The sequence below is a fragment of the Panthera onca genome, chromosome B4 (genome assembly GCF_046562875.1).
Source record: "Panthera onca isolate mPanOnc1 chromosome B4, mPanOnc1 haplotype 2, whole genome shotgun sequence".
Classification (NCBI taxonomy): domain Eukaryota; kingdom Metazoa; phylum Chordata; class Mammalia; order Carnivora; family Felidae; genus Panthera; species Panthera onca.
Window position 1 is genome coordinate 3,349,936 of NC_138345.1, and position 72,089 is coordinate 3,422,024.

Below are 72,089 nucleotides of genomic sequence, written 5' to 3' on the forward strand. Positions count from 1 at the left end.
AAGTTCTCCCTTCCCCTTCTCAGCCTTCCCTGAACATTCTCATCAACTTCTAAGGCTCTGAGAATCACCTCCATTGTTAGCACTAGAGGCTGTCCTCAAGTCCACACCGTACGTTCATCTGCCCGCTAGATAATACCCAATGGGTATTCCACACAGGCCAGTTTTCCTTTCCAGTCTGTTTTAACAATGCACCAACCACAGAGTTGCCAAGACAGACATGGTGTGATCATTTACTTCTTCTTTTTGACCGAAATCCTAACACAACACACTATCAGTCCCATGGACTGTCCATGAGTTCATTGTCATTCTTATTCCCATTGCCATTTCTGCAGTTCAAGTCTCCACCATCTCTTGCGAAAATAACTACACAAATGCCTCCAAACTTTCAGTCTCACATCTTAGTAAACCCTTACACCACAACCACCGAAGATCTGTTATCTCATTTCTCCTATTTTAAAACTTCTGTTTATTACCGTTAGTGACAAGAAAATTAATGTGTCTTAATATGGCGCTCAAGCTTCCCTTCATTTACCTCAAAGTCCCAAGTTTTACCAGTTTGTGTGTGTGTGTGTGTGTGTGTGTGTGTGTGTGTGCGTGCGTGTGTGCCCCCTGCCCTGTTTACCTGAGCAGGTAGTTAAAATAGATTTAGGTGTTGTTGATCTCTCTTATTAAAGTTCCTTGCCTAGAATGCACTCAACTGACTACAGATACAGTTCTCGGAGAAGAGTCCCTCAAAATAATAATTTAACTTTAAAGCTACGTAAGTGACTTGTGAATGTCAGCATCATTTTATTTCTTACTACAGCCTAGGAGAAATAAAAAGAAGTCTTTTTAAAACATAGAGGTACGTTCTACCTATATGAGCCACCCACACTTATTTTCAAACATTGGTTTTATTTGGATAAAGCAATCCTTGTTATGCTTCGGGGACCTTACCTAAAGGGCACTGACTCCTTGCTTCTAAGGAAACAAGAGCTCACCTGGTTTTTACAAGGCATCCCTCACCTGGTGGATGGTGCCATTAGATTGGGTTAGCAAGGATGGACTCCATTTTATGACCTTATCGATGGCTTTGTATACATTTTGAAGTGGAACAGAAAAAAGTACATGTGGTCAGAGGGGTGTCCCCCACCACCAAAACACGGAGTCTCCTCGTAAGAAAAGAGAAATAAAGGGGCGCCTGAGTGGCTCAGTCCGTTGAGTGTCCGACTTCGGCTCAGGTCATGATCTCGCAGTTTGTGAGTTCGAGCCCCGCGCCAGTCAGAGCCTGGAGCCTGCCTCAGATTCTGTGTCCCCCTCTCTCTCTGCCCCTTTCCCACCCATGTTCTGTCTCTCTCTGTCTCTCAAAAAATGAATAAACATTAAAAAAAAGATTAAAAAAAAGAGAAATAAAAATGGAGGGGGCTGAATTATATTACAAATATATAACACATTATGTGTTATAAAAACATAAGCATGTGTTACGTAATTATATAACAGACATATATAGTATGTAACACATATATATATTATATAACATCCATATGTATATATAATATATAAACAGAGAGAGAAATTTATTACAGGAATTTGCTAAACATAATTATGGAAGCCAAGAAGGCTCATGACCTTCCTCTGTAAGCTGGAGAGCCAAGAAAGTCAGAGGTGTAATTCAATCTGATTCCAAAGGCGTAAGCACTAGGAACACCGCTGTCTAAGGAGAAGACAGATGTCAAGTTCAGCGTCAGCAAAACCGAATTTGCCTTTTTGTTCTATTCAGGCCCTCAACTAACTGGATGGAGGCCCACCCACACCGGGGAGGGCCATCTTCTTTACCAGCCTGCTGATTCAGGTGCTTATCTCTTCCAGAAATTCCCTCACAGGGGCATCTGGGTGGCTCAGTCAAACATCTGACTTTGGCTCAGGTCATGATTTCATGGTTCATGCGTTTGAGCCCCACTTCGGGCTCTGTGCTGACAGCTCAGAGCCTGGAGCCTGCTTTGGATTCTTTGTCTCCCTCTCTCTCTGCCCGTCCCCTGCTCACATGCAGTCTCTCTCCCTCCCTCTCTCTCTCAAAAATAAATAAAACATTTTAAAAAATTTAAAAAAAAAAGAAATTCCCTCACACATTTAAAAAGAATGTTTTTACCCACTGTCTGAGCATCCCTTAGCCCAGTCAAGTGGACACATAAAATTAGGCATGATGGGAATAACAGAGTATCCATTTCATAAGAAATAAACATCTGTGAACCTTACCAAAAGCACAAACAAAAAGATTAAATTGACTTACAGAATTTCCCTCTTTCACCTAGAAAATTTACCAGTATTGTTTCTTTTGTGTTACCAAGAAAATGATCATAAATTTGTTTTGAACAATTGGCTGTGATTCTTTGAAAAGATGTATTTCCACACAGTGGAGAGGGAGGACCGAATGCTCAGTATTTCATGATCAACAACTCTTTCAATATCTCCATCTGTGAAAGGGAAGTTCGGCAAAATGAGCACAGCTCTAGACTTTGATGGTAAGCTTGTGCCATCGTTTGGGGAGACAGAAAATACAATATACCTCCAAAACAGACACTGGCATTTTAATTTATTATAAGCATCCTACTTGTTCACAGCAGTTATTTGAGAATCACCAAAGTACATAGAAAACAACATTTAGGAGGAACTTTCTGACACTGGCTCCTATCAAAGCCTCCTGGCTCTCTCTGTTGGCTGTAGACGTTACCGTATGTAACTTAGGAAAACCTATCACCCTAACCAAGATCTGATGGACGTAATGTTGAGGACATTAGGGTGAATGAGACCTGAAGGCCATCCAACTAACAGGCATTTGGGGAAGGGACTCAGGCAAGGAGAACAATGACTCTGGGCTGAGAAGAGACTGGAGTAACCAAGGACTATCACTGCAACGGGGTCCCAGCTAACACAGAGGTGCCAAGGTCCAAGGCAGAGGCCAGATGAAGGGAAGATAAACAGAACTCCCATCACTGGTATCCTTGGGACAGAGTCAAAGTGGGCATAACACATGTAGATCATGCACACCCACTGACCCAAGGTGCTTTCCCTTGTAAAACAGGTGTGTGCTCTGAGTCCACAAGTTTAATTCATCCTAGGAAAGACAAGGGTGGGAGGTCAAGCAGGTTGTTGTAACACCACTGTTCTTTTTTTTTTTTTTTTTTAATTTTTTTAATGTTTATTTTGAGAGAGAGAAGAGAGTGCGAGCAAGGGAGGGGCAGAGAGAGAGGGAGACACAGAATCCGAAGCAGGCTTCAGGCTCTGAGCTGTCAGCACAGGGCCCGACGCGGGGCTCAAACTCTCGAGCCGCGATAATGGCCTGCGTCCAAGTCGGACGCGTTAACTGACTGAGCCACACAGGCTCCCGTAACACCACGGTTCTTAACCAAGACTTCCCCTTGCCTGCTGCTTCCCTGGCTGCTGTTTTCCCCAAAGTTGGAAATATAATTAAAGGCTTTGGTTTAAAACCTCTTTCCTTGTATGTTCCACAAGCCTGAAAGCTATATACGAATACACCTAACTGGTGACAATGTCCACAAAAAAAAAAAAAAAAAAAAAAAAAATGAGTTCCCCAAAATGAGTAGATAACATCATTTGGAAGGCAAAAACGAGATTTAGTACAATCAACTGCACTCCAGGTAGCTTTTGGAGCTATTACCTGTCTGCTCCCAGGCATCAAATACCAAATACCCATGTGGGCGATCGAGCTGCAGAATGAGTTATGTTTTCCTGGGAAATAATACTTCTCTACTTACAATGGTGTTTGCAGAGAAGACATGAAGAGAGGTCTCTTATCTTTTATTTTTTAACTAGAATTTATTTCCAATTCTAACTTCAAAGTTTCCGAATGAACCATTTGTTAAGAATAGTACTTTGCCATAAAGACTAATCCCTGAATTATAAGGGAAATTTAAGGAAGGAAAATACAGGTTTTTCCATCTATTGTTAATTTTTACTTACTCACCCAGTACTTCTGTCTGCTATGGAAAAAGTGACATTTCCATTCTGGCAGAAGGATCCTGCCCCGAATATAACTGTGATTTTTTTTTTATGCTATTGATCATTATTTTTATGTTTTTTTCGGCTGGCCTTATCATGGTGAAATACTCTGTTCTAGAAATCTCTCCTCCATAGCTTTGCAACATGTATTGTGTTTGGATTATTTCCCTTTGCCACTAATGTTGCCAAATTCTCAGAGACCATCTACATGTTTTGGCGATGTAAGAAACTGCCATTGTTTCTGCCCTAACTGGCCCAAGTCAGCAGACGGGAATTCTGATTATATGTTCTTAGGCCAGGATGTGAAGGCTGGTTTGGAAAACTTTTGGAAACATCAATCCAAGAACATTTCTTTCCTATTTATGTATATCAGTCATTTTTATTTCCTGCAGAGAATTATTTATATCATTCAGAATTTCCAACTGCAAAACATGACTTTGAAATCCCATGGTTTCTGGAAATCTCTTAGAAAGAGAAGGGAGATGAAATGAACCAGTAATCAGGCACACAAATTTCATTCTTTGCCCTTTGAAAAGCAAGCACTTCCTTTTTTCCTTTTCTTACAACCTTTCCTTCTCCCCTCTAACCTGTTCATATTTCACATATTACGATTCTTCTAAGTTTACAAATAACCCGGACATGTATTGAAAAATGGTCTTAACATATTACATCCTTAATACAGAACAGGAAATTATCACAAACACACACACATACACAGATATGTGTGTGTACATATACATAAGGAGAGGGACAGAGAGAGAAAGAGGATAAATATGGGTAAGCTAGGAATTGAATGTCTCTTTGACAAAAGCTGAACATCAGTGAAGATCATCCTTCTGTCCAACGTTTAACCCAATTTGGGATTCCATTTCAGCTGAAGAAATCGTCATTAATTTATCCTCTCCTCTACACATTGATACGGCCCCTGCTAAGCAGCAGGCACTGTTCTAGGCTCTAAGGATGCCACGAGGAGTAAGCAGACAAGTCTATCTCATGGAGCTTCCATCAGGAAAGAGAAAGCTGGACCACACACGAATGAAACGTCTACCATCAGAGGGAGAGAGGGGGTATAATGACCACAGCGCCGTGCAATGTGATGACAAAGACCCAGCAGGCTACATTAGACCGTGTCCTCAGAAAGCGCCTCTGCGACAAGTGACATATGTGGTAAGGCCCCGAGGACAAGAGTCAGCGTGCGAAGACATGTTAAAAAAAAATCACGTAAAGAAGAGGAGGCGACTCATTTAAGGGCCCTAAGGCAGGAACAAGGTTGAGTGGTTTGGGAAACACGGAGAAGTCCAGTGTGACGGGGTGGGATGGACAGGGAGGGGGCAGGGAGTGGCAGGAGGAGAGCACAGGTGGGCGATGGGGGCATCGTATGGGACCTCCTAGGTCGGGGCAAGTGGAAGCCACGGCAGGATATGAGAAGGGGGTGATGCCATCTGGTTAGCTCACAGCTCCTCCACACTGACGTGTGGAGAGTAATCGGAAGGCCCGGGAAGGAAGAAGGAAGGTCACAGAGGCAGCAAACGTGACGGTTCAGGCGGACGACGGTGCCATCGCGGAGCAGGAGGAAGTAAGACCCGAGACAGCTCTGCAAGCGGCTTGGTCCCCACGGGAACTACGACACCCGGGCACTTTCTGAGACAGGACAACGGAGAAAGGCAACAGCATTCTGTTTAGTTTGGATTTGCCAAACAGGCGACTGGAAAAACGTTAGAGGAATGGAGATAGAAATCTGAGAATCGCAAACCGCTGGAGTACTTAAAATACAGAATTGGATACGGTTATGTGGTGAATGGAGACACCTGGGGATTCCGGGTCCCCTGACACTTGCGGCCAGGGGTAGGAGCAAACAGGCCCCGAGAAGCGGGGGCTCCGGAGGGAACGTGCCAGGAAGGGGCAGGCAGTCGTGTCCAATGTTTCAGAAATCAAGGGACACAAGGCTGGGATAGGCAGTGACCTTAGCGACAAGCGGGGGCTTGTCGGACCTGCCCCAGAGGGCGGCAGAAGGAAGGAGCAGGGGGACACGGATGAGGACGAGTTCGGTAGCCCCCCCCCCCCCACCCCGGGAAGGCGGCCTGGGGCCGGAGAGTCGCCGGAGGCCTTCAAGGGATCCGAACGTGTATTTGGTCTCCTTTTGTCAACGGTGTGATACTAAGGCGTGTTTGTTGACCGACCTCACCTGCCCACCTTCCTCATACCACGTTTGGCTCTCTTTCTGCAAATCCTAGCAGCCTAAAATGTGCCGGTGGTAGTAACCACTGGTTTTAAGGCAGATTTCCAACAGAAAGCAGAGTTGCGGCCCATTCGAAAGAAGACAGTAGTACCGAGCCCACTGCTCTCTTCCTCAGACGCTTCAGAAGGGATTGAAACGGAGTCACAATTAACCTTCCCCCCTTTTTCTCACCTGGGTGGAAATCATGCTTTTAATTTTTCAGAAAAGTATTACACGCAGAAAAATACACCTCCTTTAGGTAGCACGGTAATATTTTTCCGGAGTGTTGGTGGAGTGATTCCCCCCCTCAGGGTGAGCTACCACTTTCTCTTGTACAGAAGTTCTGAACAGTCTTGCGAGGAGCTGGCTCAGTCGGCAAGAGCACGTAACTCTTTTTTGTTTTTGTTTTTTCCAGATCTCAGATTAACTCATTTGTCTTTTAATTTACATCTAAGTTAGTTAGCGTCTAGGGCAACAATGATCTCAGGAGTAGATTCCTTAGTGCCCCTCCCCCATTTAGCCCATCCCCCCTCCCACAACCCCTGCCATAACCCTCAGTTTGTTCTCCATATTTAAGAGTCTCTTGTGTTTTGTCCCCCTCCCTGTCTTTATATTATTTTTTGTTTCCCTTCCCTTATGTTCGTCTGTTCTGTCTCTTAAAGTCCTCATGAGTGAAGTCCTATGATTTTTGTCTTTCTCTGACTAATTTCACTTAGCATAATACCCTCCAGTTCCATCCACGTAGCTGCAAATGGCAAGATTTCCTTCTTTTTGATTGCGGAGTAATACTCCATTGTATAGATATACCACATCTTCTTTATCCATCATCCGTCGATGGACATTTGGGCTCTTTCCATACTTTGGCTACTATTGATAGTGCTGCTATAAACATGGGGGTGCATGTGCCCCTTCGAAACAGCACACCTGTATCCCTTGGATAAATACCGAGTAGAAGATCCCACAGCTCTTGATATCAGGGTCGTAAGTTCAAGCCCCACACTGGGCGTAGCGCTCACTAAAAGAAGAAAGGTCTTTCCGGGAACTGAACAACTAAGAATGCTTCCACGCAGAGGCAGAGGTGAGGGCACAGTGGGGTTCTCAACAGCCGTCACCACCCACATTCTGGTGGCACCCTCTGGACAAACTGCAGTTTAACTCACCCTTCTCTTATTTCCTACTTAAAATCCAAAGAACATATGAAAAATGCAGTAGAAATTTAGAGAAAAGGGATGAGAAAAACTTGGGACTTTTGTGGATGTCAATGGGAATGCGTCTCCTTCTGTGAGAAAGAAATCGGCCTGGGGCCAAAAAACTAGAATATAAACACAGTCCCAAACTCCACAGGTGCTTGCAGACAGAGTCACCTATTAATTTAATTGCAGAATGCTAACGTGGTTTAAAAAGATCCACAGAAAGCTTTTCCTGGCTGGTGTGGTTTCATGCCTGCTTTCGTCCAGGAGGTCATGCTGGATGAGGATGTAAGTCAGCTTTGGGAAGACGCTGAGACGCAGAATCTCAAAGCCTGGCCTCCACGAAGGTCTGTGGTTTACGTGTTTCGGGAACTTTTTGAGACCGCTGTGTTCCACTCCTGGACCTAAATCTTTCAATGGATTCATTTCTTACGGAGGGTTTTGAGTGTTTGTAGCCAGCTGTCACATGTGAAGACATCATCCCTCCTGAGCAGTAATGTGTAATAATCTCACCATAATGGAGAATAACACGTATACGTGAAAGTGTGCAGCAGTTTCGAGCTGCTCCGTTCTTCCTGTGAGCAAAGTCCTCCCGCAGTAACCCACATATGCGATTTAGGCCAGTGGGTTCGTTCCTGGCTCTCTACTCAGGGTAAATGTTCAGGGACAGCACCGTGCCCATGGGTTTGAGCCATGGCGTGGGCCCCAGTACTTACAGGCCAGCTCTGGGGGTGCTGAGAGATCCCGCCCTGCACCGTTCGTGAATTTCCACGTGAAGCTCTCACCATCGCCAATCTCAGGTCCCCAATTCCACACTATCCACGCGAACGGATTAGTCATGACATCCATAGTGGATCTTTCAGAGTCCACAGGGGACAGTTCAGCCACTGGCCGAGGCCAGAAGCTGGGCAGACAGAAGCGGCCACCCCAGAAATCTACCCTGGCCTCATGTGCCTGGCACAGTCAAGAGTATCCTACTGAACAAAACCATTCTGATAGTGCCTTGTTTCCTTTTCAAAGCAGGGTTTTCATAATGACTGATGTGCACACAGAAGTCCTTCAAAAGATGGGGCGCCTGGGTGGCTCAGTCAGTTAAGCAGCTGACTCTTAGTTTCGGCTCAGGTCATGATCTCACAGTTTCACGAGTGGGAGCCCCACAACAGGGTCTGTGCTAACAGTGCGGAGCCTGCTTGGGATTCTCTCTCTCCCTCTCTCCCTGCCCCTCCCCCACTCACGCTGTCTCTGTCTCTCTCAAAAATGAATAAACATAAAAAATTTAAATCTGTAAAAAAAAAAGTCTGTCAAAAGAATGGAGAAAAAATATAGCCCATACTGACTGGAAACCACTTTTAGAAGTAAAAGAAAGCAAATTTAGCATAAAAGCAATTGATAATTCCTGGAATATTTATTTTTAGTCACTCCATTCAGATATGAACCTGCTACTGTGGCCTTCAGCAGTAGATCATTTCAGTACAATCTCACTGTCCCTCATTCAGAAAACGACTGTAATAAAATCAGAAATCTGGAACATCTTAGCCTGTACAAGGCCCTTAACCTGTGCCTCCAGGACACAAAAATCAACAAGGGCCAGACAAACGTAAATAGAGATTATCTGCAAAGACTTCCACCGACCACGACCCACCCTTCCATGCAGTTCCAAACGTGAATCCGCATTCATAGTTGACCCTTTCTCATAACTGACCCCTGTGTCTCATTTTCTCGTATTTAACTAATTCCCTTTATCTTGCCTTAAATGAGGCAAGTACCTTCCCACCTTTACACATAATTAGAAAACTTCGAAAACCTTGTTACTTCAGACCGCACTAATTCACAAACTGTGATCAATCCAGCAAGGCCTGGATGGCAAAAATAATTAGATAAGCCAACGGATAAGGTAAACAGAGTTATGGGTGCATTACTGTACCTGCTTAGGAAAATCGTGTCTAAGCACTTTGGAAGCCCTCACTAAAAACCTACCAGAAGGAGCCCCAGGGAGGGCTCAGTCGGCCCATCTCAGTCCGACTTTGGCTCAGGTCATGATCTCACGGTTTGTGAGTTCAAGCCCCACATCGGTCTCACTGCTGTCAGTGTGGAGCCCGCTTCGGATCCTCTGTCCCCCTCTCTCTCTGTCCTTGCCCCATTTGCACTCTATCAGAAATAAACAGAACATCTTACAAGGTTTTTTAAATAAAAAAATAATAAAAAAAATTAACCTGCCAGAAGTAAAGGGCATTCTACAAAACAGGCCCGTGGGAGACATCGAGACGGGCTTCAGACCCTTGACATAATGGAGAAAGGCCTTGTGACAGATTCTGGACGACATTTCTCAGGAAATCTTGGGGAGGACTGGGGGGCTGGGGACTCAGAGATGCTGAAGGTAATGTCTACTTAAGCATGTGTTTAGAAATCAGGCCTTTTTATGACTCATGCAATGACTTCCATTTCTTATTATTTTAATCTATATTTTGTCAGGTTCCTTCATTCCCTTAGCCATTATCCACTGGCTGTCCACTCTGGGTGAGGTCCCAAGGTTAGGGTAAAAAGACAAACTCCATGTAGCTTTTTTTCATTTAATTTTTTTTTAAATGTTTATTTATTTTTGAGAGAGAGAGAATGTGTGTGAGCAGGGGAGGGGCAGAGAGAGAGGGAGACACAGAATCCGAAGCAGGCTCCAGGCTCTGAGCCGTCAGCACAGAGCCCGACGAGGGGCTTGAACTCACGAACCGCAAAATCATGATCTGAGCTGAAGTTGGACGCTGAACTGACTGAGCCCCCCAGGCGCCTCGTCATTTCATGTTTAAACAATTAAATTGGGTTTCCCACTTGCAGCCACGATTTTAAGCACATTAAAAAATAGTGACTCATTTTAATTTACATTCCTCAGTGAGCTCACAGTTCGGTGCAGAAGACAGTTTATCACAAAGGATGTTCGTGGTAACAAGTCCAAGGGAGCCTAACAGCGGCTTCGAGAGTCTGGGCTCACACCTGAAAGCGCCCTAAAGGAGGAGGAGGAGATTTTCAAGCGAAGAACGGAGGCCATTTACACAGCAGGGGTAGGCGGGGCTTGAGAGGCGGGGACCCAGGCAGGGGCCACCTGGCGTCCTCATGCTCACCTGTGCGCACCCAGGAAGGCAGGGAGGTCGCCCTGGCTCTCAAACACTCATTCCAGGTGGCTGCGACCAAGCTGGCCGCAAGGCCAGGATCGGCAGGCACTCCGCTGGCCGTCGCCCTCGGAGACCAGGAGAGAAGGGTGGGCGGGCTGAGAGTTTAAGCACTTACTCCGACGAGGCGCGATGCCGGGCAGGCTCCGGGTTCAAAGGCTGACTCTCCACAGCACGAGAGCATTTGTCAGTTGCAAAGAGCACCTCAGAAATGCCTGGATTACACTCCAGGATTTCGCTTTCTACGCAAGAGCCATCCCTAACGTACAAAGCTATGCACTTGATATGATTTCTTCAATAGCTATTCAGCACCTCCTGGGTGCCGGGCGCTGCCCAGACACCGGGGCTCTAGCACCCAGCACAGACGAAAGACGTGTCTGCAGCTCGGCCTCACCTTCCCGCACAAGGGGAGGCCGACCGGTGCCGTGAGAGGCAGCCGAGGCACACGTGGGCCGGGGCGGGGGTGGGGGGTGGTGACGGAGCTGGTGGGATGCACGAGGGCAGGGAAGATGGACGGGGCGGGGCCGGCAGGGTGCTGTCCCTTTAACAGGATGCTCAGGAAAGGCCTAGGCCTGCAGAGGTAGGAGCCTGGGGACACGGGCAGGAGGCTCTCTGAGGCAGGAGGCTCTCTGAGGCAGGAGGCTCTCTGAGACCAGAAGGGGGGGTGGGGCCAGCCCAGGAGAGGGAGGTAGGGCCTGTGGTGGGGATGCAGGGGGCTTTGCTATTTCCACAAGGAAGTCACTGGACGGTTTGGACAGCGAGTGGCTTCGTCCACTTCCGATGAGCACTTTACGGCATTTCCCGGTTTCCCGGCCTGCCTGTTCTGTGAGTCTACTCAAGGGGGGAGCAGAGCGAGGACCGTCAAGATGCAGCCTCAGCCACCCAGCTGGGAGGTGGCTGGCTCAGGCCACGGCAGGTCAGAGGACCCTGGGGGGCGAGGCACAGTCCCAGGGTGGTATCACCGTCTTGGGACTCGAGGAGGCTCTGCACTCTGGCTGGGTCAGGCTTCGTGTGGCTCAAGTAGGAACTGATCGTGTTTGTCGAGGGTAATGGCAGACGCCGGGGGGGAGCCCCGCGATCACCACTTCCCGGTGTGATGCCCTGTGCGATTCTGTCCGCTCAGTGCAGGGGGGCCCGTACGTGCCTCCCGACCCAGAGAACACGGCCAAGGCGGCGGGATGCAGGCAGTTGCATGCACGTGATTAAGCCGCCAAGTCCGTGGCCTGTGCTGCTGAAGAGCCCCTCTCTTGCAAGTTGCCACGCCATCAGCCGCCATATGGCAAGTCCCGAGGGCAGCCGCCGGCTGACAGCCGGCAAGAAACCGACACCCGCGGTCCAGAAGTCTGGACAGAACCGAGTGCTGTCAACAACCAGGTACGATGGGAGGCAGACCCTTCCCCAGCTGGGCGTCCGTGAGCCACCACGTGGATTAGAACACAGGCAACCTGCCCCCAGACTTCCGACCCACAGAGGCTCTGAGGTAATACATGTGTGTTGTTTTAAGCCACTGCCTTGGTGGGATAAATAGAAACCCCCCCCCCCAAAAAAAAAAGCTGGTGGTAATATTGTTACACAGCAATAGACAAATAGACAAATACATCAGAAGACTCATTTTGTCTTGAACATATCTGGCTTGAGATACATAAGATTCAAGGGGAAAGGAGGGTAGGTCAAAGGGTGTAAGAACCTGGGTTCAGGAGACGACGCCAGGCTGGATGTTTTCATCAGGTCTGGATGGTACTGGAAGGTCCGTCCTGTGTCCCCACGAGGGTTTCCCTCTGTGCCTCTCTGTCCCAATCTCTTAATTATAAACATACCGGTCATACTGGACTAGGACCCGCCCACATGACCCCGTTTGAACTTAACTTCCTCTTTAAAGACCCCCATCTCCAAACACAGTCACGTTCTGAGGTCCCTCGGTGGGGGCTTCAGCACATGAACTTGGAGGGAACACAATTCATTCCCTAACAGCCACCATCACCCCAGCTGAGGTCTCAGCCGACAGCATCAGCTGCAGCCTGGGAGGAAGGAGAGAAGCTGCCTCCAGATGACTCTGGCCCCGGCCTCGGGCTGCCACTCCCAGACCCACACAGTGAGGACCAGAGGTGAGCTGGCCACACTGTGCCATGTCGACTCCTGACCCACAGAATCCGTGAGCACAAGACACGTGTTTCGGCCACGAGTTCCGGGGTCCTGGGTGGCTTGTTCCTTAATAGTGATGAAATATACTTAGGGAGTGGGTCCTGAATCATCTCGATCTTTAGTGCCGCAGGGTGCGAGCAGGCACCCACCCTGTACAGACCACGAAGAGCCCAGGTGTTGTCTCCCGGCTGTATTTCCCAACCAGACGGGCTATGCACCAGCCATACTGGCTAAGAGGAACAGACACCACTCCCGGGCTTTCTATTCCAAGGGTTGGTTCCCACTGACGTGAGAGGCAGCGAGACACAAGGGGAAACCCAGCTGAAGTTTATTTTGAACACGCTAGCCTGCTGGCCTTTTTTTAAATTTTTTTTTTAAGAAAACTGGATCAAGCCTCCTTTCCCTTTCCTCTCTCCCTCTCAAAAACATCTGAAGGGTACACGACTTCTATTCGGTGCTCCCTCTTGAAGAAAACAATCTGGATTGTCACCTACCGCAATGGCACAACCCGCCTACACACACCCTGCCTCATTTCCTTTTCCCTCGCTGGCTGGCCTCTTCCCGATGGGAACAGCAGCAGGGAGCAGGTGCTGTGTACGTCAAGTGCCTCCTTTGGGGCACGGCTTAATGGTCCGCTAGCCACAGTTGTGATGTCCATGTGGGGAGGGGGCTCGCAGCTCTGTCCTCGGTGCCTCGCCCACTGCTGCCGCTTCGCGTGCAGGACCTCACAGCACCGGCACGGCAGAGATCCGCCTTCCATCCCGCGATCCTGTATTCCAGGCCACGCTTCTGGTTCAGAGCATCCAATCCAAGCTTGACCTACATTACAGAGTGAAGCAGCCACCAGCACACCCGGGACCGAGACAAATTGATTTTACTGGCTTTGTTGATGTCAAGGGGGATACATTGCAATGATTAATAATTTATCTGATAGATAAAAGCTTTCGTTGTTGTCTTTGTTACACTGGAGACTCCAAGATTTTACTGTCCCAGGTTTGAGAGCTAACTGGGGAGGTGTTGGCACTTAGACCTTGGACAAAACCCCACAACAGGAGATCACAGTGCTCTCTGTGTCCCCCAGAAAGAGCAATGGAGGCCGTGACTAAGGCATACAACACACCAAATACAGTAAAACCTTGGATTGCAAGTAACGTGTTCTGTGAGCGTTCCGCAAGCCGAGCAAACATTTCTAATAAATTTTAACTTGATAAACGAGCAATGTCTTGCAATATGAGTCATACGTGATGCTAAACATCATATGACCACAACTGAGCCAATGGTTCTTGAAATTCACTTTGATACACGAGTGCTCTGAATTACAAGCATGTTTCCGGAACGAATTATGCTCATAAACTAAGGTTTTAGTGTTTTTAAACTATTTTTCCCTTTATTTTTCTTGTCCAGTTTCCCCGCTGTTTCACCACCTCTGCCGCCTGTCTTACTCCGGTTTCCATTACGTGAGTAGGCAAATTAGGTCTTGAGCTGTTATCCCTTGATGTGGAGAATTGAAGAATCAGATAAAAGTAAACACCAGCGTCCAATCAGAATTCCAGAACTTAGCTAGAATGTTTGCAAGCCTATTCCCCGTGGTTCCGAAAGACAAATATGGTGCAATTGAGGACAGTGCCCCATGCATCCACCGCAGGTGAAATCTACAACAGATCAAGAATGTTAGACGAGAAAAGATATTTTTTACATGGTCGGATCTCACTTGTGTCCTTTGAGGTGGGGGAAGGTTTGCCAGTAAGCTGCACAACACGCGGAGAGATTCGCTGTTCGGCATTTAGATGCCGTGGGGACGGGAGGCAGCAAGCTCTGCAGACCCGCATCCCTAACTGTTCTGCATTCTGGAAATGCGGTGCCAGGACAGACCTTCTGAAAGCACAGAACTGAGATGCCCCACATAGTCGTACGAGCCGTGCTTAGAGGCTGAGAACAAGCCAGCAGGGACGCTGGGACTGGCTTTTGGTGTTGCCATTTTCAGGTCTCAGGCTCTGGTCAAACTACAGCCTGGAAAATAGTATGTTGATTTTGAGTCCAACAAAAGTTATGTCAAGGGGCGCCTGGGTGCCTTAGTCAGTTGAGTGTCTGATTTCATCTCAGGTCATGATCTTGTGGTTCGTGGGGTTCGAGCGCCGTGTTGGGTGTCTGTGCTGACAGTTCAGAGCCTGGAGCCTCCTTCGCATTCTGTATCTGCCTCTCTCTCTCTGCCCCTCTCCCGCTAATGCTCTGTCTCTCTGTCTCTCAAAAATAAATTAACGTTAAAAACATTTTTTAAGTTGTATCTATAACTAATAGAATATCAATTCTATATTGAATTAAATAGTCACATACTTGTAACATCTCCAAAGACAGAAATAATGCGTACTTTGGTTGCAGGTGTTTCAGATGTACGTGTGATCTTTTTCATGAGCTCTTTTCTGTTCTTTCCTCTATCGGAGAAACACATCTAGTATTGCTAAATTACAGCTTGAGAAACTACCAAGTTGTGTAAATAACCCATTGTGTATCAGCACATGTCATGACACCCTCAAGTCACTTGTGTTCTTTAGAAGCTGTGCACAGGAACTTTCCACAGTAGAGTTCAAGTCCTGGCTTGATCATGTCCTAATTAAGTGACCTTGGGCAAATCACCTCATCTCTGTGTTCCAGTGCCTTCAGCTCTAAACCGAAAAAGGAATATGATGTGCTCAAAAAATGAAAGTGGAGAGTTAAGTCATATGATATACAGATAGTGCTGGGAACTGTACTGGGCACTTAGGGAGCGTTACATGTATCCTGCTTGCCGTTGTCATCATTATTTAATAGGAAAGACATGAGGGTAGCTCCGAAGTCCAAGTCTTAAACTTTACCTCAACCACAGAGAGGTCACGTGATCTTGTCGGGTTCGCACGGCCTGTTAGTGATGGAGGCTGTTCTAGAGCAAGATGCTCTCACCCCCAGTCCTTCTTTCTTTTTTTAAGATTTTTTTAATGTTTATTTATTTTTGACAGAGAGAGAGAGAGACAGAGCAAGAGTCGGGGAGGGGCAGAGAGAGAGGGAGATGCAGAATCCGAAGCAGGCTCCAGGCTCTCAGCCGTCAGCACAGAGCCTGATGCAGAGCTCGAACTCACGGACCGCGAGATCATGACCTGAGCCGAAGCGGATACTTACCCGACTGAGCCACCCAGGTGCCCCCCCACCACCCCCCCCGTCCTGCTTTCTTCACCTCATTTCCAAGCTGGAGGACTTACCCAGACTGATTGTAAGATTTACTATAAAGCTGCAGTAATCAAGACAGTGTGATGCTCTCATGAAGATATAAATGTAGATAATGAACCAGAATGAAGAAGTTAGAAATAGATATACCATATATATATATATACATATATATATATAGCCATTTGAATTTTGACAAAAGTGCTACATTAATTCAATGGAGAAAGATGATACTTTCAGCTAGTTGTGCTGGAACAGCTACATAATCAAATGGAGAAGAAAACTCAACTCACTTCATATTACACACAAATGAGCCATGGGACTAAACATAAAATCTAAAGTTATTAACCTTCAGAAAGCAAACGTAGGAGAAAATCCTTGTTCTGACGCAACGATAGGCAGAGAACCCTCAGGTAGAAGACAAAAGAATAAACCATAAAATTTAGAAAAGAACAAGTCAGACTGAATCACAATTTTAAAATTCTGCTTTAGTTTTTTTGGTTTTTGTTTATTTTTTTAACATTTATTTATTTTTGAGAGAGACAGACACAGAACATGAGTGAGGGAGGGGCACAGAGAGAGAGGGAGACACAGAATCTGAAGCAGGCTCCAGGCTCTGAGCCATCAGCACAGAGCCCGATGCGGGGCTTGAACCCACGAACTGTGAGATCATGACATGAGCCGAAGTCGGACGCTCAACCGACTGAGCCATCCAGGCGCCCCAATAGTTCTCATTGTTAGGGCAGACACTCCCTTGGGTGTTCTACATATGTTAAACCACCAAAGGTGGCAAGAGAAATCAGTAGGTATTACCATATTTACACCGTAGAGAAGCAAACTGAGGCCCAGCGAGTACAGAGCTTGTCCAGGGCCACTGGGCCGGTAGGCAGTAGTACAGATACTTTTAATTTTCTTGGTCTGACTCCAAAGCTCCCCAGAGCTTAGCAAGGGTGATTTTACGCTGGTGTTTGCAAAAGCACAGAGATAAAAAGCTCTGCTAGGAAGTTACCTGAGCATCAGATATCATTCCAGGCTTTCTGTAAGGACATTAATGTGTGTGTGTGTGTGTGTGTGTGTGTGTGTGTGTGTGTGTGTGTATACACATAACTGATGTATACATATTATATAAATATATATGCTCCTATTTCATTATTGGCAAGCCACCAACAATCAAGCCGAGTAAAGAATTCTGTGAAGCAATCAATACCTCCAACCACTCAATTTCCCAGGTGGACTTTTGGAATCCCTTTATTTATTGTTTAATTTTTCATTTTATTTTTGAGAGAGAGAGAGAGAGAAAGAGAGCCAGGGAGGGGCAGAGAGAGAAGGAGACAGAGGATCCAAAGCAGGCTCCATGCTATCAGCGCAGAGCCCCATGTGGGGCTCAAACTCATGAACTGCAAAAAACATGAGGTCATGCATGACCTGAGCCAAAGTCAGACACTTATCCAACTGAGCCCCCAGAAGCCCCAGGAGCCCCTTGAATTTAAGGCACTTCGCTAGCTGCATTGCCAGTACTGTCCTAGCAGGACATTGAGTCATACAGAATCTCAGAGCTTAAAATTAACCCTTAGGTATATAGTATTAAAAAAAAAAAATCAAAATACGAAAGCATAAGAAATTGTTAAACACACAGCGTAATGAACCCACATGGGCCTATTACCCAGATTGGCCACTTCCTAGAATGGTGTCAGACGTGTGTAAACTCCCTCTTACTTCTTTTTCTTTCCTTTCTGATGCGTTTTAGAGCAAATTACAGTCTTCAGCATTTAGTTCCTCCACACTTTAGTTCGCACCTCTAAAAAGGTCTTTTTAATGTAAACACAATGCTATTTTTATACCTAACAAAATTAACCATCATTCCTGGGTGGCAGCTAACAGAGAATCCATATTCCAATTTCAAGGATGGCTTCAACAATGGTTTTTTAGAAGCTCCCCCCTCCCGACACACACACACAACAGGGTCCAAAGATGCCCGCGCGTTCACTATTCCCTGGTTGATGCGAGCCTCGCTCCTTCTACCTGACACCAGTCCCCTCTTGTTCTCATGACACTGACGTGTCAGAGAAACCTACACCCTAAATTGGTCTGTTTGTTTCTTCGAGGTGGATATTAATTGTCCCTTGACCCCAATATTCCCATAAACTCAAGTCACTGTCAGGCCTTAATCAGATTCAGGTTCGTTGTCGTGGTGTTGCATGCTGGGTCTTGACTTCAGCAGGAGTTACGGGGCCCGACTGTCCCCAGCCTGTCCTTTAAACACTGAAGTAGTTAGAAAACCTCTTCACCAAATACTCCTACTCAGAGTAGGAGCCAGACTGCTGAGAGTTTAGGTCTAAGTGTCTCATCTCAGCTGCCAGGCCAGCGGGACTGCCTGCCCTGGGAGCTGAGAATTCCCCACCATCCTGAAACACAAGGTCCTGTCCTTTTACCAAGATGCACTTTCCACGCTGCCTTTCGCGCTTTTCACACGGAGCTGTCCGCCCGGAAGGGCATCCACTTATCCTAATGAGCAGGCGAAAAGACAAGCTGGGTGATAATCATTTCTAATTGGATACAGATCCAACAGATTGATTCATTACTTCCAAGTATGATTGTCAATGTTCCGCATGGCGCTCCTATTAAACTAATATCCTGAATGTCTGTACCTGCTGTAGCTGGCAGACTAGCTTAGTCCCAGATTACCGGCCTCAGTCTCCTCCCCACAAGATCAGCTGGGAAGGGGGCAGTCTGTAAGTAAATGTGTAGATAACACTACCCATCCTCTCTTCCACTTGGGTATCCCTGGCCAAGGCCTGCTACACACACACTCTAGGGTTGCAACAGAAGAAATCTCCCCACCTCTCTGATCCCTATAAAGGCCATGCTTTCAGGATAGCCTCAGGCTTGCTATTCATAGATGGTGCTCTGCTCCAGTCATTCAGACAAAAGTGTTAGGACTGACTGGCCTGTCACGAGGTTCAGGGGAAGGCACAAATGAATGATACTAAGTAGCTGATCTTCAGTCATCCGTAGGAAATCTATTGCTGGAGGTGGGCTTTGTGGCAGAACTTCCTGCCACCCAACCAATGGCCATTTTCTCTCCCTCTTATTCATACTGCACATGGTTATTCGGGGCAGCAAAGCCCTCAATCCAGAAACCATCTATTCCACTTCCTAGGGGTGATGTTAACCAGTTTCAGATTTGCCTGCGATCGTTACCTTTTTCAGCCTGATTGGCTGACATAATTAACCATGCTGTTCCACGTGGAGCTTTCAAAAGTGTCCCAGTTTGGACAGTCACAATACATGGTCACCCTAAGTAGTGTGAGCAAGAGGTGTAAGAGGAGATCATCTCGGTGGCAACTTCTGGAAAACTCGTTCCAGGTGCACAACCCACCCTCTTCCTCTTACATCTTGCAGGAACAGAGAAATGAAGGCTGGTGCTCCAGCAGCCTTTTCAGACCGTGGGGCGGCCTTGAGGACACAGCAGAAAGCTCACATCCGGGTCCTAATGAACCTGATGCCGCCAATCAGCTCTGCGACCATTATTCCTGAACAGCCGCCCCTTTTCTTGACCCCGCTTGCCAGCCCGTGTTCACCCTGTACATTAACAAGTAGACCAAGGTCAACTCTAGGTGGCTTTCTTTTTTTTTTTTTTTTTAACAGTTTTATGGTTTTATTAACACAAATACGACGTGCACATAAGCAGTCTATTCGTTCTCTTCACTGCACAGCCTGGCGTTGGGATTGGGGACTGACAGCCAGCTGGGCCTCTCCTTCCGCAGCGTCTCTGCGGTTCTTGGAGGAGACGCTGCGAGCAACCTGCACAGCGAGATCTGCTGAGCATCAGCAGCACTTCAAGCTCCTTGACATGGCGGACTAGGAACTTCCAGAAGCCACTGGGCAGTCTTGTTGTTCCCGTAACCAACACCAGGCATCAAGATCTGGCCCTTGAATCCTCTGCGCACCCTACCGTCAGTGCCTCTGCGTTCCCACCAGTTGAGCTTAACTTTGACGTATCGGTCTGAGTGGTGCTGGATGAACTTCCTGGTCCTCTCTCTAACGACCCTGGGCCTCACAAGGGCCTGAGGGTGGCCGTGACGCTGAGCAGGGGACGGCTGCTACCTCCACAGGCAGCGCCGAGGAAGAGAGGTCTGGTGGCTTTCTAACGTGCCCGCTAGTCCGGGCTCAGCCCCTGTCACACGTGCCCCTTCCTTGTCTGTTTCTAGTTAGCACGGGGCACGGGGAGATTCCTGTGTGTGATCTGGAGAGGGCACGCTGGGGCGAAGGGAGAATTAAAGTCCACAAACAGAAAAATCTAGGACGTGGGCTTTTCCAGGAGTCTCCAACACGTCAGCACCATGAAAAGAAAACAGGGAGCAGGAAGTGGTGAATGGTCTACGCTACAGGAGACCAGGAAGACATCAGATGGCGCGGAGAGGTCGTTCTGGTAGCGGAGTAGAGAATGGCCTCAGGGAGGGCAGGACTGGAGGCTTTGAGGCGTCTCCTGCATTCATTACGGAGGCCCGCAGAGCAAGGACGAGCTTTGAACCAGAGTGAGGAAGTCTAGGAGGCATGGTGACCATCTGCAGTGGGGATGCCTGGCCAGCCCACCCAGGCTCTGGGCCTCAGGTCTGCAGGGAGGGGGTCAAGTCAGTTCGGTGGACCCTGCCCCTCAAGAGGCGTGAGGCTCAATTTCCAGAAGCACCCCGAACAGTGCGCCTAAAACCAAACTATCGTAGTCCCCGCACACCCCTGGTCCCCCGCTCCGCATCCCCATCTGTGCGGAGGCCCTCCGGGCTCCGTGAGGGGCACGTGGCCGGGCTGGTCAGGCAGGAACAACACGGAAGATCTTGCCGGAACCTGGACAGTTTCACTGCCCCCTGGATCAGGGCTTGATCGGCGCACCCCTCAACCATTCAGGCCATCTCCTGAAGACCCTCCTGTCTTCCCTTCTCGGTTCAGCCTCCCGGGTACGACAGGGTGGCCGGGCGCCTCTCATGTGCCCCGCGCTCTGCGGCGAGACCAGCACAGCCCCGCCCCCACCAGTCCCCCGTCGCACGCGCGCGCACTTGGAGGCCCCGCTTCGGGGTTGATGGAGACCACCTGCACGGTGAGCCCAGGGAGGTGTCAGAAGCGTCACCTACGGAGGGAGGAACGGCGACTCAGACCGCTGACGAAAGCCCCGGCCACACAGAGCGTCCGTCGTAGCACAGGAGGCAAATGCAGATGCTTTATGATTTCACAGGCGCTTCCTCCAAACCCTGATCAGCACGGCCACCCCCGTCCCGCCACCGTAGCACTTACGCATGCCGCTCGGCCGTGCGAAGCCCTCCAGAACTCCCCGACGACCAACAAGAGGTCCCACACTTGTCACCAGGACAGCAAGGCCCTCGAGCCCCCGCCCCCTCCTCTGGGATCCGGGGATGTGTGTCGGCTGGTGTGGACCGTTCCCCTTCCCTGAGTGTGACTCCCCATCTCTGCACTTTTGCTGAGGCCCCTCTCTGCCTGAGATGTGCCCTGAATCCACTTTTCCGCTCGTCCAGTCTTCCTCTTCCTTCACACGTCAGGGAGATTCTGCGTCTCCCATGAGCCATCGATGCCCCGTCTCCATACCTGGCCCGAGTTAACTCCTCATCCGTCCGGGTGCCGGGACTGTCCCAAGCTCCTCCCCACCTCCTGCCTCATCTGGTCCTTATTTACTGCATTGGGCACAGAGTTGCAGCACCTGGGGGTCCCTTCCAGGAAAGAGGGGTATCGGCAGGCAGCCCCCGGCTTGCCATTTCATCCCAGTGCGGGACACACGGCCGTCCGACTCCTTGCTCCCACCCCTTCCCTTCACAGGTGTTGAGACCCAATGTACACCCTGCATTCCAAATGGCGCCTCAGTGTTGGCTTCCAGAGAACGCAACCTGGGACGGTCAGGGGCAATTCAAATGTAACCCACGGGCAAGCACGCAATGCTGGAACAGCTCCTCACACACAGCAAATCTCTATATGTGCTTAACACTATATGCTGAACGATGAATTTCTCCGAATAAGGTTCAATATAGACCAACCTTCTACTAAATTCTATTCCTTAGTGAATGTATTAGTGTTGTGGATTGCATGTTTGTGGCCCGGCCAAAGTCCGTGTTGAAACCTACCCCACGGTGCGAAGGCACTAGGAGATGGGACTTTCTGGGGGTGATGAGGTCCTGAGAGTAGAGCCGCCATAATGGGATCAGTGTCCTTATGGAGCTCCCCTTCCCCCACGTGAGGGCCCAGCAAGAAGACGCTGACTACGAACCAGAAAGCGGGCTCTCTCCAGACATGAAATCTGCAGGTGCCTCCAGGGCTGTGAGAAACCAGTGTCTGCTATCTTATAAGCCACCCAGGCTATGGGACTTTGTTACGGCATCATGAATGGACCACGACAATAAGTGACTCGATGTGGTCGGCCGTGCAATGCCACACCTCACAGATCCAGGTCTATCTGAGTGGTCACAAATGCGAAAACATCATAAAATACCCTCAAGTACCAACCACAAGTGCATGCCTACGAATAAGTTAATATGGAGTACCTGACTTTTTACACCCAAAGTGCCATCTAAATTTTGTTACAGACTCACACCCCTGCCTCCTGCCACCATCCACCCTTCCAGAATTATTATTCAAGGTTAACTGGACAGGTTAGCACTTTTTCTGGAAGCCACTGCAGATTTATCGGCAGAGTTTAGAAACCACTTAGTGGTTTCCCCGAGTGCATTACAGCTCTCAGGCCACCAACACGGCTCTCTGTGTGGCTGTCACTACCAACATCAACTTTGCTTGAGCGTGACCCAGCCCATGTTAACATTTTAAAGCCACACGAGGGGCGCCTGGGTGGCTCAGTCGGTTAAGCGTCCGACTTCAGCTCAGGTCACGATCTCGCGGTCTGTGAGTTCGAGCCCCGCGTCGGGCTCTGGGCTGATGGCTCAGAGCCTGGAGCCTGCTTCCGATTCTGTGTCTCCCTCTCTCTCTGCCCCTCCCCCGCTCATGCTCTGTCTCTCTCTGTCTCAAAAATAAATAAACATTAAAAAAAAATTAAAAAAAAAAAAAGCCACACAAATGCCAGTTACTAGGCTGTCTGGTAACCTGGCTGCTTTTTCACACGATATCCTGAACCAGAATTGTAATCTGTCTTAATGTGTCTTTTTACGGCTGTGCCAGGGGCCCGTGCTGCGATGTGGCAGTCACGGTGACTCTCGCCACCCCATGCCAGGAAAATCACTTCCGGGGCAGGAAGAAAATGCTCTAAAAAGCAACATTCACATTTCCTGCCTTAACTTACTTACGAAAAGAAACACAACACCATCCGCGGACTTTTCTATAATGAACGCAATGGACTGGGGCAGGTTTTAGCGGAAGCAGGCTAAGTGTTTGTGCCCAGACCACTGATGAGCCTGCAGGCTGCCAACACTCCTCATGGAAGTCGCCAGCAAGGATGAGCAAGAACAGGCTGGACACCATAGGCCCCCACTAACTGCTGTCCTCTTGACTTTATTTGCTCTAAACTTAAAATCAGGGTGGAAACTCACAGGAGGAAAAAAAAAAGTCACAAGGTGGTCTGCATTTGTAATCTTTACATAAGAAAGATCTTAATGTGTGAAAATTTTAGGGAAACTGTAATTAAGGACACATGGCCTCGCAAAAGAAGAAGAAAAGAGCGTCCCGTCATTGATAAAGTGTCAACGGGTCGGTTCTGCGGTAAAACCAGCTTTTGTCTCCAAAAGGCTTGGTGTGTAATTAAGAGCTTGGTGTGCCAGCTGAGGCTGCTGATTTAGCAAGCTCCCGTCCCCATCCCCATCACCCTGACTGTCGAGTTGCTGCATCTGTAAACAAAGTGCGCAGGGGCTAATCGTATTAGGAGTAATAATGGTGATAACGTTAAGAAGAGAGCCCAGAGGAAACAGACCAAGATAAACACCTCCTTCTTCCCCACTTCACGTTGGCTCCCTTTCCTTTTCCTTCTTGTAGGCTCCGAGTTGTAATTCGGGACCGGGCCCTCCGTTTTCACCGCGGCATCATTATTTAGCTGCCGAGAGGCACTGCCCCTGAGCAGCTGTGCTCTGTATCCTGCCCCAGCCATGCTGCTGCAGGTACTGGGGTCAATGCAATGAAGCATGCTTATATTTTCCACTTCTCTTATTTGCAAAAAAAAAAAAAAAGGGGGGGGGGTGGCAGGGAAAAACAAAAGGAAAAACTTATCTTGAAGCTCGAGGTTGTGTCACAGAAAACAAGGAGCTAAGAAGCCCCCGTGACCACGCAGCAGGCAGGAACTGCAGACTCCCCCTGGGGTGCACAGGGCCGACAGGCACAAAGACGTATCGATCCTCGGTGGCCCGTCTCATCGGCAAAGTGGTAATGGTCTGCATATTAACACACAGCCCGAGACACTGCTGCCAACAGGACGGACAGCAGCATTTGGGTCCGAGAACTGAGAGCAAGCATTAGTTTCCAGGGTAGTGAAGAAAGCCATAGAAAATGCGAAACGGGACAGCCACTCTGGAAGACAGCGTAGCTGTTTATCAGTAAACTAAACATCCTTACCATACCACCCAGCCATCGCTCCCCCTTGTATTTACCCAAAGAAGTCGAAACCTTATGTCCGCAAACAAGAAAGCACAGGGATATTTATAGCGGGTTTACTCATAATTTCCAGATCGTAGAAGCAGAAAGACGTCCTCCAGTAGATGGACAGAAAAATAAACTGTGGTCCATCCAGATAAGGGAATATTACTCAGCACCGAAAGGCAATGAGCCTTCAAGCCATAAAGATGTGGAGTAACCTTAAATGCTTACGACTAAGAGAAAAAGAGCCAATCTGCAAAGGCTTCACACTGTGATTCGAACTCCATGACATTCTGGAAAAGGCAGACCTATCAAGACAGTAAACAGATGGGTGGTTCCCAGGGGTTGGAGGAGGGAGAGAACAGGTGGGCACAAAGGACTTTCAGCGCAGCGAACCTACTCTGCCTGATGCCATTAATTGTAGACATGTCATTATACGTTTCATCCAGACTGAAAGAATGCACAACACCAAGAGCGAACCCCTAATGTCAAGCCCGGACTCTGGCTGATAATGAGGTGTCCACATACATTCATTAACTGTACCAGATACACCCATCTGATGGCGATGTTGATAACAGGGGAGGCCGTGCACGTGGCGGGTGGTGAGCGTTTGGGGAATCTCTGTATCTTCCCCTTAATTCTGCTGTGAACCTAAAATTAGACCTAGAAGTCTAAAAGATTCAAGTCTTCAAGGAAGAAAGCTTCGTTGGCCCAAATGCACCAAGCAAAGGTGACAGAGGTGACGTCACTGGCCCTCAATCCCACCTATTCTTAGCAGACTCAAGGACACTAGAACTGAAACCAAAATCTGTAAGTAAGACTGATTTTTACTGCCTGACAAGAATGTTCCAGTATATTAGCAAAATTAAGGAAAACATTTCTTGAATTTTTTTTGAGAAAACGCCTTGCTGTATTAAAATCATATTGTGATTTTACCTTCACATATTTTTTTAATGTTAAATTATTTTTGAGAGAGAGAGAGAGAACGTGAGCTGGGGGGAGAGGCAGAGAGAGAGGGAGACACAGAATCGGAAGCAGGCTCCAGGCTCTGAGCTGTCAGCACAGAGCCCGACGTGGGTTTCGAACCCACAAACGGTGAGATCATGACCTGAGCTGAATTCGGACGCTCAACTGACTGAGCCCCCCAGGCGCCCCACCTTCGCATTATTTTAAGTACCAAATCAGAAGAAAACATCTTAATGAACTGGATCCTTCTACTTTGTAGGAGATTTTCACTCACAGCTTACCTAGGTCTTCCTGGAAAATATGATTTGTATGCAGTCATTTCTAGCTTTCGATGGAACTGGTAACTGCTAACACTAGTTATGTTTTAACAGAACTTCCAGTACTCAAAATAATTCGCTAGGCATGTACCCAAAGTTGACCTTAGAGACCGAACTGTTCTCCCATGGACGTTAATTAGTACTCCTTCCGTCTGTGTGGTGCAGCTACCTATACATTCAGGAATGACGACCTTCCCCGCAGAAACCTGAGGTATTCTTAGCACGGGATGATTGGACAACAGCAAACCGGCAGGATTTTAAACCAGTTTTTCTTTGGACGACTGTTGGATGGGCATATTTGTTTGTAACTGAAAATAACAGCAAACTCCTCAAGACAAGTTCGTGGAAATTCAATCTAAACTGCTAGTTTATGGGAAAGAATACTGTGCCCTCCCTCCAAGGAACCGGCAATTAGGGGTACAGTTCTGCAGGGTTGGGACGGTGACGCGGAACGCCCTCAGCTATGATTACATCTTTCACGTGTATGTCGTTCGCAGCCTTGAGCCGCAGACAGACTGTCCACCCCGCGGTGGCTCACTACCGCGCCTGTGTTTGTGTCTCTGTGCGGCAGGGCGAGTGGCGCCTCAGGGACAAGGGACAGACACCTGAGACGAGAAAGCGAATCTGAGGGACCAACGATGCTGTCCTCGATGAGAGAAGTCACTGCGAGGATCCCTTGGGAAGAAAGTTCGGTGTCCCTCGGAATGCACAGCATTGGCAGTACGTGCCCAGGGTCCGTGCCGGGACGTACGACTGCAATTTCCACGGCTTTGACACGTGGCAAACACCAGGGCCTCGGGAGCCGGGCCCCAAGCGCGCACTGCTCACTAGAAGCCAAAGGGAGCTTTCCACGGATTTTGCCCGTTGAGAACCTCTGCTTCAGTCCATCCTGTGAGTGATGTGAAGGCAAAGCTGGGGCTCGGGTGACCTTTCCCAGCCGCCTGGGGCTTCAGTCAAACCTCCGAACCCCAGGAAGTCGATCACAAACTGTTTTGCAGAGTTCCTTGCCTTCCCGAGACGCCTGGGGAGTATTCGGGGACTTGCCAGCGGGGAGGGGACAGGTGTGGGGCAGGAAGCTAGGTGGGTCCTGCCCCACCCCCTCACCGACCTTGCTCTATGCTGCTGGGTAAGACTTCTAGGAGGATTTCACAGCTTTGAAAACCACTGGAAAACTGTTCCAACCTTCAGCAATTGTTTCGTGGTCTCCTGCATGGTCTCCGTCAGTCACTGGGATGGGATTCTGTTCCATTTCACATTACCCTGGATGAGATTTCAATAATCTGATCCATTTTATTCTGCCTTTTCCACTAAACTGATCATGCTACTGGAGGTGAATATGGAGGAAAGCCAGCCTGAGTTTATTTAATGCCCATATGGTAAGTTATTTAAAGAAATTCATGCTGCTATTTTCAGACGCATACAGTAAATGTAACCAAGTCTAAGCAACGGATGTTAGTGATTTTAAGGAACTTGCTCATCCTGAAAATCACCAACCCACAGGAGAAAAATTAAGAGGCAAACACACGCAGTTTTTCTGAACTGTAATTAAATATTAAATTAAACTGAAGTTTAAAATCAAAGCAAGTAAGGTAAAATGTATTCAACCCATATGATGGATATCGTATATTCACTTTTGCACCACATTATTGTGCTTAAAAGCCAAGTAGGGAGGAAACGGCTGAAGAAATAAATTGAGGGCAGAACTAGGTGAGGAGGAGAGGACAGATAGAGAAGTGAAGCCAAGTCATGGCTCTGGAAGTCCAGAGACAGATGTGGTTTTCAATACCCTTCTGTTTCCCCGGGCATCGGCACCGGCAGAATTTGTCAGCTATGATCCTGGCCCTCCACCAAGCTCATTCATCTTCACCTAACCAGGCTCCTCAACTTCTCGGAGAAGGTTTCAGAGGTTCTGCTCCAAGGAGTATGCCTGGGAAAGCCCCAGCAGTAGGAAAAGCATATTGTCCTAAGCGGCTTGGAACAACTCTCACATCACACACCAGGTAAGAGGAAGCAGAGGATGAATTCTGACCCCCGGGGACAAAGAGATCCCTTATTCATGTTTTAAGGGAAGACAGACCTTAATTCTACACAGCCTTTCAATTTTTTCTCAGTGTGGCATCTACAGCAGTGAGTACTGGAGAAGTTTGTTCTCTGAATAGTTGAAACATTTTAAAGGCTTCGATTTATTTTAACGTCTTTAGGAAATCCTTTGGTGGCAGGTAAGAGACAGGTAAACTCAACTTAGCCACGATTTCTGTTGCTGTAAATTCTCAACGCCCCAAGAATCTTCCAGTGTTTACGCTATGGTGAATGGTCTACTCTGGCTCACCACCTACAAGGTGGCCTACAACCATCTGTATGCACAGAACTCATCATCTTCCTGGGAGACTTCTCTTCATCGCCAGAGGTGGATATTTGGGTAACTTTCATTTTTCTTTTTGTGTTCGTGGCCACTGTTTCTGGAAATAAAATAAAAAATGATGTCCCTAGGCTGAAAATGAACTTTTCCATAACAACCTGCATGGAGAAGACCATTGGAAATAACTGTGTTCTCCAAGGGAAAAGGGAAAAAGCTTGAGGAACCCTAACAGGGCCCAAGAAAGAGGGCAACATTAAAAAATTAAACAAGCAGATAAAATATAATTAAACGTGATTATCAATTTTAGTTAAACCTGGAAGTTAGAGACAGAACTCTGATTTCAATATTAAAATGGTTTTAATTTTTTTTAATGTTTATTTATTTTTGAGACAGAGAGAAACAGAGCATGAACGGGGGAGGGTCAGAGAGAGGGAGAATCTCTCTGAAACAGAATCTGAAACAGGCTCCAGGCTCTGAGCTGTCAACACAGAGCCCAACGCGGGGCTCGAAGTCACGGACTGTGAGATCATGACCTGAGCCGAAATCGTACGCTCAACCGACTGAGCCACCCAGGCACCCCTAAAATGTTTTTAAATGAAATGTGGTTAACAGTAGGAAGAGAATGTTGAATGCCAGGAACACCAAAGTAAGTATTTAGACTCACCCTTTCCAAACCTTTGAACTAGGATTAAAAACATCACACAGGGACCTACATGACACCTCCTTCCTCACTCCCCTCATTTCTGCCATCTTCACTATTCATCAGTGGCGTACAATTCTTTGCAAAGGGATGCAAGGGGTTAGTTCTTGGCCAGGGTAGTGACTTTGAGGACTACGAGGTAAGTGGGTTAGTGGAATTCAAAGCCTGGAAGAGTTGCCACCATCCTGAGTGTCATGGGTGCTTGTCTGTGGCACATTTGTTGCCCTGAGGACCCAGAGACAAGGTCGGACCTGCTTTGCTGTATGTGGTAGCCACCTGTTGCTTCTGCCTTATTAGCGTTCAGCCTACCCTGTCCAACAATCAAAACTACTGCTTCTCAACTCTCAATCCACGGGCTTTAGAACGCATTCCTACTCAATTTCAAGTGTAGGCATGTGACCCCGGCCTCATTTTCTAGGGCAATCCATGGCAACCCAACTCCATGCCAGGGCCTTCGCTGGAACTCTCACGAAACAGGTGTTCTCTCTGGGGGTGGCCAAATGCCAGTCTTGACCTCCTGGAAGCCATCTTTTTACTCCTTGGAGGTAGCCTACCTGAGACTCAGTCTACACGGAAGAAATACAAAGTCTGATCAATTCCTGATGACATCTGTAGAACACCTGGATTTACTCATGGCCGAAGACGGGAATCTCCTTGACACTCTTCAGCACACCCTGCATTCCAACAGGATGGCATGCCGAGGAAACTCAAAACTCACTCCACAGAGGTCTAGGTGGGGTGGGAGGAGAGGAAGCCGTCGATGACAATGGACTGTTTGGGGGTTTTTTTGTCTTTAAAAAATTTTTCTTATTTTAATTCCACTTAGTTAACGTGCAGTATCTGATTAGTTTCAGGTGTACAATACAGTGATTCGACACTTGCACACATCATCTGGTGCTCATCACGTAAGAGACTGTATCGTGAATAGTTTCCTGAAATGCCGTCACGGTGCTTTAAGATACAGCTGGCAGTCGCTTACACCCAATCTCATCTCTCCTTGGCTTAAAATCACTCACACGGGCCCACAGACCTACTCACAAGCAGTTCCCGCTAGTCATGGAGGACGCCTGCTGAGAATTCCACAGGTAACATCAGCAGCTACGGAACATGCGATAGCGTCACCGGCAGGGTCCACTGCAGAGTTTACTTTTTCAGACAAAATTTTGAACAAGTAGATCTGTACCCAGATCGGATGAAAGTCCTAGGAGTAGGATGCAGTTGTTTGGCCAACAGTTCACCGTGGCTGTGAAGAAAATGTTGGCTGAGGGATGGACCTGTTGTGTCTGCAAAGATCTCAAAACATTTTAGTTAAGAAAACAGGGGAGGGGCGCCTGGGTGGCTCAGTCGGCTGAGCGTCGGACTTCGGCTCAGGTCATGATCTCGCGGTTCGTGAGTTCGAGCCCCACGTCGGGCTCTGTGCTGACAGCTCGGAGCCTGGAACCTGCTTCGGATTCTGTGTCTCCCTGTCTTTCCGTCCCTCCCCACTCACACTCTGTCTCTCAAAAATAAATACACATTAAAAAAATTAAAAAAAGAAAATACACTGAGATGAATTAAAACAAAAACACAGTATGTCAAAACTTATGAGATGCAGGGGCACCTGGGTGGCTCAGTCGGTTAAGCGTCCGACTTTGGCTCAGGTCGTGATCTCGCGGTTCATGAGTTTGAGCCCCGCGTCGGGCTCTGTGCTGACAGCTCGGAGCCTGGAGTCTGCTTCGGATTCTGTGTCTCCCTCCCTCTGCCCCATCTCCACTCATGCTCTGTCTCTCTCTGTCTCTCAAAAATGAATAAACGTTAAAAAAAATTTTTAAAAATAGGGTGGATTCTATTCCTCAAATCTCACTAAGTCTTCTGAACTCGTATCATTCTCTGATTGCCCCCAACCCCCGCCCACAGCTCCCTGCCATCTACAATGTCCTCCTCTCCCTTCCTTTCCAGGTAAGATCTATACCTTACAAATTTTTATCAAGACTCAAGAGTACAAATGAGCTGTCCTTACTGTTCCCACCCACCCTTTTCTCTCCCCGCAAATCGTGATGTCTGTGCAAGGTGCTAGTGTTACTTGTTTATATGTTATTCATCAACCCTTCCCCAGGAGACAGAGTCTTCCTGGAGGGCAAGGGCTGTGTGCTTGTTACTGTTGAAACCCTGGGTCCTAAATTCAATCTGGAATATACCTGACAGCCGATATTTGTTGAATAAATGGTCACTCAAGTATTATGGTTTGTGTGGAATGCTTTTTTTGTGGCTAACCTGAGGAAAACCCAAGGGAATTCAATTTTGTTGACATCTTCCTATTAGCCCAAAGTGGGAATAGACGCCATCGATACTGAGGACCCTGGATAGAATACAGATCACTCCTTCTTGGCATGTCGTTAGGACATCAGCGGATAGATTTAAACAGAACTCTAGGAAAGAATTTGCACATAAAAAAAAAAAAAAAAACAAGAATAGCTGTGCACTTGTTCTAAAACTATTCTCTCTTTTGTTAATGGTGTCTTTGGAATATATTTGTTCTGTTAATTATCTCATAACTAATTACATTTCTGGAGTAAATATACTACAGGTTTATAACACAGTTTCCTAACAGGAAAACGACAATCCAACTGCAGGGTCACATTCACGTATAGGAAACTGAACTGTGTGCCTATGGCACACGAGTGAGGACTCTCCCCTCTGCAGTGAATTGTATTTGCAAATGAGAATTTATAGCTCAGCAGTTCCTCATAGGTTTCGAGGCATTCACACATTTTTTAATTTGATTCTCAAGGAAAGTCTGTGAGGTATTTTGGGTAGGAGGGGGAGTTTCCTTCCACTCTACCTCTAGGGAAGCTGGGACTTAGAGGGGTTTATAAGCCATAGAGACAACTGAAATCCAAACTTCCAGCCCCAGTGCATTTTCATGTCTTATCCCCAGTGCTGCCTTTAAAGAACCGTGAAGCACAGGATAAAAGGGCCCTTGCTTTAGAAACGGGTTAAGCTTAGGGCGCCTCAGTGGTTCAGTCGGTCAAGCATCCGACTTCAGCTCAGGTCATGATCTCACGGTTCGTGAGTTCGAGCCCCATGTCAAGCTCTAGGCTGACAGCTCGGAGCCTGGAGCCTGCTTCGATTCTGTGTCTCCCTCTCTCTCTCTGCCCCTCCCCTGCTTGCACTCTCTCTCTCTCTGTCTCCCTCTCAAAAATAAATAAACATTAAAAAATTTAGAAACAGGTTAAGCTCTTAAAGATAAAACCTACATACAGAAAACGCATGTTTGGGATGATCAAAACATAAGGGGCTACGTTGTTAAAGATGTGAGATAAAGTAACTCCCTTTCTCAGAAAATAGACACCCCAAAACTAGTTTTAATTAAATAAAGTCATAGGTGATAGGAAGGATTCCGAACTCTGACGTGCTATCATTTAAAGAGGAACTAAAATGTTGATCAACAATGGCTGCATTTATTCATTTCGTCATTCACCCAAGTGGCCAGCGATGAAGAGCACTTCGGAGGTAGAAGACGCCTCTGTTAACAAATATTTCAGTATCTGCCTACGTATCAAAGTGCAACAACACAATGTGAGTAGTGTTTGAGGCAAAATAAAGAGGAGTAGGCCATATAATCTGCAAATAAGGCCAGACTTTAAATGATTTCTAAGGAAAAGAAAACACCTGCTGGGCAGAAGATAAAGCAAACGCACGAGCAGGTGAGATGCTGGGTGTCATTTCCCATTCGTTGCCTCTTTGCACTCTCTTTCGCCTAAATAGCTCTCCCGCTACTACATCGATACCTGCTGAAGCACAACAAAGGCAGTGGTCCCAGGAAATAGCCCAGGACCTGCACAAAGGCACGCTGTCAATGCTGCACCCAACACTTGTCACTGAAATGCAGAGGACCACAGGAATCCATAACGCATGTGTGTCTTAGAAGGAGAAAGAGAAAATAACTTGTGTGAGCTACGCTACCTGCACATCAGAAGGCCTACCCAAAGTGCTTTGTACACGCGGCTTCCCTTCATCTCTAAAAACTCCATGAGGATGAAGAGAGGTAAGGACTCACCTACCCCACCATCCTAGTCAAAAAAATAAAATAAAAAGAAACTTGGGGAGAGGTCTAAAGTGACTTGTTCAGAGCATATAGAAGATGGTGGAAACGTCAATATTAGAACACAAGACTCCTGGGGAGCCCGGCGGGCTTGGCCGGTTAAGCGTCCAACTCTTGCTTTTGGCTCAGGTCATGATCCCGTGGTTCGTGGAATCGAGTCCCACGTGGGGTTCTGTGCTGACAGTGCGGAGTGCGCTTGGGATCCTCTTTCCCTCCCTCTCTGCCCCTATCCCACACACATGTGTGCGCTCTCTCGCTCTCTCTCTCTCTCTCTCTCCCTCTCAAAATAAGTAATTAAAGTTATTGATTATTGAGGTCAACTTGGTATTTTACCATTCTGATCACCCAAGATGAACCTGTGGTAACATTCAGGGGTTATCAGCAACACTTTAGTTGCCCTCCGCACCCAAGTATCTTGTCTACCATGAAAAAATAAAGTTAGGTGATTTTTCTAGGATGGCGTGTCCAGACGATCAGAACAGCAACCCACAGCTCTCCGTTCTGCAATCTCCATTCCTCAAACGCACAGATGTCTCACTGCCCTGGGCAGACGCAGCCTGATGGATGCTCGAAGACAACTCACCCTGGCCCAGGTCCACTTGCCATTCTTCGCCATCAGACTTCTGGTCCAAGTTGCCTGTGTATTTATATCGGAGGGTAATGTTCTACATAATTAATAAAGCTTGCTTTCAGCTGAGAAGACAGAAAACAAATGGGGGGCATGGAAATGAAAGGAAGCTAATCCTTAGTCTTGCAGCCTGTTAGGCGGCAAGAAGGTTAAAGCCCGCTTCGAGAGGCGTGGTGAGGTCAGAACGTTCCGCAGAAAGGTTTCCATGTTTTCTTAAAACTGAAGATAAATATTCACAAGGGGTGAGGGTGATAAAAAAAAGTCACAGCAACTTTTGTCTGCAAGGAAGTTGCAAAACAAGGCGAGGAGACCAATAATTCTCTCAAAGTAGGAATAAAAAGGCTTTGTCTCACTTAAAAAGCAGCCTCCAGAACAACAGAAATTGTAGCTCCAAGGAGGTCTGTCAAGATCAAGAGACTTTTGGTTTGTCCTCAAGTGATGGAAACTGTAGGTGACTAAGACTTAAGACACAAATGTCTCTCTCAAGAGGTCATTATTATCTCAAACCACCAACTTCACATTTTGTGATGTTCGTTCTTAAAATAGTCGAGTAAAGGCAGCTCACCACGGCAATGGCAAATTTGAGTGACGAGAAATCTGATGATCTTTGTGACCTCCAGCACGTAGTTAATAAATTAATCACATTTCCTGGGTACTTACTGTATTATTTAAGCCCTAATGTCTAAAGCAATGTTTCTGTGATTTTAGCTAGTGGAATCAGGAGTCAAATCCTGATTCCAGTGTAATTCCAGTGTAACAGACTTCTTGAAATAGGAAACAGGCTAAATCTGAAGCACGAGGGCTTTACACAACTATTCAAGTTACTCAAGTCACATTAAACATTCCACGTGTGTCCTTTACACAGTTGTAATAATTCCAACAATTTCCAACAGATAGGGACTCGGCGGGGGGGAGGGGGGGGCTAAAACAATTCAGAGCCTAAAATCCCCCAAATCTGTTGTTTATAAGGTCTGTCTCTGGCTCGCTGAGGACTTAAACCTTTGCTTTGGGAATCACTCACATCTCCCTCCTATACCTGCCTTGTGCTGGGGCTGTGCTCGAGTGCTTACGTCTGTTCAGTAACTCTTCGTTCACAGACACTGTCCAGAGCTGTGCTGTCCGCTTCATCCTGCCTGACAAATGGAGTCCCTGGGAGGGCAGTTGGGACGAGCCACTCATTCCCTTCCCCGATGACTGCAATTATTCCAGAGTGCTCCCTGGCAAATGGACTTTATAATTCCATACTCTACCTAGGCATACTCTACAGGCATACTCTACCTAGATGCAGAATTGAGCAGGAAGATCGATTCTCGATTGTGAACGCACTCGCTTTGGGTCAGATTTCATCACCCAGGACTCATCTAACATTCTGCCCAGTGGTCCCTGAAGCTTTATACATCAGAAAACTCAGGCGCGAAACATCTCGTTGATAGGTTTAGTGCAATGGCATCCTTTCCTATCTATACGAAGAGCACAAAAATGAACAACAAAAGGCATCTGCCAGGATGATAAAGCCCAACTTGACCCATCTGCTCTGTTGCATTTGATCTTAAACAGCCTTCTGAATTCGTTTGGAATTTACTCTTCCCTCTCCTTTGTCTTCATCTTCACAGATGGACGTCTGCAAGAAGACTGGTCTGGTTTCTTAGACATTCTTAGAAACCTGAACTACCTAGAAGTACGACAACAAGACCCACACACCAGCCAACCTCCAGGACCTACTATTCAATTTGCCTTGAAACTTTCTACAAGACTTCTGGTTATTCTTCCCGAGTCTGCACCTGTGAGACCCAAAGTTCACTCCTAATCACAATTCCTGCGGAACTTTAAAAATCTATGTATTAATGGGTGTCACTACCAGACATTCCAATTCAAAAGAGAATCTATATTTTTATTGTCGCTTGGAGAGAGAGTGTGTTTTTCCAATGGTGTTCATTTGGTAAATCCCTCTCAGAAAGACAATAATTTATTTCATTCGAGGGAAACTCCCTCCCTCCCTTCCTTCCTTCCTTCCTTTTCTTCTTTCTTCCCCCCTTCCTTCCTCCTTCCTTTCTTCTTCCCTTCCTTCCTCCCCTCTCTTCTTTCTTTCCCCCTTCCTTCCCCCTTCCTGCTTCTTCTTCCCTTCCTTCCTTCCTTCCTTCCTTCCTTTTCTTCTTTCTTCCCCCCTTCCTTCCTCCTTCCTTTCTTTCCCCCTTCCTTCCTCCCCTCTCTTCTTTCTTTCCCCCTTCCTTCCCCCTTCCTGCTTCTTCTTCCCTCCCTCCCTCCCTTCCTTCCTTCCTTCCTTCCTTCTTTCCTTCCTTCCTTCCTTTCTTCCCCCCTTCCTTCCCCCTTCCTCCTTCCTTTCTTCTTCCCTTCATTCCTCCCTTCTCTTCTTTCTTTCCCCCTTCCTGCTTCCTTTCTTCTTCCCTTCCTTCCTTTCCTCCCTTCTCTTCTTTCTTTCCCCCTTCCTCCTTCCTTTCTTCTTCCCTTCCTTCCTCCCTTCTCTTCTTTCTTTCCCCCTTCCTGCTTCCTTTCTTTTTCCCTTCCTTCCTTCCTTCCTTCCTTCCTTTTTTCCCTTTCCTCTATTTTTTCTCTATAAACAATAAGTGATAAAATAAGAAGAAAATAGAGAACAAGTAGTTGCAGGTGTTTCATGTACATTTTTCTCACACACCCACCTAGTAGATTTTTGAGATAAACAAGATAAAGATAATAAAGCAAATAAAAAAAAAAGAGAGAGGGACTCAGAGCAGTTCAATATCGCCCAACATCACATAGCTAAGGATTGACTGAGTGGGGATTCAGACTCGGGACTGTGTGATTTCAAAACCTCTTCTGCTCTTTTTGCTCCATTAAGTTGCTGCAAATATGAAGAGATTGTGAAATATTTGCTCTTCAAAAATGCAAATGGCTATTAGCATGTTTTTCTTCCCAACCTTTCTTCTGTGTGTGGCCTTTGATGTATTCCGTATATAATTTATAAACTGTTCTACTTCACAGTGTATCTTTCAGTGGATCTCAGGTTATTATATAATCATTACAACCACCTTTGTGTCATTGTATAATGTCTGTGACCATTACACCCAGGTTAATAGGTTACTTAAATACTCCTGGATTGATGGAAATTAGGTAACATTCAGTCACCAACTTTATTATTTTTTTTAATGTTTATTTTTGAGAGACAGAGAGACAGAGCATGAGGAAGGGAGGCGCAGAGGGAGAGGGAGACACAGAACCTGAAGCAGGCTCAGAGCCTGACACGGGGCTCGAACTCACAAACTGCAAGATCATGACCTGAGCCAAAGTCAGACGGTCAATCGACAGAACCACCCAGGTGCCCCTCAGTCACCAACTTTTTTTTTTTTTTTTTAATGTTTATTTTTGAGACAGAGAGAGACAGAGCATGAATGTGGGAGGGTCAGAGAGAGAGGGAGACACAGAATCGAAGCAGGCTCCAGGCTCTGAGCCATCAGCCCAGAGCCCGACGCGGGGCTCGAACCCACAGACCGCGAGATCATGACCTGAGCTGAAGTCGGACGCTCAACCGACTGAGCCACCCAGGCGCCCCAGTCACCAACTTTTAAAAGCCAGTATGTCTGACGGACTTTGCTATAATGGGCTACACATGTCCCCTGGCTTCAGGGTGGTCTGAGCTCCCATTCTCTAGCCACCCAGGGCTGGTTCTTCTCACTGGACGACAGAAGTGCATTTGGCCAGATCAAAACATTGGAGCACATTCAGCGTCTCCTCAAGTGCTACATCCCATAGCTTTCCATCGGTCAAAGCAAAGCCAATGAGGCAGGATGCAGACTTGGCACATTCTACAGGCAGGACTGCAAGGACGTCTAACAGCACTGCTGCTGGAGAAGTGATGCTTTGGAAACACTAACCATCTACTCCACATGCTCAGAGTGGGAAGGCGATAAGAGTGGAAGGTGTCTTTAGCAGCAGTAGTGAGAAGAGAGTTGAGGCTCATGGAGCGGTAGGTTGGTAACAGTCGTATTATGGACTGAATGTCTGTGCCCCCCAAAACTTGTGTCTCGAAACCTAATCCCCAATGTGATGGTATTTGGAGGTGAAGCCTTTGGGAGATGATTAGTTCAGATGAGGCCAGGAGGGTGGAGCCCCATGATGGAAATAACGTCCTTACAGGAAGAGAAGGAGAGACCGGAACTCACTCTCTCCGTCATGTGAGGACAGTGGGAAGGTGGCTGTCTGCAAGCCATGAAGTGAGCTGTCACCAGGAACCTTGATCTTGGGTGTCCAGCCTCTCAAACCGTGAAATAGAAGTCATCACCATGTAAGCCACTCATTCTGTGGTTGTTTTAGCAGCCCAAGCTCACCATTACAGGTAGAGATTGAGAAAAGCACACAGATTTAAAAGTTATTTATGATGTATACCTGCCAGGGTCCTGGCAGGAAACAGATGGCACATTAACAGGGATTAATTGAGGACATTAACAAAAAGAGTATTTACAACAGTGTAGACAACGTAAAGAAAACCAACAGTGAGGGAGTGAACGCAGCAATGGAGTTATGAACCCTTGCCCGGAAGTGGGTTTTGCCAGACTCGCAATGGCCCCGTCCATGGAGGACGGTCTCCCCAGAGAGCTGGAGCTGAAGTTCACAAACGCTGCCAGAGCCATGGCCCGGCAGCAAGGGAATAGGGGAAGTACCCCTGCCGTCTTTCCTTCTATGCCTCTCCTTGGCTGTGGTCATCAAGGGGACCAAAAAGACCGGACGATACAGTCCATGGAGGTAGGTGTTACAGGGCACAGAGCGGACAGAAAGTGGCAGGAAATGGATCTGGCTGGACACAAAGACAATCGGCGGCATAATCTGCCCTTTTCACCACTTCACATGCATTTTCTCCTTCTCTTCAAAGGAAATTTTGCATACCTGACAAAAGGAAACTCATTTCCCATCGACCACTGACTCCTCATAGAATGATGCCAGCTCAATAATGCTTCCATGAAGAACCAAAATGATAATATCATCCATACCCAGAGTCCTTTGTGTGAGGCCTTAGAGGGGGGAGGCATGGGGGAGCGAAGAAAGGTAAGCACACAACACGGAGCCTACAGAGCCTCCGCGACAAGGCCTGACGCACCACCCCTGCCTCCTTCTCTTACCAATCACGCACATTCCCCTTCCCTTTGGCTGGCGTGGCGTGCTGGCTCACAAAACGTTTCGCTTGCTTGTTTGTTTTTGCCTGAATCCCATCAGTAAAGGGTGCAAACCATCAATGGACACGTATTTACTGAGTTCCAACTGTTTCCCACTGGCCATCATGATGGGACATAGCAGCAAAAGGGGGCGACTCAGGGCATGTGGGGTTTCACAGTCTCCCAGCCCTCACTGCATAAAATCAACCCGTGTCTCCCTTAGTGATTGACATTAACCATGCCGGGTAGTACAGTGACCTCCTACACTCCTCCTTCCATGACCCAGATGCTAATGGGCAGCCTCAGCTTGCAACTCAACAAGACCATGGCAGTGTTCCCAAAAGCATCCCTCCCTTGGACACTTGGTCTCCAGAGACAGCAAACCCAAGAGTGCAGAGATGTGAGGCAACTTTCTGAAATTGGGTAATTCGGTACGCTTCCATCCCTTGGCTCCTGGACCCACAGAATTTGGCTGCTGGGGAAGAGAATACCATCCTTTGGCCCCTGGTTTAAAGGTCTGGACTATGTCTTGAAGGGCAGTGTCCTAACCTTGCAGGGTATCTCCTCCTAACTGATGCCATAACGTAGCATTCACCAAACGTACCGTAGTATCATGCCAGCTGCTTCTGAGTGACAGGGAGACCACTGCCAAAGTTCCTTTGTCAAAATATGAGTTCCTCAGTCTGTGGCAATGGTCTCTGCGGTGACATGTTCATGAGTTAAGGCATTTCTGTAAGTTCACAAATGACGTTGGCATACGTTTTATGAGTAGGGCTGGCCGATGAGGATTTGGAATGTCTTCAAGGACAAATCACAGCTCCCTCCATAATGAAACAGTTCTAATGTAACTGATATCCAATACGTGGCCAACTCTTCCCCCCGAGAAATGCCCTATCAAGGATTCAGTATTGGCCTCTTGTGTTGGCAGTCGGGCACTCAGAAGTGGCCGAAGCCACAATGGGCTTGGTGCAAGGAAGCCCACGTTGTTATTCTTGCACAAGATCCCCATTGCTGCTGTGAGGGACACGTGTGCAGGTTTCCCAGGGCAACATGGAGCACCTGCAGGAAAAGGCAATCTTCACCCAAGAGGTCACTTTGTCCGCCAATTGCTGAGGGCCTCCTGTGAAGTATGTGACCTCTAGTTGGCACATCTGAAGACCTTCACTCTCTGTCACCATTCTGGAATGTCCTTCCTCACCTCTCTTCCTCAGGCCTCCTGGTCACCAATCTTCCAAGTCACTGCTGTCCAAGAATCAGATCTGAGCATCGGGCCATCTCCCCTTCCACGAACTGGACGACCAGCAGACCGCTGGAGGTGTGTGCGCTAACTTTCTTGACCACCCCGAGGGGGCTGGGGGATGGTGGCCATCAGCTCTTAGCTGGTGTGGATGGGCTACAACAGCCTACCTGTAAGCCAGGTAGACACCTTCTCTCCTCTGTCAGCTCACAGGGAACTCCCTTTGCGGCCTCTTGATATGTGATGAGGAAGAGGGTAGCAAAGCCACAGAAGCAGGCCCGTGGGCGTCAATCCTGGGCAATTTACTCGTGCCTGGCACACCTGCTCACGCCCAGTCTTGCATATTCAATATATAACATGGATGTTATGATACAATGCAGCTGGGCACATTCAAAATACAATTTTAAGACCCTACATTTCATATAAATCTCAGTTTTGACAGGTTATGGCACCCAGGTTATTTGCTTCTATGTCTAGAGGGAAAGCGGGAGCAGCTGTTCAAATGCAGAATATTGTGGTCAGGAGTGGGCGTGGTCATACACAAAACCCCTAGGCCTGTGTGTGACGCTGTGACAGGCGCTTGCCAGAACCCCTAGAAGGCATCAAGTCCCTCTACCACAGGCGCTCGTAGGCACCACTGAATCTACCAGAGAATAAGGGCCGGGTAGTAAGATGGCTTCCCCCATCCCTCAGCTCGGTGCACAGCCTCCTCTGACTCCAGACTCTTTTCAAAGCTTAGCGACTGAAGGTCACCTGGAGTCACAGCAGCAAAATCCAACACGATCTATGTTGTGCCCAAATCCGGAGATCCTCTGAGGGCTATGCCCCTGCATCTGGCCTCTCACTGTGGGGGAGACATCCTTACACGTGAGACAAGTGGCCCCTGACGAGCTCCCCGGCGTGGCAGACATCTGGAGACCCACAGTGATTATCCCCTCACGCTAGCAATGAGGCTGCTTACGAACACCGTCTCCCCCGTCCATGTAGCGTGACGTTACTGATGTAACAGACCAGCGTGGCAAGAACGTACGGCATAGTCACGGCTCCTCCGGACTTGTGCCGACAAAAGCAGGAGGTGGGGCACAGCCCTGTGGTACGGCCACAAAGGTTTATGGCAAACTTCCTCTGGGTGTCTCTACTGGCGGGCGTTGCAAAGAAAGTTGACGCAATCAGTGGGTGCACGGTATGCAGCAGCGGCCAGAGGCGATGTTGCTTTATTCCCACGAACACACCACATCTGGTACGACAGCTGTGATTGTTATCCCCACTGATTAAGTTTGTGATAATCCAAGTCTGCACGACCCATCTGGCTTTTCTACCAGCCAAAGGGGCGAGTTAGATGCGGATGTGATAGGAGTCCCCACTTCTGCGTCCTGACACCTTGATGGAGACACAAATCTCTGTCACTCTCCCATGCAATTCAGCTTACTATTTTGAAGATGAGCGCATTTCCAGGAATTTCCATTTGGGTCCTTCTACCATAATAGTGCTTACTCCAATGGTCAGAAGAGCTCAGTGGAGATTCTGGTAGCTGTTAAATATAGTTCTAGTCTCCGAGACTCCGTAAATAGCTACAGATAAGCTCGAGGCCTAACTGGAATCCTCTGTGAAGCAGATTCATGCCGCATCTCCATCTATCACCTGCTGCTTTTTTTTTTTTTTTTTTGCCAACAAACCATCATGATATTTTGTGTCTCTAGAGATTAACGTCCTATCACAGTCACTATTTTATAATCCCTAGATCCCTAGAAACTCTGGGTCATTTCCTTTCCCCAGTGTACAATCATCCTGGTGAAGACAGGTAGATGAAGGGGCCCTTCACTGAGCTATGGGACTTTAAAGGGGGCCAGTACCGGGCACCGTGGGTGGGTGCAAGAAGAGGAAGAGAGAGAAACCCAGGGTCCCGTTTGTGACACGTTGAAATAGAGATGCTTTGAAACAGGCAAGTAACAATGTCTAATAAGCATTCGGATACAGAAGCCTGAGTCAGAACTCTGGAACGGAAAGGCCTTAGCAATTAGGCAGTAATTGAAGCCATCAACCCGGATAGGAGCCTAGTGGAAAGTCACCATTTAAGATTTATGCAGAAAAGAGGACCCAGCAAAGACAGACCATCTGGCATAGTACAAGAAAAACCAGAAAAATGGGATACTGCAGAGACCACGAGAAGAAAAGTTTTCAGGAAGTAGGAAGTAGTCAGTCTATTGCATCAAATGTTGCTAGGACTTCAAAGAAAGGAGGAAGAAAAAAATACCTTTTCGATTTGGTGATCTTAACCAGTGTCCTTTGCAAGAGTTGTTTCTGTCAAACTCTGAGGGCAGAAGCCAGAGGGGCGTTCACCAATGCAAAAAAAACCACTGCTTATATCAAATAATTTTGTCCTTCAAAAACTGAAAGGCTTAACATTTTGAGAGCTATTCTCACGTGTGTTGATTTTGATTCCTCCTTTCTGCCTTTTTATGATCCACATTCCAGTGGCAATTAGCCACAGACAATACATTGGCCTAGCTTGCCCCAACATAAATCTGGTTCAGGCCGCATCCATACACCCGTGAGGTCTGTTCAAAGGGTTAAACTTCCTAAGTTATGTATTTGTCTCGTATGTTTTTGTGAGGGTAAAACAGAAGTCGCTGGGAGCCTGTTGCGAGGTTCTCAGCACGCTGAAAGGGACGTTTCGTGATTAACACAGCATCAGCTATCACAAAGAAAAATCAGCCTGGGATGTTTTAAGCCAAACATCCCAGTGTTTAATTCCTCTCACTAACTGTAGCCACAAATGCAGAAATTTGCACGTTTTGTTACATTTAGCTTTCCCGTGAGCGTATTTTGCTTCTGAAATATTCACCCATGCAGGGTACCTCTCTTCCTTCTACGAGCGTGTGTAGTCTTGGATGATCTCTATACCTGCCGGCTTTTTGCACTGTGGTTCAGAGTTGAGTTACATTGGACGTGAAATCAATGTATCAAGTTCCTTTGGGAATTTAATTATTCCGAAAAGACAAAGCATAAGAGACATGGGTGACAGAGGATTCCAGAGTGGATGGGACCTTAGTATCTACTTGTAAAGAACATTAATGCTGAAGCAGGAAGAGTCTGGCCAACTAAGCATTAACTGGGGATTTAACCACCCACACTTCTGTGAACAAGGTGAACCCAAAACAGCACCAGCCTGAGAAAACTAGACATTGACTGACAGCACCAGGAGTCGATTAAAATCACTGTCTGCCTTACAACTGAAGCGACTCATTCCCGAGGCTTTGGTCATTTGTTTGGACCTGAATGGCGTTCTCCTAGTTTCTGCAACTCGTCATTTAGTGCAGAAGTGGTTAGGTCTTTCTGTAAACCTAGACTGTTTCCACGTGACAAGAATTTACATGCGATATAAATCCCCCTTGATTTGTTCCATGTTTTGTCTCCTGGAATGGAGATCAGCCAGTAGCAAGGTGGACGAATCCATCCAATTTTTGGCTCTTCTTTGGACACAGCTCTTCATCCTGAGCAGGAAACAGAAGCCCTCTTTTTCACGCGGAGGACAGAAGTCTGAAGAGACTCCTCCTACACATTTGGAAATGATAACGAGTAATAAGTAGGCTGGAATGCCACCGTCATGATCTCCCGTCATGATTCCATGTGTGGGCCACGCTTAAGAACACGCAAGCATTCGCTGACCATCATTTCCCCCCGCCCCGTGTCTGACACCACACTCTGTAAGTAGCGGGTGCAAAGAAAGGGTGACGATGGCAGGAGGAGGGTAATGACGTCACCATTGGCAATCACTGCCACCTAGTGTGCTAATAACTGCTCTGCCTGCAGGGCCTCATTCGACCCTCACACCAGCACTGGTGGTGCTGAATGGAGATCAGAGCCCCACTCAATGAACAAGCCCTGGAGCCCAGAGGGGTGACGATCACAGCCACGGAGCAGCGTGGCACCGGGGGTCATGGTGTGATCCCAGAGGCCATACTCGGAGTCACCACCCCTCACCCCATAACACACCGTCTCCACAACGTCCTGCATTTCCTTCCGTCTAGCGTCCAAATCCCTGCCCCCCCTTTCATAGCGTCTTCAGGTATTGGCCGAACCTGAAGGTGATGTGGAGGGACTGAAAGTGATCTCTGTGTTAAAAAGAATCTACATTATGATCGTAACTCTGTCAAATCACACGCAAGGGTGAACAACTTCTGCAGAAAAAAACAATAACAATTTTCACGTCTAGTGAGGCAGAAATTGACCACATAGTTTCCCTTTTCTAACATGGGCTTTTTCTATTTTTAGAATGTTTATGTGATTATTTTTTTCTAAATTCAAAAAGCCTGCAGTTTTATATATAAAAAAACAACCTTATCAAATGAAACATCCCTTTGAGAACTTAATCATTAATTCCGGAGGAGACAAACTTGAGTAGACGCAGAGAAGAGGCAGCGTAAATATTGACATAGGCAAACGGCATGTGATTTGGCCAGCTGCCTGAAATTCTTTCTCAAGGTGAGCGTTGACATGTCGGGCAAAGGAAAGCAAAGCAAAATGACTTCTCATAGGGAAGGAACCATAGCTGGAAAAGAGAGAAGAAAACTTTTAAAATCAGAGTGTCGAGGAATGCTCCACTCATCAGAGAAGACATCGGCCCGTAGGACGGTGTGAGAGTGGATGGCGTGCACAGGGTGTTCTCTCCTTGATTTCTTTTTCTGAAATGTGCAATTCTAAACACACACAAATGTTTAAGATCGAAAATGTTAAGTCATTCAATTCCACCCATACGAAGTTGAAATGACCATATTTAAAAGAAGTGGACCATCACGGACCTTCTAAGTAGCAAACCCCTGAACACGTGCCATCTAACTCACGGTTCCAGGGCTTGTACTAATGGTCCCCGCAGGAATCACTGAGCTCGCAAGGACCTCCAGTGAGCCAGCTAGGGTACGTCGTCCCTCACGTGCGTTCTCCTGCTAGTCTCCCGAGCCTGTGAAGCACTTCCTATTGCCCTTCCAGCCAAGGTGGAGGACAATCTCACCCATCAACAGACAAATGACAGGCGTCTGGGCGGGAATACCATCCCGGGTCACACCCCGGAGCTCAGCCATCACCATCATGCTGGATTGCCTCCTTCAGACTACGGGAGAGTATTTTTTTAATGTTTACTCACTTTTGAGAGAGAGAGAGAGAGAGAGAGAGAGAGAGCATGCAAGCAGGAGAGGGGCAGGGAGAGAGGGACAGAGGATCCCGAGTGGGCTCCACACTGGCAGCACAGAGCCCGGTGGTGGGGCTCAAACCCATGAACTGTGAGATCATGACCTGAGCCAAAGTCGGACACTTAACCGGCTGAGCCACCCAGGTGCCTCAATGGGGTAATTTTTGGTTGCCATTCAATGTCTTCAACAGTATTTTATGCAAAACACCACAAAAAACAAGAGAAACTAAAATCTTTAAAACACACAGCAAAGCAGTTATGTCTGCTTTATAGCAAATTCTGAAATTGAAGTGAACTGTAAATTCACCTTTGCTGTTTTCATACCGCTTAACAATTGTGGACACCCATTTGCAGAAGAATACTGTTTGAACAGGCCTGAATGTTTTTTCTCTACTTTCTTTTCAATACGTTGACTTTTCTTAAACTGGTTTTAAATATCTCGGTAATTGGAACTATAATGGAGATGACCAAAAAAAAAAAAAAAAAAAAAAGCCAAATGCTGTCTCAAATTGGCCACGATAAAACACTGCTATATTCTTTCTCCTATTTCTCCTTTTTCTATTAGTTAATGTATGATTTTTCCAAATGTTTGATGATGTGTTTTATTACTGACAACATTAGACAGAATTACTAAACAAAGTAGCCATTGGCTAACGTTCACTCTTAACAATCTGGGACTTGGTTGAGGCGACGTTCCTTGCAAAACACAGGCAAATGATGAGAATATATCAGAGTCTAGACACAGGAGAGTTATGGATTTCTTTCTTCAGGCTATATTTTACAGGACAGGAAAGGAGTCACACAGAGCAGTCGTGAAGAATCCTTAGCCTGGAGACAGCATGAGCCTGGCCAAGACAAGCTGTCTGACCTGTAAGATCGTGATGATAATGGTAATGCTGTCCTCAGAGCCGTGTGAGGGACAAATAAGAGACTGCACTTAAGGACCACATAGTAAGTGCTCAGTGAGCACCCCTGTACAAGCACTAAAGAGCTTTGGAAAGGAACAGACAGAGAGACCCACTGGATTCCCAAGGGCGCCGTGGTCTGAATGATAAAATGCCATAAATATTTAAAACAGAACACCGGACGCTAAATATCCCTTCCTGAAAAAACGTTAACAACATTCACCGGAAGGGCTGTTTGCAGGATAATTATTTGATTTCTGCTCAGTGCTTACAAGCGACTCACGGGATGCAGTCTTCTGAGCTCTCAGAGAGCTAATGGGCTTTTGTCACTGACCTCCAACTTCCACTCAGAGGTGTCCCGGCACATCCTGTCATTCCCAAGCAAGCAAATAAGACCACAATGAGGATAAAGCTGTGTTTTGCTCCCTGGTGACAACAGTGATTAGTCATTATCCCATGAAACAGCACCTGAAACAACCCCTCTGGTGGCATTTCAGTAGACTCAACGAGACACAAACTACTTGCCCTCCTCATTGAAGGTGCCTTATAATTTTCCTCATCTTCCCCAAGCGGACTTCACCCGAAGGACCCTCACGGTCACTCACACACTCTGCGAAGCAGGACTAAACAGAGTCCTTACTTGCTTCTGGCTGATTAGAGACTTTCTCCGAGTGTGTGGAGCTGGGGAGGCTATGTAATTCACCTTATGTCACAGGAAAGCCCACCTCCACCGTCACCCCTCTGATTAAAGGTATCCTGACGTGTTTTCTCATGGCCTCTTCTCTGAGCCCGCTGGGGTTCCCCATTATTCCCAGTTTGTACCCCCCCAATATCTCAGGTGACCCGATCAGGCCTCTACACTGTCCCTCAGCAATCACAGCCTCTGATGTATATTGGGTGTGCACGTTCTCCAAACATACTAACAGCTGAAAAGGAGAGAATCGACGGAGAAAAGGAATCTGGGTAATTTATAGTCTCAGTACTTTATTGACATTGCTAAATTTTTAGAATTCTGAAGACGGCCTCGCCAGGCTTTAGGACTGCTCTGTGTTTCTCCTGGGGATTTGTGAATGGTGACAGCATCATGGTAGTCGAACTCAGCTTTTCCCAGGACCATAATCTGTAGCACTCAGGCTGAGGTACGCCTTGCCCCAATCATCCCACGGCCATGTAACTATGTAGAAAAACTGGAACGCGGGCACCTGGGTGGCTCAGTCGGTTAAGCGTCCAGCTCTTGGTTTTGGCTCAGGTCATGACCCAGCGGTTTGTAAGACCGAAACCAGTAGTCAGGCTCTGTGCGCACAGCACGGAGCCTGCTTGGGATTCTCTCTCTCCTGCTCTCTCAAAATAAATGAACATTAAAAAATATTTAAAAACACATGTTAAAAACTGGAAAGATTAAGGTACCAAGAATGTTTCTACCCAAGGAGTTTTCAGACTCTCGAACTTGTGAATATACATTGCAAATAGGCACCGAACAATTCAGAACTCATTTGTTTGTTGGGAAGCAAGGATGTGTTGAGGTCTCATAAAACTCACATTCTGATCGTTACATTTTGGAAAACACTGCTCCAAAGTATGGAATTTTTGTCTAGAACAGAGCTAGATAAAACGACGGATGCAGGGATGTGCAGCAAAGTGAGATGAGAAAAGACCGGGGCCATGGGATCAGCCCTGGGGATACAGTAAGAGGAAAGCACCAATGCTCTGCTCACTGGAGCTTCCTGGAAAGAGAAGGTTCGACAGGACGGGGAGGAATACCCAGAGACGCTAGAGGTGGGAGGTGAGATCCCCAGAGAGGCGCTCGGTTAACAACAAAAGGTCTTTGAACTGGGGACAGACTGATAGTGCCACTACGGTCCTCCTGCCACAGGTGGTCCTCTAAACGGATGTTGACCACATGTTAACAAGAAATGCCATGACCACCCTGCTCGAGATCCACAGCCTTGACCTAATCCCTCCCAATGTTAGGACTAACTGGGTTCTGGTTCTTTTCCCCTTATATTTTCCACTTCCAAAAAAAATTGTTTTAATGTTTATTTATTTTTGAGAGCGACAGAGAGAAGGGGAGGGGCAGAATGAGAGGGAAAGAGAGAGGAAAGAGAATCCCAAGAAGGCTCCACGCTGTGAGCACAGAGCCCGATGCAGGGCCCGGACCCACAAACCGTGAGATCATGACCTGAGCTGAAATCAAGAGTCAGACGCTTAACCAACTGAGCCACCCAGACACTCCCTTTTCCTCTTTCCTACTTCTGCCGGTCTCTTGATGGGACATATTTCATGTGAATAATGTGACGGAATTATGAATCTCTCTAAATAACAACTAAGAAAGAGTTCATTCTTTCCCTAAAAAGCCTTTGACAACATTTGAACCCATGGCTAGAGGCTCTATAATGTGTGACGTCACACATCTTTCCTATTGTACCTCTATGGCAGAAAATACTATTCTTTCCAGGTGTTCGTAGCTTCACAATCATGTAAAATTTTAGTATCACTAAATTTCTTACTTATACTCACAAATCCTTATAGAAAAAGGCTCAAATAATCATGGTCCCAACACGTAGACCCAGGAAAATGTGGAGGCACCGGCAGTCGATGAGGGAAGCATTCACCTTCTCCCGTCACGAGTAACGTTTCACACTGTCATGTGTCTCTACCCCTCTTGCATTGCAAACTTGCTTTTTTATTAGATTGGGGTCCTGTGAGCAGCAACTTTTGTATTACTTTTCCTTCCCTTTACTTGGTGCCAAGCCCATAATCTGCACTTAATGAAGGTTTCAAGGTAATGAAGATGGAACGTCTTTAAAATTTGCAAAATTTAGGGGCGCCTGGGTGGCTCAGTCGGTTGAGTGGCCGACTTCAGCTCAGGTCATGATCTCGTGGTCCATGAGTTCGAGCCCCGCGTCAGGCTCTGTGCTGACAGCTCGGAGCCTGGAGCCTGCTTCTGTTTCTGTGTCTCCCTCTCTGTCTGCCCCTCCCCCATTCGCGCTCTGTCTCTCTCTGCCTTTCAAAAATGAATAAATGTTAAACAAAAGAAAATTTTAAAAAAATTTGCAAAATCTACCTGAAATTCTAAGAAATATTCTCATTTTGGAAAATGTGTTTCACTTTAGTGACTCAGAGGAAAACATCAATAAAAAAATGAACATCTATACTCAGGAAAGAATTTCTTTCCCCCATCTATACTATTCCACAAACTCCTCACAAATACAGTGAAGCCCCTCTGAGAGTCACAGAGAGTTTTCTTTGCACATGTCACAAGTGGAAAATTATTTCTCATACTTTGGGGTTTTGCTGGAAATATTTTATGTTTAGGGTTTTATCTCATTCTTGGAAAGCTGGCTATTTCCTTTTTCACTCGAGTTACAGAATTTTGTACACATAGCCAGGGTCTCTTATTCAAGTGGTTTCTGCCATAGCTTCTATCACTTTTTGTGGATAATTCGCGTCAACTTTTGTTTTCACGGAGACTATTTCAACAGAAGAGTGTAACGCCCCATTTCCTCATCTTTAACTGGGCTGGTGCTTTGCTGGTGAATTTATGAAGACAACAATAGGTGACGTGAAAAACACGAATGACAAATCTCTCAAAATAGGAATCTGAGATGCTCTACGGTCACACTGCCTCCTGAAGAGTTCTTACAAACTCCTGCAGTCATCGGTCCAATCGCTGTGTGACGTTATACAGTGGACAGCACGACAATTCAGTCACCCTAGGATGAGCAAGGGAGTGAAGAGGGCGGGCAGGGCATGGAAAGTGGATAACACACTACAGTAAACACTCAAGACACAGGATCTCCTATTATGTTGGATAAAGGCACTAATGTACGTGACAGATCCATGTGAAATCTCACTGTGGTGGAACACGAGAGTCTCTTTTTCCACTTTGCCTAAACTGTATAAAACATGTCACAACAGAGCAAAACAAAGAAATCAGTTAAATAAAATTGTATTTTAAACATTTCAAGATGTATTAACTCTGACAGACCATGGGCAGAATTTGGGAATACGATTCATTGACAGTCCAGCGTTTTCCTCACTGCTCCTCGTCACCTCTTTGCCGGTTCTTCAAAAGCATTTTTTCTATCAGTGGTCACATGCTTTGGCTCCATCCATTCTATAGTTTCTACCTGTTTCCTGTATCATTATTTACATTATTCAGGATGCTTCTTTCCATTTCCATATTCAAATCCTGTAAGAAACTACACGGAGTACTTCCTGCCTCCTACGCTATAACCGTTCCTCACATTTGCTCTTGGCCTCCTTGAATTTAAATCTTGAGACCTTCTTAAGGCCATGTTTCATCTTGTTGGTATGGTATTGTTCTGATGTACTTTCTTCTTCTGTCATATAGCACAGGCCGTGAAATTAAAGATGTCCCGATGGTAACTGCACAGTGTCAGATATGCACAGGCAGGGTGACGTCAGAGTTAGATGTATCAAGCACAAAGTAGCTACCAGGGCGGGGTATCGTGTTAGAAATCATCTTCGTGGAAATAGAGAGCTTCTGTGACTTCAGAGCCCTGTTGTACTGAAGTTTCTGAATTTGTAAATCTCGTTCTTCCAGAAGACATCCCCAAGTTGCACTGTCTTTTCCCCCTTTATTTATTTTTTTCATATTGTGAAAGAGCTGAATGTAACTTCGTTGTTTCTAATACACCTTGACTGGCTAGGCTTTTTTTTGAACATAAAATAAAATGCAACCTTTGGAAGGCTATTTATCTGTCTTCAGAAAAGGTCATGGGAAGAATGCCACAGAATTTTCGAATGGTTCATCCATCAAAAATGCAGCTCCCCATTGATTCTTCCTGAATTGTCAATTTCCAAACAGCCTCAGGGACAAGGCTCAGTCTGTGAGAAGAAATCCTTGATAAGGAAAAGGATGAAGTGATAAATGATTTTTCTGGCGTTTTCCTTCGGGAAAGACAGTCAACTCTCTCTTAGCCTCAGGCAATAGCGGTTCTTGAACAGCCTGGACAAAAAGAGTTTGTGGTGATAATGATAATGTGAATTTGACAATAGTGCTTTAAGGAAAAAAAAAAAAAAGTCACTGCCTAAATAAGAGACCCCATAAACGACCTGTGACGGAGAAAACTAGCAAAGTCCAGAAATAAACTGTTTTAACCCAAAGTGCACTGTCCATTCATATGTTGGCTGAATCAACTATTTTGCAAAACAAGCTAGAAATATTGCAGCAAAATAAACCTCCCATCTGGGTCATGAGACAATAAACTAAAATAATCCTCAGGAAAACTACTAGATTTAATCATTTCTAGCACTAAAAAGAAGCATATTCAACGAGAAAAGGGGATTAGGGAAAAAGTAGAAGGGTCATCTTGCACAGAGTACTTATCACACTGGAAAGTGTTTGGGAAAACCGCCCCTCCTTGTTTCCACTGTCTTCTGACGTCACCACCCAAGTGAAAGTTAACTCAGCTCAGTTTTTGGGAATTTCCCAAGGTTTGGTGGGGTCTAGATTCCAAACTGAGCCCTGTCTTGCCAAGTCTCATGGTGACTAAGGACGGCATGAGGGTGCCATGTTTCACCTAAGACACCAAGCCCCGGGGGACAGCGACAGACATGATCCCTCTGTCAAAGGGTTCATGGTCTTGTGTGATGCACACACATAAACAGCACTTAAAAGGAAGCGTGATGAGTTCTGACTAAGTGGAGAATGCCAGGCGTGGGGGCCAGGGTGAGCCCTGAGGAGCCAACGGGAATAACAGACACACACACAGCACACACCCCACACAGCACACACAATACATGCACACAGCACACACACACACACACACACACACATATCCACGCCTACGTATGCCGCACAGACCACTTAGACAATACGTGAGCACACACGACACACTCATGCATATGCATGCGTGCAACTTACCGCACAACATGAAACACACAGCACACATACACACAACATGCATGCAACACAGCACACAGCATACAGCCCTGTGCCACTCACACCACACACGACACATACACATATACACACAACACGTGTGCATGTGCACACACATGGGTATGTCCCACACACACCACTCACACAACACACGCACACACGCACACACACAGGTGGCAGAGAAGGGACACTTTAACGTTCCAGACATGAAAGCCTGCATGTCTGGAGGGAAGTTGAGAGACAACATTACCTGGAAAGAACCTGAATAGGGGGCACCTGGGTGGCCCAGCCGGTTAGGCGTCCAGCTCTTGGTTTCGGCTCAGGTCATAATCACGGTTCGTGGGATCAAGCCCCACATTGGGCTCTGTGCTCACAGCGAGGAGTCTGCTTGGGATTCTCTCTCCCTCCTCTCTCTCTGTCCCTCCCCCACTCACATTCTCTCTCTCTCTCTCTCTCAAAATAAATACATAAACTTCAACAACAAAAAAAAGAGAACAGAGTAGCTAAGAATCGGTGGGTTTGCTGGGCCAGATTCTTTGAGAAGAAAAGAGTCTGGCGAGAAGTCAAAGGTTGCATCTAAGACTAGGATTTTTAGAGTCCAACTTGGGCCAGTTCAGTTGCTCTGTTAATATTAGGAATTTTAGCCCAAGTGTTAGAAAGACGTAGACGTATTATGTTCTCACCCCCGCAAACCAGCTTCTAAAGGCTGCAGTGTTTGATCCGTGGACGTTCCCATTAGATCTTGTTAAAACTTCCATCTCTGTCTTCATTGTATCCATCTTTCCCTTTACATTATCTGAGATATTTTCAGGATTAATAATGGCTGTTTTCAGGCTTTTCTGCTACGTCCATCATCTCTGTCATGTCAAGGTCTATTTTTGCAGATCAATTTTTCTCCTATAATGACTCATATTTTTCTTCTTTCTGTGGCTGGTCACTGGAGCCCGAGAACTTCACAGTGCTGAGTGCTGGGTTCTGCTGTACTCCTTTAAAGAGCGTGCACGTTAGTCCGGACACACGGTCTCACCACTGCAGCCCCTCCAACTTTTATGAAGTCACTTTTGAGCTCTGGTGGGCAGGCCAGTAACAGCCTTCACACTAGGACTGTTAGCCCCACAGTTAAGATGTGACCCTTCTTAGGACCCAGCCCCCATCTCTTCTGCATGCTTTCCACTCGGACTGGTGGGGCACATGCTCTTACCAGCGCTAAGCCAGGTCCAGAAAGGCTGGGTCTGCTGCTTCCTGGACGTGGTTTCTCCCATCTCCGGACACGCAGGCCGGTTCTCAGCCGGAGGTTAGAGGAGACCCGCTGAAGAGCTCAGCAGCTCGCTCCCCGCAGTTCCTTCTCTACAGAACTCTGCCCCAAGTGTTTTAGCCACCGTGGCCTCCTAAATTCCATTCTCAAGTCTCCTCAATTTGGCCAGACCTCCAGGCTCTGTTTCCATTTCCTCTCCCTGCACAGTGGGGTCTGGAAACTGCCTCCAGGCCATGATCTGAGGCAATTTTAGGACTTACGTCGTTTGTTTCTCTCTTCTCAGGGATCTTTACGCTATGCTGCCCGTTGTCCAATGTCTGCAAAGGACCATTTTGTGTATTTTCCGTATGTTTACAATGAGGACATTCCTATAGTCTACATTCTTATTTTAATGCATGCAAATTTTAGATCGATTCCTGTCAGGTAGATGATAGATAGATAGATAGATAGATAGATAGATAGAGATAAAAATAAACATACAGTATATCAGCAAGCAGACACATACAGTCATACAAAGTGTTCAAAGTTCTGAAGGGTTCACTCTCTCTGACTTCAGGTGCACCAACCAGTGTAGGTTCCTACAACCAGCTCTACAGGAAGCAGGATCTTCTCTTCCAAGAAATGCACATAACAAAGAAAGAAAGGAGGGAGGGAAGGAGGGAGGGAGGGAGGGAGGGAGGGAGGGAGGGAGGGAAGGAAGGGAGGGAAGGAAGGAAGGAAGGAAGGAAGGAAGGAAGGACAGAAGGAAAGGAAGAAAAAGAAGGAAGGGAAGGAAGGGAAGGAAGGAAGGAAGGAAGGACAGAAGGAAAGGAAGAAAAGGAAGGAAGGAACGAAGGAAAGGAAGGGGGTAGGGAAGGAGAGAGAGAGAGACAGAAAAGAAGAGAAGAGAAGAGAAGAGAAGAGAAGAGAAGAGAAGAGAAGAGAAAAGCAGAAATAGGACCAGGAACCAACATTGTATCTCAGGTACAACTTCAACGGCAGGGAAAGTGGCTTGGCTGAGCGTTATGCCCTATTTATGAAAGGACAGTGTCCCTATATGTCATTCTTAACAACAGTATGTCTAAAATGCCACAGTCATCAATAATCAAAAGCTACGGTCATTCTTCATGGTAATAAAGCAATGCTAAATTGTTAATATCAATTAGGATTATTGTGTGCATATTATATGCTGCCCAGTTAACCCCACCATGTTTAAGGACACACAGTATTTGTAAGGAATACTTAATCTATGACAGAAACACAATATCAGGAATGAGTGAAACTGAATCGACAGGTCTTCTGATCTAAGATCGAAGAAAGCAAATTCGTGGGAGGGAGACAATCATCAGTGGGCTCCCTCTCCTCGAACATTTAGCCCCATCCATCTTTCTTCGGACTCGGAGGCAATGCAATATTGGCGTAACTGGTAAATGGGTATTTTGACCTCAAACTATCCGAAGTGAAAGATGGATGGGTATCGCAAAGCAGGTATTCAGAAGTGGTGGGAATCCTTCCAGGGCTGACGAACGGTAGTCGAAACGCAGGGGCTCCCTGCAATCGGGAGGAATCAGAAGCACAAAAAGACCCCTCAGAGGCCTGCTTGGACCCCGGGCCGTGTCAGGGGCTGTGGGTCTTTGCAGCTGGTCTCATCAGGGTGTACATGTCTTCAGAACTAGATAAAAACAACAACAACAACAACATCCAACCCTTGGAGGTTCACCAAGCGCAACATTCAAACACGGCAAATTCTAACGCACATGAGAGTCTACCGGCACCTGCAGAGTGTGCTGCTTTGGCTTTTTTGCCCCCATTCGATTCATCTGCACAACAAACCAGGAACTCACGCAGCAGGTGTGCCCTGAATTCCTTCTCAGAAAACAAGATTCACCTAAGCAATGGTTTTGCTGCCCGGATAAAAGTTGTTTTCAAAAATGACAATACCACCTAAAAAATAATCCACAAAAACTCCCCAAACAACTATGTTCCCCGCAAAAAAGCTTTGTGATGGTTACATTTGCTGCTGAATGGAAGCAACACAGGGAGAAGGAAGGAAAGACGTCACTTTTGCTAAGGACAGACAGACAGCTGTCTGCCCGGGAGGTCTGGACGACGGTGCTGGTTTGTACTTCTAGGTTTTTGTTCTCCCTGAAGCTACTTTCTTTAAGGAAAAGAGAAACTCTGTGTCTGACTTGTAGTCAAACCATATATAGAAGAGTCTCACCGGGAGACTTTTGAAGATTGCAAAGCATGGCCCGGAAACGCCCATTCGTAGAGGTGCGTGTGGCGAGAAAGTGCATATCTACAATTTCCCTTTTAAGGAAAAGAATTTCCGAAGAGTAGCACTCTCTTCCTAAATGTGCTATATATATTTTATTCGGTAGCTCAGAGCACATTTGGAATATACATTCATGCCTAGTGACAGGTAAAGGAAGAGTCACATAGAAATGTTAAGAGGCTTCCAGAAGAGGGGGACCGACGTTCAGACCAAAACCTACTTTGTTTTACTTCAAGAACATAACAAATGCCTTCTATGCTTAAGAGTTGCTCACATGTTTCCTCCTCAATTAAAACACCAGTGGTTTCAGAACGTATACATTTCTTTCACCTTTGATAGATGATTAATGATCTCCACTGTGAGTGTGGATATCTACCTCCTCCTTCTCTACTCCCTCCAAGGAAGAGAGGCAAAGGAGAGATCATTAGACCAACCTGCCAATTAACCAACCAATTATCTGAAAATGTTCAGACAATGCTGGCACTTTATACCGAACTTTTCAAGATTAACTTATTTATAGCTTTTCTTTGTGGCTTCAGGAGGGAAGCTACAAGTCTTTTAAGGAAACCAAGCAATTGTTTTCTTGCTGATAATGAAAATAATTAATATTACAAGCATGGCTGTACCCTGAGGAAAGTGCCAATGACACAAAAGACAGACAGGACCCTTGTTTAGTAGATATATAGAGGCGCAGATTAGTCATTATATAAGAGCATGATTGTAGGTTTTTGATGATTTTTTAGACATTTTTTTTCTCAATTGTCTGCAATGATTAGTATGGGAAAACGTGAAACAAAAACCACATTCCACAGACTCAAAGTGGACAATGAACGACTACAGCAGAGCCCAGCTACAGTCTAAGAATAGCAGGGCCCGTGGGGAGTGAGCACTAGAAACCGAATCAGGAGACACAAGCCAAGCTGACCTGCAAAGCTGTGTCCTACAAGGGTACCCGGCAAATGCTCCTCTTAGAATCTGAAACCAGGTAAAAGCAAAGCAATGTATCTCGTGCATATAGAAATATGCATGCCAATAACTTCTGCGTGCTAGCTATCAAATATTCCTGGGGGACACCCCAAGATTTGTACACTCGTGGCTGTGTTATGCCTAGCCAAGACCGGGGTGGAGACCGTCCCGTAAGCATCTCTCCAGTGGGACTCGGCACTCGGCGGGGGGTGGGGGGCGGGGGGCAGAGGCGACGTCCCTGGGGCCTCAGAGGAGAAGCCCACCTTCCAAGACAAAGGAAACAGAATCGTCCCCTCCATTCATCAGGAACCCTGCACAATCACTCTCCTTCTTAGAGGTCTTTTTATAGTTCTCAAAATCCAGTGGCAGCATTCCCAGGCAGAACGGAACATGCCTGGGGACTGGGGGTGGGGAGGGACGCAGAGAATTAAATGCCACCTGCATTTGGCTGCAAAGATTTTTAAAAATGAAAGAGATGTTTATAGCAGCTTTCTTCATAATCGCCAAAACTTGGAAGCAGCCAAAATATCCTTCAGCGAGTGAATGGATAAATGCAGACAACATTATTCAGTGGAATCAGGAGACAGAGGCTGCACACACCTATGAAGCTGGAGCCCGCGGGGAGGGGAGGCACCGGCAGGAGGCGGAAAGAAGGAAAGTCAACGGATGTCTACTGACCCCCGACCTCTGTTCCACAGTGCGACACCTGCTCTCAGCACCTTCCTCAACCATTACAACAACCCAGCTAATGGTCACGGTGGGGTCCAGTCTGCAGGTGAGAGCAAAGCACTCAGGGAAAGTGGGGCCCATCATGGGGACTGGGCTTGGGGCCAGGACTCTGGTCCTCAGAATGACGAGAGCAGGAAAAAGGAGTCAAGCCCCAGGTTTGGACAGCAGACTGACCACAAGACAGGACGCAGCAGGGTAACGATAGGAGGCTCCAAAGGGGGGACAGGGACCGTCTAACAGGCATGCCGCATGGAGGTAGCCAGACACTGAGCCACTAGGCTCCTCTACTCAGATGTCTCCATCCAGGGTCTGGATGTGAAAGCGCCACCGGCAGCAAGGGCCCAGGGGACATGCGGCCGCTGGCTATAAAAGGCCACCAGCATCTCCAAGATCCCCTGCCTTCTGGGCAGTGACCTCGGCCAGAGGAGGAAACAGCGACATCAGGCTTCCAGATGTGCCCGCTATTAATCACATCCTCGCCGATGTTACGGGGGTGCTGTTGGAAACTGGCACATCCGTCATCCCGCTGGGATGTGACCGTGCCCAGGAAGCAGTAAAGGGGTAAGAAGAGGAAGACCTGGATCCAGGGCAAGCCCTTTATGGGAAAGAATCCCTGAGAAGCAATTTTAGTGAAAACAGCCAAGAACCACATGAGGGGCAGGAAAGGGGTGTGACGAACCCCCTTGATCAAAAGGACAAGGTAATAAATCCCAGGAGAGGTGGGCAAATCCAAAGCCACGGAAAAAGAGACGGCCCCTGCGAGTACAGACCAACACCAGAGGGGACAAGCTCGAGTCGGGGTGCGTTATACGGACCAGTATTTATAATCAGGAACAGAAGAGGGTGAGGTATGTCATCGGGATTCGGGTTTCTAAGCGCATAATTATGCAGTGAGTTTTAAGAGAAAAAAAAAAAGGAAGAAAGTTCATGACTAAAATTACTCCCCATCTCCAAAACCAATTTATTCTTCTTGTCATTTAAACAATAAACAAATAAATAAAAACAGAAATAAAAAGGCTGGAGTAGTCATCACGGTCTCGTGTGATCAGTGCAGGAAAGTGAGCAGGCTTACAAGAGGACCCCCCTCGGGGGCTCTGTAGCTGACCGGTCAACTTCCAACTGTAGCCAAACAAGCCCAGTGTTCCTTGCATCTCAGCGAAAGCCTACTCTGAGCCATGTTTCTTTCGCATGAATCTGCTAGCGCGGTCAATATTCTACGGGCGCGAGAGGTCGCTGACCTCATTCAGTCACGCGGTATGAAGTGCAGATACGAGTCGATAGCCCCACTTACCACCCCGAGTTCACAGCTTGCAAAATACGTGGATCAGGTCGCCACAAACTTACCAAAAACCAAGTCTGGAAGTCCTCGGGGCTGACTCTCCGAGTGCGAGTCACGTATTCCGCACCGGGTTCTGGAAGGAGGGTTGAGCTCTATTTCAGGAAGCAGAGGAAATGTCCCACGACAGACGTGCACCAGTCTGAATGACCGTGTCTCACATGCCCAGGGGTCTCTAAATAACACAAATGTCAGCAGCCCTTATGACGATGACCGGCCCCCAATCCTGTCCGGAGCACACCTCCACGTAGCTCATGAACCCAAACGTAAAGATTAGAGTGCCTGACTGGGGGAGCTGGCCAAGGGCACCCGTCGCTTTTCGGGTTGGGACTGAGCCGCAGGGTGGATGTTGGAACATCCAACGTCTGAGAGACTGGGTCACGTTCATGGAAACACGGAAAGCATGTGGGAGACGGACGGGGGGCCTGGTAGAGTGAGTCGACTTTCCACTCAGATGGGAGCCAGATGCAATCGGGCACTCTCAGGACAGCCAAATCCTGAGTAGACTGTTGATGGAGATAGTTCAAACGCTCAGGAGAAGCTCTGGTCTCCTGATAAAGAAGGAATACTCAGTCCCCGAGCCTCAGATAAGCCAAATGGTCCTCAACTAAACCGCAGCTAAGATTCCCTCGCGACAGCATCCCCTTGAGGTCCTAAAGACGGTCTCTGCTTTTCCTGGAGGATAAAGTCATCAGCACACACTGCCTTCATCCCACCGCTTTTGTCTTTTCTAGAACACGGTCAGTTCCTGAAACCTGCAACTTGGGTGCCCCAGCAGTATCCCACACGACTGAGGATATTTTCAATTCACCTATTCTGGCTCATGGCTCCTATCCAACCAGTGGGTTTGAATGACTCAAAGGGTCGATCTCCACGGACTGTGAGTCGTGTAAAGGGACCACGGCTCGATGGTGTGACAGAACACTGACCGCAATGGTTTGAAAGGTGTTTGTTTGCTTTGGACTGCATGTTTGGGTCCCCCCACATTCCTATGTCAAAAACACCGATGCGATGGTACTGCGAGGTGGAGACTTTGGGAAGTAATGAGGATTAGAGAAGGTCAGGCAGACGGAGCCTCATGATGGTATCAGTGCCCCTGCAAGAGTCCGGAGAGGGCTCGCTTCCTCTCCCTGTTCTCCGCCACGTGAAATGAGATGACCTCCCGCCATTTGCCAGAGAGCTCTCACGGGAATCCCACCATGCTGGCACCCTGACCTAGGACTTTGCAGCCTCTAGAACCACGGAAAATAAATGTCTGCCATTACAAGCTGCCCGGCTTGTGGTATTTTTGCTACAGCAGCCCTAGCTACAGTGCTCCACCTCTGAACCCTCGGAGGAAACAGGCTAATTACATCGAGTGCATCAGGTACACGGCAACAGTGTGTGCATACAGCGAGCCATCAGGCTCAGTCCCAGGAGGAAACACTGATCATAATCTTGGTTTATTTATCCATGGTTTTTATCAACGTTTTGTTTTTTGTTTTTTTATTTATTTATTTATTTATTTATTTTTGGGACAGAGAGAGACAGAGCATGAACGGGGGAGGGGCAGAGAGAGAGGGAGACACAGAATCGGAAACAGGCTCCAGGCTCCGAGCCATCAGCCCAGAGCCTGACACGAGATCGTGACCTGGCTGAAGTCGGACGCTTAACCGACTGCGCCACCCAGGTGCCCTATCCATGGTTTTTAGAGAGAGAGAACACACATGCAGGGGAGAGGGGCAGAGGGAGAGAATCTCAAGCAGGCTCCACCCTCAGGGCAGAGCCCAATGCGGGGCTCGATCTCACAACTGTGAGATCGTGACCTGAGCCGAAATCAAGAGTGGGATGCTTAGCCGACTGAGCCGCCCAGGCAGACGCCGCAGATAATAACCTTTAAACCAGAAGTGACTCCAGAGATTTTGGCCTGATATAGGATCTATATGATAGCAGGAACAAATGACTCAACATACGAGCACCAGAAGAATATTCTCTTATTCAGTTGGTAGTTTCCATGACCAAAATGACGCTGTAGAACCTCAGTGAGACATGAGGAAGATAGAAAATAAAATGGGTACATTGAAAAGGGCAGTTTCTCTACATTCTTTCCTGCACCACTGACTTTTGAAGGTCTTAAAATTTTCTATTTTGGAATACTTGGGAAGTGGCCACAGTGGCAGTGAACTTGGACTACTTGATTAGTTAATAAAACTGGACATCAGGGGTGCCTGGGTGGTTCAGTCGGTTAAGCATCCAATTCTTGATTTTGGCTCAGGTCATGATCTCACGTTGTGAGATCAAGCTCCGGGCCAGCTGAAGAAAATATAATCGAGTCTATTTAGCATTTAAAAATCCTCAGAAGGGTACCTGGGTGGCTCAGTCGGTTGAGCATCTGACTCTTGCTTTTGGCTCAGGTCATGATCTTGAGGTTCATGAGATTGAACCCCATGTTGAGCTCTGCACTGACAGCATGGAGGCTGCTTGAAATTCTGTCTCTCCCTCTCTCTGCCCCTCCCTTGCTTGTGCTCATACTCTCTGTCTCTGTCTCTCTCTCTCAAAATAATAAATAAATGTTTTTAAAAATAAATAAATAAAAATAAAATAATAAAAAATAAAAAATAATAAAAAATAAAATAAAAAATAAAATAAATAAAAATAAAATAAAAATAAATAAATAAATTTTTTTTAAAAGCCTGGACATTATGTAACATCTCTAATACATTAGTTGTATATTTTACAAAACATCTTTAAATTACTTCAATAAAATATTTCATCAAATGTCAATCTGTTTTCAAATCATACATTTTAAATTAAGAAGGGCCAGTAATTAGCCTTTAAATACTTTAAGTAGGAGCATATTTATAATTTCATCAAATAAGGGATATGGGCCAGAGTGCCAGGAGGACACTGAGCCTGTGACCTATGTTTGTGTGAATAATGAAACATTTGCTTTGCCTGGGGATTCATTGGTAATTTAATTTCAGAGCAATTAAGGGAGAATTTGACAGTCTCAATTAACCTGATAATCAAGAATCCCCATACAACAGAGATCTCACTTAAGAATTTTCCAAATGTGGGCAGCCTCTTTAATCAACCTCTTGAAAAGATGTCCAGATATGTAAGGCAATGGACTCAGGGACAATATCCACCCCCCAGACATGTTAACCACTTTCATATCTTTCATGGGTGGAGTAGATGGTCATAAATGGTCAATTATCAAAGTATTTTATCAATAATCCTACAGACAGGGGGAATTTACTGGGCGCCTAAGGCACTTGTTGGGACAAGATCTTTACAAATGTAGGTTATCTAGTTGAACCCTCACAAACTCTCCCTAAAGTGAGATCTTTTTATGTCCCCCACTTCATGGAACCCAGACCCCAAATCCTCCAGAATGCCTAGGGAGGGCAGGACTCCTGCAGCCTGAAACCACAGCTTGGCTCCTCCCCCCAGCCTGTTTGAAAGGGCTGAGCAAAAATTCACTGATTTACTAATTTACTAATTCACTGACTGATTCACTTAGTCCCTGTTTTGCACCCCAAAATTACTTCAAAGTAGTCCCAAACAGATTTCACAGAATGGACTTTTTTTAAACAACAGCAAGCAATTCGAACTATTTTCACAGGTGCTGAATAAATTTATGTTCCACACTGGAACACATTACGAGCTCTCGGCAGTCTCACAAAGATCTTTAGGTTTAAAACGATCTAGAATATTAAAATAGGCTAATGTGATGAGACCAGTTGTGAAGTTGTGAAATATTCTTCTCTGGGCGTGCATAATCATCACACAGATAAGTGTCTGTGAAAGATATATACATATGTGTATATATATATATATATATATATATATATATATATATATATAGTAGTTTGAAAAGAAGGAAGGGGTTAGCTGTGATTTTATTCCCAAACCTTCACAGCTCAATTCCTTTCAAGTAGATGTCAGCCACAGAAGCAGAAACTATAAACTGACAACCCATTCATTCAAAACTCTACACCCGCTTGCTGAACACAGATCCCTGTGAAGAATGGGGTTTGGTTAAATTCAGATTAAATAAGCAAAGGAAAAGAATTATAATTATTTTGAAGCTATTAGGACATTTAAAAATTTTAGTTAAGGCTGAACTACAAATTTGTCACACATACCAGAAGTCTTCTCATTTTTGCCAAGTGCACAGTGGATTACTCTTGGGCGTGCAGATTACAGATGGCTTCCTACTAATACTTTACGGTATTATGACAATATTTTTATTACCTTGAATAAAAGTTTCTACACGTTATAGGTGTGCATCAAACAAAAGCAACACATCAGAACTCCTCTGAGACCTTCCGAGAGCACATTCTTAGAGCGGGGGCCAATAACAACTCTTCACATAAATCTACTCATGCTTAAGTTAGGATAGTGGCCATATGGTTTGTGGAAATATTTGATGCATTTGCACGAGATACACAAGTTTTGGAAGAATGACCATTTTAATCAGGCTGACTGAGATGAGAAGAGGGAGGTGCAACCATCTGTTTCACTTCATCCTGATTTTATTCAGCACCTGCAAAAAAATCAGAGTTGAGCCACTTTTGATCTAAGGAAATACAAAGAACCTGTCCAGGAATGCCCGCCGGGTCTTCAAGGAAAGGAAAGGCCAGCTGCTACCTACACACACACACAAGCGTCTACCCTTTGAAGTCTGTACTTGTGTGGCTCTACAGTTCATCTGACAACTGTGGGTCTTTGCTGTAGGGTCCCAAGACGACATTCAACGTATGTGCTAACACTGCTGACATCCACAAAGGCAAATAGGAAAAACAAGAAACCATTATGTGAAGGAATGACAGGCGGTTATGCAACTTGCCAATTCATAAGATGTTTACATGAGAGTTGTGAGTGGGTACACTATCTTCCCCGTGAAGGAATAGGTCTCTCTGCATGAATATGGACATGGAAATAAAAGGATGAAATCCCAAGTTATATTTCAGCACACAAAGAAAGCCTAGAATATAGCAGGAACCTCAATAAATATCAATTGAATGAATTAAGAACCTTCTCTAGTTTTCTGAGGATTTTTTAAAGATTTTTTTTTTAATTTATTTTGGGGAGAGAGAGAGAGAGAGAGAGTCAGAGTGAGAGAGAATCCCAAGTGGACTCCACGCTGTCAGCGCAGAACCAGATGCGGGACTTGATCTTACGAACCACGAGATCGTGACCTGAGCCAAAACCTACAGTTGGCCACTTAACTGAATGAGCCACCCAGGAGCCCCTCTGAGGATTTTTAGATGAGAAATAGACTTGAATATTCTTTCTTCATCTGTGGAGATTATACTGAGGCTCTTGTCCTGTAATTTTCGAGATACATAATTTCACAGATTTGCTGATGTTGAAATTTTTGACATTTCCTCGCATTCTTGACTGAATACCCTTGTGACTACAGTCCCCCCCCCCCCCCCCCGCACTCTAGCCTTTTGCTCGTACTTTCTCTCTCTCTCTCTCATCACCTGTACTGGAGATTTAATTATTAATCTTTTCAAAGACTCAGCTTTTGTCCTACCTCTGTATTTTATTGATTTCTCTCCTCACAATTCCTTTCTTCCTTGTTTGATTTGACTCTGATAATCATTTTGTTGTTGTTGTTGTTGGCTTCAAAACTCAGCTGGTTGTCGGTCTTCTCTGTGTGGGTCGTTAAATGTGTAACGTTCCATCTGGAGGTTGCTTTCGCACGGCCGCTCACGTTTGGACATGTAATACTACCTCCGTCATTCAACATGCAGTAATGCTCTTATGATTTCCTTTTGAATCCAAGGAGTGTTTTCGTAGTAGGATTTTAGCTTTTTGAAACAAAGGTGGGGTCCTTTTTAGATTCATTTATTAATTAGGTCTAATCTGATAAAATTTGTAGTAAACTTAGACTACTCTTTTTCTTCTGTAGATGTATTAAGATATGCATAGTAGCCTCCTACAGAATCCTCTTTTTTGGTAAATGTTCCAGATGGGCTGCAGAAGTACGAATTTCTGGTTTTATGTGTAAAGTTATATACAGTGCACATATACATACACACACATATACAAACATGGAACTGCTATGTTTTGGGTGATTAGTATCTTTTGTACTTTTATACATTCGAGTTGAAAATTTCCCAACCAATGTGTTAAACTCTCTGCATAAAATCTGTTTTCCCTAAAATTGTATCAATTGTTGCTTTTTGAATTTTTAGGCTATGTCATTAATAAGTACTGTATCTTTTGATTCACTTTTCCAGTATATTATATTTTTCTTTGTCTTCTGTGATTGTCTTGAATTAAACTGTATTTCCCTTTAGAACTGTTTTTTCACGGTGCCTGGGTGGCTCAGTTGGTTAAACATCCGACTTCAGCTCAGGTCAGGATGTCACAGTTGGTGAGTTCGAGACCCGTGTCAGGCTCTGTGCTGACCGCTCGGAGTCTAGAGCCTACTTCAGATTCTGTGTCTCCCTCTTTCTCTGCCCCTTCCCTGCACACTCTCTCTGTCTCTCTCTCTCTCTCTCAAAAATGAACATTAAAGAAAATTAAAATTGCTTTTTCATTCATTTGCTTAATTTTTGCCCAATGTACCTGAATGTTTCTATACAGTAATTTTCAACCTATCTGAATATTTTTATGTATCAGTTATAGGTCATGCATTGCTAGATCAAATCTGTAAGTCTGTAATTTTATTGAATTTGACACAAAAACATGTATTATAATCAAAATTATATTAATATTTGTATTTATCATTCTTCTCATGCTTCCTATATTCGATATTAAATTTTATTCACATATTATTTTCATTGGGTATAGTGCATTTTCCTATGACACTCTAAGATTGATAAATTTTATTTCTTATCTCTATTTTTCCATAAACTAAAAAAAGAAAACCTAATTTGATACACTTCACATCCGCGTGGTCTAAAAACTAATGGTAAAAGAACACCCAAGTGTACTCCACCCATAGTCACCAGGGGAACATCAGCAAGGAATTCTGAAAGAGCCTTCTCACTCGCCAACACACATACTCCATATACTCACAGGTGACCACCACCCCAAACAAACTTGGTGTTTATCTTTCTACGATTTGTACTTAGAGTTTTGCCAGATGCAGTATATACCCCTAAACAATATGTTGCTTCATTTGGAGGTTATTGAAATTTATGTAAATGGGATTCCAGTCTATGTAATTTGGGTTTTTGCCTAACATCAGGTGTTGGAGAATCATCTGTGTGGATACAAAAACAGGTGTCTCATTAACTTTCATTCAGTATAGATTTACAGTTTAAATGAGCCACAGATTAGTTTACATTTGCCTAAAAGTGGACATTTGAACCTACTTGTTTCTATCCTTTTGCTATTATGAGCATTGGAGCTATAAATATTTGTATACATCCCTCTGGGGGACCCTGTTGTCTTCTAGGACCTTTATTGTCAAACTCGTTCTTCTTGCCAATCTGGTCAGAAGAAAAAGCGATCCTCTTTCAATTTACATTGTACCTCACCAGTCACCGATGAGGGACACATCTTCCCATGTGACTTCTTGGCACTCACTTCAAGTGTACATTTCAATGACCTCTGATGCGTATTCACAGCCACGATGTATTACAGCCATCGCATTAAGATACAGAACATCTCGTCTCTCCCAAAAGGTTCCTCACTCTGGAAGAGTAGGCTGTTCCTTCAACAATCGCTGTAGGTGGGCTTGTGTTTTACAGAAGCGGAACCAAACACTGCATACGTTTTGGTGTCTGGCTTCTTTGACTCGGAACAATCGTTCTGAAAATGATTTCAAGTGTGGGCTACCCGTGACCCACCCCATTTCATGGGGGTAGTGCTCCACTTTATGAACTTACCACTTCTTGTACATCCACTCATACACTGATGGGCACTGGTCATTTCCAATTGTTGGCTACTGTGAATGTAAGCTTTCGTGTGGCCACATCTTTCTTCAGGAAATACCTAAATGTGGAAGGGCTGGGTTATGGTAGACGGACATGTTTTTTCATACAGCTGAAAGGAAAATCTGCTTCTCCATACTCAGAATACTTCTACATTCCACACACGTTTTCCCACACCGAGCAATTCCAGAGTTCTCTGTAAGCACTAACCGGGGATCCTACAGTTGACTCCGTTCTGACACAGTCTACCTAGAGACAGCACCAGACCCCACAGGCGAAGGGCTCAGTCTCACGGGACGGCCCCACTTCAGACACCAATGCAAGTCTAGGTTGTCACCTGTGTGCTTCTGACTGACCTGCTACAGACCGGAGGCTCCCACGACCCCCTCCCTCAGGTTGGATGATTTGTTAGGAATTGCCACAGAACTCAGGAAGTTCGCTGACTAAATCACTAGCTTACTCTGAAGAATACAACTCAGGAACAGCCAGTTGGAAAAGACGCCCTGAACAAGGAACGGGGACAGGGCGCGGAGTTTCCCTGTCCCTTGAGGGCACGACATCCCACCCCAGCACCTCCATGTGTTCACCAACCTAGAAGCTCCCCAAACCACATCCTTTTGGTATTTTATGGATGATGCGTTGCCCAAGCACGACTGATTAAATTACTGGCCCATCGTACTTTGAATCTGGTATTTCTCTGGTAGGTAACAATATTCTCACGTGTTTTTTGGTTTTTGGTTTTTTGGGGGTTTTTTTGTTGTTGTTGTTGTCCCTACCTGTTCCTGTTTCTTCAGAAGACTGCCTGACCTATCTAATGTTTTCGTTCATGGGCCACGAATTCTAGAACTTCTTCTTTTCTTAAATAAACATTGAAAGCTATAAACTTCCCTATAAACACTGCATGTATCCCGCGAATATTAATGTCTTCTACTTTTCTTATCATTCGGTTCATTATTTTCTAATTTCCTTTGTGATTTTTCCTTTGACCTGTGGATTATTTAGAAGTGCGGTGTTTATATTTTCCAAGTATTGGGGAGTTTTCAACAGAACTTACTGCTACTGACTTCTACTTTAATTCTCTTATGGTCAGAGACTGAACTGGATATAGTTTCACAAGTTTCAAATGTATTGAGCCTTGTTTGATGGCCCATTATACACAGTTTACCTTGATAAATATACCACATGCAGCTGAACATATATTTTATGGTTTCAGGACATAGTGGTCTGAATCAATTAGATCGTGGTGAGTAACAGACTTACATCTTCTAGGTCTTTATTAATTTTGGGGTAGTTGTTCTATCAGATGCTTACAGTTTTTTTTTAATATCCTACTATGTTTGTGGAATTCTCAGTTTCTCCCTTCAATGCTAGTGGTATTTCCCCTTCATGTATTTAGAGGTTGTCCTTAGTAGGCACACAAATAAGTATGTGTTTGCTATGGCTTATGTCTGATAAAAATGTTGGTTTTTGAAATTGCATGTGTTTGCTGTTAATACAAAGACTCCAGCCCTCTTACATTTATCATTCAGATGGCATACATTTTTCCATCCATTTCCTTTCAACTATTACGTATATTTAAAGTAAATAATCTTTTACAGCAAACAGTTCATCCTTCATTATGCATGCCAATAATCTCTACCTTAAAAAAATTTTTTTTAATGCTTATTCATTTTTGAGAGGGGGTAGGGAAGGGCAGAGAGAGGGAAACACGGAGTCCGAAGCAGGTTCCAGGCTCTGAGCTGTCAGCACAGAGCCCGATGTGGGGCTTGAGCCCACGAACCATGAGGTCATAACCTGAGACAAAGTCAGACGTCCAACCGGCTGAGCCACCCACGAGCCCCTAATCTCTGCCTTTTAAATGGAGTGTTTAATCCACTACCATTTCATGTAATTATTGATATGGTTAGATTAAGTACACTATTTTATTAGTGGTTTGTCATCCCCTCTGTTTTGTTTCTCTCTTCCCTCCTTCCTCACCTTCTTTTAGATCATATGGTTTTAAATCCTATTTTGAAAAAAAAATGGCTTTTTAGCTGTACAGATTTGCATTTTTCAATGGATACTCTAGGGATTATAGCACATATCCTTAACTTTTCATACTACTTAAGAGTCGATTTGTACCCTTCACATAAAAAACAGAAATCTGCAACTGTATTAACCCATTTACCCTTTCCAGCTACTTTTACCCTTTCCAGATGCTTTTTATGCTCTACTTATCATATATATCACGTACATATTTCTAAATCCCACAAGACAGTATTATATTTACTTTAAAAAATCATTTGCAGGGGCGCCTGGGTGGCTCAGTCGGTTAAGCGTCCAACTTCAGTTCAGGTCATGATCTCGCGGTTCATGGGTTTGAGCCCTGCGTCAGGTTATGTGCTGACAGTGCAGAGCCTGGAGCCTGCTTCGGATTCTGGGTCTCTCTCTCTCTCTCTCTCTCTCTCTCTCTCTCTCTCTCTCTTTCTGCCCCTCCCCTGCTCAAGTTCTGTTTCTCTCTCTCAAAAACTAAATAAACATGAAAAAAAAATTTTTTTAAAACCATTTACAAAAAATCTAAAAATCATATGCTTTTAAAGAAATTGAGAAATAATGTCTTTCATGGTTGCCCTCAAATCCCTCACTTCCAGTGCTTTTCAATTATTCCTGAAGACGCAGCTTTCCTCCAGCATGACTTCCCTTCAGTTTGAGCTACTCTGTTTAGCATTTCTTACAGTGCAGATCTCATGGAAATGAATTCCCTGAGTTGGACTTTTTCTGAAAATTGTCTTCATTTGTTCTTCAATTTAAAAGGATACTTTTACTGGGCATTGACTTCTGGGTTGACGCAGGTGTTGTTTCTGCTTTTATCAATTTAAAACTTTTTCCCGCCTTTCCGTGGACTCCAAAGCTCCTGATGATAAACCTGTGCCGATGGAGATCATCCCCTGTGCAGGAGCCGTCCTTTCTCTTGTGATATCAAGGTTTTTCCCTTATCATTGGATGGCAACATCCATCCATGATGTGCCTCAGCACGGTTCTCTTTGATTTGATCCCATCTGGGGTTCACGGAGATTCCTGAATCTGTCAATTACGTCTTCCACCAAACTTGGAAAGGCTCTGACCACCATCTCCTCAAATATTTTTTGTCTCGTTCTCACTCTCCTTTTGTTCTAAGATTCCTCTTGTTCTGTCACCTTTCCCTCTAAGACTCCTACTGCACTGTCCCTAAGATGCCATCAATTTTCTTCCCTCGCATCTTCCACTTGGATATCTCCTACTGATATATCTTCAAGTTCACAGCTCTTTTGTCAGTAAACACTATTCTGCAATTAAGTTCTTCTGGTGAATTTATTATTACAGGTACTTTATTTACCAGTTTTACATTTTCCATTTGGTCATTTCCATATTCTCTATTTCCCTACTGGCATCTTCTGTACTTTTATTTGCTATGAGAATACTTTCCTTCACCACACCAAGTGTAGTTTTAATACTGCTTTAAAGTTCTCATCTCAGGGCTGACATCAATTACTTCTCCTCTCCTTTGACAGCAGGTCACGTTTTCCTGAATCTTTGTAGGTCAAATAATTTGAGAATGTACCAACTATGTTGTGTATATCCCAAGTACTTTCTCACTGCTCAGAAGTGCGTGGATGTTCTCGTCTTTTCAAAACAATGATCTCACCAGACTCTGTGTATAGAGCATCACTCTGGTGTCACCCAAGACACATAGATTTTCCTTCAGCCTCTGTTACAACTTCTGTCAGTCTGTCCCATGCACATGGGCTTCAAAGTTGTGCTCAAGCCTTGGCCTGCACTCTTGCTCAGAATCGGATGTCCCCTTCTTGTCCTCCTCCTTCCTGGGGTTGTCTGTCCTCCAGCTGTTCGGGCTGCCTTAGGCTTCTCTCCTGGTTCCTCAAGCCAGAGTTTTACTCATTCAGGGTGCCCAATGCCTCAACAGAAGCTTCCCTCATTGTAAAGACTGATAAGTGAATGGAAACGAGTCCTGTACCCATTATTTGCCTCACATCCAACTCCCTTCGAAAACCTCATGTCTAGTCCCCAGAGGCCTCACACAGTAGTTTTTAAAATCTTGTCAGGTATTAGGTATTATTACTGAGTTTGAGGTTCACAGAAAACCCTGAAGAAATCTTCTATGCAATGCTTCTTTGTGTCTTTTATGCCCTTACCCCTTTGTCATCTTCTTACATACATACATACACACACACACACACACACACACACAAAATACTTGTATATATCAACAATACATAGATATTTTGGACTCTAACCATTTGTTGATTTCTTGTGTTTCAAAAGTTTTCTTCTAACTTACAACTTGTCTTTTAATTTTTGTATGGAGAGCAGAATATTTTAAGTTGAATATAGTCAAATGTGTCAATATTTTACCTGAGGGTGTGTTTTGGGTTTTTTTGTGTGTTTTTTTTTCTTTTAAAAAAATACTTCCCCAATCTCATCATTATGTCGATATTCTCCTTTGCATTATTCTAAAAGTTTAAGTTTTGTCTTTTGCATCTAAGGCTTTTATCGATCCGGAATGGATTTTTACATGCGATGTGAGGTGGGATCAAATTAGATTGGGTTTTGGTTTTGGTTTTCTGGATAGATAACCAAAAGTCAAATGTTATCATTTACTTCAAAAGTCAGTCTTTCTCCCACTGGCCCACTGTGTCAACTCTGCGTCTGGAGGTCTATAAGTGAGCAAGTCAATTTCTAATGGTCTATTTGTCTATCCTTTGTCAATACCACAGCCTACAGCTGAGCTCAATCCTAACTGATCAGAGGTCCGTGGACACCCGAATGCTTACAAAATAAACTCTGCCACCTTTGGGACTTTGCCTAGAGTTGACTGGTCCTGCATGGCATTGTGTGGTCAAGAACCTCAATGCGCCTTAGAGCCTGATTGGTAGACACAAGGTAAAAGCTTTCATTCTCCTGTTACAAATAAACAGAAGCAGAGATGTAAGGAGCTTGCATAGTCAGCACGGACCCTAAAATGAAATTGTCTGAGTTCAAAACTTGATTTTACAACTTATTAACTTCAATGACTTGCCCTTGGGCAATTACTTGACCTCTTTCAGCTTCAAGTTCTTATTTTTATTTTGTATTTTTAATGTTTATTTATTTACTTTTGAGAAAGAGAGAGAGAGAGAGCAAGCGGGAGAGGAGCAGGGGAGACAAAAAATCTGAAGCAGGCTCTGCACTGTCACCAGTGAGCCTGATGTAGGGCTCACACTCACAAACCGTGAGATTATGACCCAAGTCCAAGCTGGACGTTTAACCAACTGAGCCTCCCAGGCATGCTTGTAAGTTCTTAAAGTGCTAACAATAAAGCATTCAAGCTTCGAGAGTTGGTAGAAAATCTAACCGGGAAAACTGATGAAATGTGCCTGGTACACACACCCCCTGTCCAGAGCAAGGACTCTGCTAACTAAATAGAACGGGGTCCTTTAGGGCAGATACCATAAACTGGCCCACTCATTGCCATTCCGATCCCCTCCGGTCTCGACTTTCAGTGACTCCAAAACCACATTTACACGTTTTCCTGCCACTAAAATTACTTAGGCCACCTGGTTTCTGCTGATCAGGCAAAATCCGTCAAGAAGTGAGTGACAGAGCTAAGAGCTAAGGGTCTCCTTGCGTGGACGGTGGTGAAGGTACCTTCTCAGCGGGACAGAAAGATCCAGTTCCTAGTCCAAATGACAGTGACCGTGGCAGCAGTCCTGTGACAACAGTGGGTATGGGGATCTCCCC